Consider the following 61,188-nt stretch of genomic DNA (forward strand, 5'->3'; position numbering starts at 1 on the left):
AGTTTAGAATAACAATATATTTACTGAATATCATTGTTATTCTTATAAGATCATGTACCAATTATATCAGTGCTATTCCCTTCCTTTGTTAGCTCACCAGAGCCGAAGGCTCAGGGTGAGCTATAAGTATCAAAGGGGGATGCTCCGGCGTCCATCGTCCGTCGTCATGCGTCAACAATCGTCTTCTTCTCTGAAACTACTAAGCAGATTTACTTCAAATTTGGTCTGTAGCATCCTTGTGACAGTCACACTTGAATTTGCTCATGTCATTCTAATTGGCCCCTTTTAGGGGTCACCAGAGCTAAAAATAGAAAAACCTTTAAACATCTTCTTCTACAGAACTAATGGATGGATGACCACCAAACTTTGTCTGTAGCATTCTTGGGTAGTCTTTTATCAAGTTTGCTCATATTAATGTGATTGGCCCCTTTTAGGGGTCTCTAGGGCTAAAAATAGAAAAACCTTTAAACATCTTCTTCTACAGAACTACTGGATGGATGATCACCAAACTTTGTCTGTAGCATTCTCGGGTAGTCTCTTATCCAGTTTGCTTATATGAATTTGATTGGCCCCTTTTAGGGGCCGCTATAGCTAAAAATAGAAAAACCTTTAAAAGTCTATTTCTACAGAACTAATTGATGGATGATCACCAAACTTTGTCTGTAGCATTCTTGGGTAGTCTTTTATTAAGGTTCCTAATATTATATTGATTGGCCCCTTTAAGTGGTATTTAGGGCTAAAAATAGAAAAAAAACTTTAGATATCTTCTTCTACAGAACTGATTGATGGATGATCACCAAACTTTGTCTGAAGCATTCTTGGGTAGTCTTTCATCAAGTTTGCTGATATTAATTTGATTGGCACCTTTTAGGGGCCGCTTAAGCTAAAAAATAGAAATACCTTTTAATGTCTTTTTCTACGTAACTAAATTTTTAACTATTTTCTTGGAATAAGGGGTGTTTTAAAAAAATGAAGAAATCTCCCTCTTTTTCGTTTCAAAATTTCCTACTGTGATTATTGTCAGTTAAAAAGAAGTAAATTCTCTCTCTTGAATTGACATGTATGTACATGTTATGCAAAAAAAAAGATTGAATGTCTTAATGTCATGACCTGTTTGCTTTTCAGAGATCTTGCTTTGTATTTTTCTGTTTATGGGCATTGCATCATTGCAGGTTCATTTGTAGGTCACTCTAGAGAATTTCCTCAAGAAATGAAATAAGGCCTAAAGAATTATTACATTTGATTCTGGTACCTTACTAACTTGGAGAAAGCGCATTTCAATAAATATTGTGACACACTGTTGAATCTGATCTGTTTCATGTGCATGGGATATTGTCACTGTGTAACAGATAGGTGATTGTTTTTCACTGAGACTCATGTACAGTATCTGTTGTATTATATGAGAATATAATAATAATGTATAGAATAGCCTACTGCATAACCACTTTCCCTGATATCAGTTTTTTTTTCTTCTTTGTTTTTAATTAGGTAATATTCAAATAATTTTTCATTAGAAAAACACTCAAACTAATAAGTTAAATGTTAATAAATTTGAATTAATTCATAAATGTAGATATGGCTTAAATTATTTTTCATCTTATTTTACTTTATAATCTTTTGCAACTTGCATTTTACATTAAGAAACAAAACTTAAGTTTAAGTGAACTCATGGCAATTTTAGATGTATTTCTTGCTTGTCTTCATGTAATTTGTAATTTTTTTATTTTTTTGTGCTATTTTAGTATCAGTTTCAATTATTTCTATTCAGAATCACATTTTGTAAACTTGGTTATCACTTGTTGAAAGTAATTTTGCACTGTTTCATAAAATGTAATATGTAAAGTTGTTTTCATGTTCACTGAATACATTTCATTAAAACAACCTTTTGCCTTTTTCCTCTATGTAGTTAAAGTTACAATTTTTCCCATTTCTATTAAAGAGTAAGATAATTAACCTGAAATGTTAACTTTCTGGTTGAGTTGACTAGTATACCTATGTTATCTTAAATAAATATTGACCCAAACTTGGTTCCTTCCATTTTTACTATAAAGAAAAAAACAATCAGTGTCGGGAAACCTTACAACTAGAGAGGCAAGTTGAAGTTGACCTGGACTATTTGAAAAATCACTGAAAAACAGTTGTTTCTGGTGAGCAACTCAGGGCCATCATGGCCCTCTTGTTTTTATATTACAGTACAGCGGTGTCGAGTTTGGCCTTTAATAGACCCCGTTGTTACTATTTTTTAACATTATAAGGGAGACAGTGCAGAAATGTCAATACACAGACCACGTGGTTTAGATCACAAAATTCTTCAAGCTAAGCTGCAAAATCGGATAGTAAATGCGCCAATGAAATCTGCTTGATCTTGATAACGACCAATAATATCTCTTCATTTCTTCCAAATTAGCCATACAAATCGCATAATCGGCCAATCAAAATTCACCTTTTAAACGTGGTTCGGCGCTATCTGCCAAAATTCGTTTCTGCATTGTTCTCCCTAATAATTGGGAGGTGCTGGCTACATATTACCGATAATGTCAAAAAGGCTCCATGTTGTGTATATCCCTTTGATTTTATTTTGACAAGTTTGTCGCGCGGATTGGATAGAAAATTTAGCGGGTGCCCGTTGCATTCCAATGTATACGTGTTTTTACCAACTTTGATTCTAAAATAAAACAAATATCATAGTTAAAACGTGGTGGAAAAGGCCTTATCTATTAATCACTGTCTCATGGTATATAGATTATGATGCATTTAGATATCACACATAATAATTAACCTTCTATTACTTAAACAATTCATAGAAGAATAAGAAAAAAAATTAAGTCCCAAATATGGCTAATAATAATAATTTGGTTACCCATAATGTGATGAGATAGTCTTTTTGTAACTTCTCATAACTGCATATGTGGCTAATATGGCACTCACTAGCCACATATGCAGTTATTCAACTAAGTACAGTTTTTCCCTATCATAAATGAAGCATATGCTCGCCCATATGGTTTTATACCGGTGGCGAAGGTAAATAAACCCAACACACACACAATGTTCACCTTCCTTTTCGACAAGACCAGAAATCCTCACATTGTCCTACTAAATTGCTTAGCAGCATCAGAACGGAACTGGAGGATATCAACTCGATACATAAGATCGGTGTTTTCTGAGCGAAGAGCTTCATTTTTAGCTTTGAGTGAGCTTATCTGAGTGTGCAGTTCCTTAAGTACCCCTTTTACTACTGACTCAACGGTAGACTTCAACATTGACTTTAGTTCATCATGTATAGAATCTTTCAAAGCAAGAGCAATAGATTTAATGGCGGCATCATCAAGACTAATATGAGTTGGTGGTTCAGACGATGGCGAAGAATCCATTGTGAATTGAGTGCAAGTGTTCAAATCTGGGTAAAATTGAATTGTATGATTCTTTTTTGCATTCAATTGATCGTCAGGTGAAGAGAGATCTCGTTTTTTACTTGATAATAATACAGGCGTAGATATTGAGGTTGAGTCACACATAATAATATGGCATAACTATAGATAACAGTTATTAATAAAAGCAACTATACACCAAACAAAGTACTGGCACTTCGTATCTGTTGATCACAACGAAATTCAACGAAATTGCGTGCGTGGTGGACACATCAACGGACGGACACAAAGGCGGGAATGTATATGTATCTCTTCAAAAATGTTTTACCATTTGCAATATAATGATCATCTTATGAAATCCAGCATTCTAATAATTCATTGAAATAACTTTAAAGTATAATTGTCCCTTTTAATCCGATTGAAACTATAGAAACATATTATTTATCTCAGCACAGAAAACTAAACAAATGTCCATCATTTTACCGGAAGTCCTTTTTTCGTAAATTGTTTATAGTGTTAAAGTAACTTTAAGCCAAATTAATATCTGCTAATTTCATGCGTTTTAAGATTTAATTTAAAGATTTAAAGTATTTTAAAAAAGACTTACAAATTATGCAGGTTTTACTAATTATCCGTCCAACTTGCTACACGTAGTTTAATATCGACAAATAAATCCCTATTCAGGTTATATTTAAATCCTTGTCATTACAAAGTTTCGGTTTCATTCAATTTTCAAGGTGTTTTCCTGTATTTAGTTTAATCATCAGTGGGTTCCCAAATGTTTTTCTTTCATAAATGTCATGTTTCCATGCGTTTATTTCAATTACTCTTCAATTTTTATTAAATAATAATTAATAAAAAGCATACTAATTTATATAGTAAGAATAAAATTTATTTCGAATTAAAGCAGCACGCCATAAGATTAAAGCTTATTTTCATAAACATTTTGTAAATGTAATTACAAGTTTATAATATTGCATAGTAACCAAAAGGAAGCAATTTACACATTATCAATGGCACTTACAACCCACATTAATTACAAAAAGATGTCAAAATATGCCGTCAATGCGTTACTTACGCAGTACAAATATAGTTGCACAAATTAACTAATAATTGCTAATTACATGTAAATCATTACTCTAATCTTAAATCTTTCTAATTTTCCTAAACTCTTAGTACATATTTCTCAACTTTGAATTTATTGAAATATTTGTACTCATCTGGAGGCATGCTGCTTTAAGGCTCATATCTTAAATTAATTGCTTTTGTAAAGTGTTCATTACAAAAATAGAAAGGTCATCAGACAAGATCTTTTTACGTTGGTTGTTTATGCGGAATAGGATTTCCCGTTTAAGGGTAAAATTAAATCCGATGTCATACTCTGTAATTTCATTTCTATAATTAGTTTCCATGGATTTTTCAAAAAATGGGTTCCCAAGTTTGTGTTCAAAATGGAAATTCTATTCAGAATTTAAAAATGTCAGGTAAATGCAAATAGCGTATTTAATCATATTTGATTTACATAAAATTTCTATTAACCATGAGATATATATTTCAAAATATATAAACCACCTACAAAAACTGCGTATTTTTGCATACATTCACATATTAATCAAATTACAAAATACGATCGTATCAGTGTTTAAATGCAAATTATGTTTTAAAAACAATAAAACGCAAACGTAATTTATAAACACAAAAGTATACTAATTTTTATAACATCACAGAATGGAGTTTAAGGTAAATGATGTGAAATTCTAATGTGAACAATTATAATTATTGCTTGACACATAAATAGACCATCATAATAATCATAGGCGTGCTCATTAGAATCATTTATAAATGGAAGCAAGAATTTTATCTACACATTCAAAGAACGAACTATCGGAAATTTACTGGTAAAAGGGGAGTTACTATCGGTTTTCTACTCGTATTTTCTGTCTGAATTCAACGAATTTTAATCTAAAAGATATGCTGTTTTGCAAACTTTTTAACCAATAATTGTTAAGTATGGTTATTTCAGTATTGTACACATTTAAGCTATCGATTAAATATAAGAAAAATACAGTTTTCCTCGGATGAACAAATATGAATTAGAGAAAAATCATTTTCCATTAGTCGAATAAAGTATAAGAAATGTTTGTCTTAAGAGTCTGGAATTCATGTCTCTGTGATCTAAGTCCATCTTAAACAAGATGAAATTAATTTCGGAAGCCATGCGAACTGCCCAAGATTAAGTGGCGAATTGTTTTCTGTTGACATCACATAATTCAGATACACACTAAGTCCTAGTAAATCATCCAGTTCCGCCCATTGTTTTCTCGTTTAGGACACATGCATTTTTTTACTTTGGGACCATATGCCGCTTTTCATGGAATGGCACTAACGTGTCACATTGAAGGTTCCATGATAACCACCATATGAACACATCTGCGGATGTTTCAAAATTCTAAATTTTACAAGTTCATTTTAAATGTTGAATTCTGCTTAAGCCGGTGCTAGGGGACGTGGACGGTAGTCTGCCCTCGACAGTACCGTCCATTAACAGGCTCAATCAAACCGAGCCTGCAACATTTTCAATTTTGGCGTGTTGGGCTTTTTTTAGGGATTCTTATTTCTCTCTATTTTAAGTTGTGCGTATAATTATAACAAATATAATTCTTACTTTGAAAATAGACAAATCAAGATCTATTATCAGAATTTATCAGTTTATTCCAATTGCAAAAATAGGTTTGGCTTCCAACGCAAAATATGCAATTTTAGGGGCGATTTGATTTCTAGAGATCTATCATGATTTCAGAAAAAAAGAAATGGAAAGGCAAAGTTAACTGCCTCGCTGTTATTGCTAGATTGGAAAGTTCAGAGGCGTGTCAGTTAGAAAACTGGCAAGTTTCATAGGTATGGTTATTTCTATAACTATTTTTTTGGTCACGTGACACGGGTAATTACCCGTTATTTGAGTATTGATATGCCACAGGCTCGATTATCATGGGATACTGACATTTGGTTTTGTTTTGTTTCTTTTCTGGTGCAAATATTGTGCAAAGAAACATTTGGATTGAACAGTAAGCGCAAATTCCAGAATTATCTTTTCAGTCTCAGATATGATCAAGAGTAGTTTGATTGATGGTTCCTCACTAGGATTTGCCGGGTACGAAGTCAATACTATATCGGGATTTCGCATGGTCAATTTTCCCCACAAAAATAAAGAACATTTCACAGACAGTATATTATGCACTTAGATCAATTGTGCACATGTTAATGAATCAGCAAGAAAAAACTGTGTTTAGGTAAACAAGAAAAAGGAAAAAGTTTTAATTGTCACAAAAGGCTCTAGAACATAAAATTACAAGGAATTCCAGTAGATATATATAAGCTATGTCCATGTTACTGTATTTCATTAGAAATTGAGTGCATTCCTCGTTCCTTTAACGAAAAAAGCCGAGTATCTGTTTAAAGTTATTTTTATGATGATATTACTTGAAAATTTTGGTATAATTGAAGCACAATTTGGGAAAATAAGTGTACACCGGATCGCTTCAGGACATAACTCTTAACTGCCGGGATTTCATTCCAAGTTTTGGAATACTAGGTCTCTATGTGTAGATGCATTTAAATTTCAGCTGGAAAGTTTGGGTTTTTTGTCCTTTTTTATCTTATTCATAGGGTTAGATAAAATTAGATCGGACAGAGGGAATATTATTGTCCCGCTATTGAAATCAGCACCGTTTCGGTAATTAATATTCAAAATTAAAGTACATATGATGTTGTCTACACAATGATAGTTTGTGTTATGTGTATTGCAATTATTTTGTGATAATTGCATACATCTATTGGAGTTACCGTTTTCACCTGAGCCAATTCACAATATTTATCACATTGATGCGCCCATTGGAGCAATATAAAATATTAATTTGCTCACTGGAACCTACTTTGCAATATTGTTCACTCGAGTTATATTTAATATTATGCCCATAATAGCTGAGTTCGTGGTATTTTGCTCACTGAAGCTGTATTAACTATTATATTCATTGGAGTTTAATTTTCATTACGTCTCTACATTTTTTTCTTTCGATACACAATGTAAAAATTGACGCAAAAAAATAATCGTAAAAGAAATTTTCTTCACAAATCATTCAATGTATGTTATTGAATGACATTATTATATGTAAACAAATAGTGGTCAGAAGGATTCTTCTTTATCTTACTTTATTTCATATACTAAAACTATAACTATAGCTTGTATTATATTCTCTCTCTTTTATCTTAGATCCATAAAGATGATACAAGTTAATTACAACATATTGTAGCGGACAAAATTGACCTATTCCCTGAAATTCTGAAGAAATCAAAAGCCTTTAACGCTTGTGAAAAATACGAGTTGGCATGTAAACGATGGACAAAGTGGGGGTTGTGTAAACCTCTTGGAAGTGGCGATTTCGAACCTACTAGAAGTGAAACATTGTCACTTAATTCATCTTCTTTATCTCAAACTGGGCATACCCCGACCCCTGTCGTGAAACATCTTTTACGCTATTAAATGGTTTCATTAAATGAACGGTTTAGTTTCTCCAAGTGATTCAAAGGGGCAGGGAGGGGAGAGGAGGGGAGGGTTTTTTTAGTATACGCCGAGTTCAGTTCTTTCAGCTATAACCAGGGATTGACGGGATGAAATGACATTTAGTCTTTATATTAATTAAAAAAACATCTAGTACATGTATTGAATGGAAGAGAAATCACACGAAGTCTAAAGTGTGTGTTGTCTATAATAGTTCGGTTTTATTTCCTTCTTTAACAAGTTTATTTCCTTGTTATTTTTCTTTTGTTTCATCCTAGCTTAACATGAAATTTGATCAAGGAAAATATGCTTTGTCGATAATATGTTTTAGTTGAACAATAAGTTAAATAGCATCCACAACTAAAATGTAGTATCTCTCGATCATTTACGTCTTAAAATATTTTTTAAATGTGTGTCATGTTAATGCGTCAACGTTAAGGAAAACAATCATTATCTTTAACATTTTTTTTTTTCTCAACTCAATTCTTTCAATTTTCAATCGAAATATTAAAGTTATTTCATTACGTCGTTAAAGAATTTTTCTTGAGTTTTCATATAGACATATTGGCAAAATTGAAACTGTTCAATAGAATTTCTTAAAACTTGGCATGTTGTTAGAATATGATTATAGAAACTTTTTAAGCGAAATGGGGGGTCACTGTTCTCTAATGAGTTATCTTCTCCTGAATTTGGCATTTTGCTTAAATTGAGGGCATACAATCATAATGAAGGTAAACAGTACCTATATTTTTGCTTATCTTATATAGTTTACTTCTGTTTGAGTCAATGTGCAAAATTTCAATAAAGAGTGGATTGTCTTTTTTCATCTTCTTTTGTAAACCTGTGACTTTATGTCTTAAAAAATGGCATTTTAAGTTCTTTATTCAAACTGAATAATTAAATTTAAATAGCCCTATAATTATGTATAATTTTGCTTAAAAAAACAAAACAAAAACATTATTCAGATGTAAAAACAAGATTTCATAGACATACATGTACGTAATGTGTATAGCTATTCCATTGAACAGTTGTTTTTTTTTTTTTTAATTTTGCATATATGTCTATATGAAAACTGCCGAAAACGTCCTTAAAAGCTGAACGCACATAAAAACATGTTATCTAAAGTCAACGAAAATAAAAGAATAGACTTACTTTGGAATTGAAATATTTTAGGGTTTTCCAGCTAATCCGGGGGTTCAAAAAATTATTTACAGCTCCGAAAATAAGCGCACCAGGTTGACTAATCTAATGTTACCAGTAGTTCACCGTAAAGTTATAAATGGAAGGTTTGTTTGTACCGGGTAATTTGCTGGGAAAAACCCACATTTGCCGAGTTTCGGTATGATCTATTGAATTATGATGTGTCCATTGTTCTCGATAAATATTTTTCTATGTTTTATATGTATTAGACTACGTATGATAAAGAATATATGTCATTGTTTGCAGAAGTATGCAATTTATTTTCTATAACCAATGAAATAAGACAGTAGAAATAACTTTCTATTGTGGTATATTTTGTAAATATTCTTTTTTTACGGTCAAATAAACAAAATTTTAGTATGGTTTGTGACGATGCAGCCTTTCTAACATAAAATGAATTTTTCACGATCAACAAATATAAAAGACATTATACGTTACTTTAAGCATAAAATAGAACAAGGAGTTTTATCAATAACCTCAAACGATAAGAATCATTTAACACTTGAAATAAGTTATGATTAAACTATTATATATAAAAAGCACGCGTCTATTTATTCCAATATACGCACTATCTATTTATAATTTACATGTATTTTGATGTGACAGGTATATTTAATCTATAAAACATTTATCAATGCCTTTAATGCTTCCACAGATAATCAAGTAAATAGTTCTTAAGATTGATGTTAGATTCCACTTTAAAAATCACCAAGACAAATTTTAAAATTGTGTGCTAATATTGCGGGTATTTACAAAATGGGTTGGTTTAGTTCATTTAATAATAGCAATTATGTATAATGTCCTGATAACATTCTGGTTTAGAACACATTTTCCCTGTTTGGTAAGTTTTTAAAAGATTTGAGCAAAATATTTAATCTAAATTTTGATGCAAAAAAGTCACGAAATAAATATAATTTTCGCTTACTGATAAAAAAGAATGATCTGGCCTATTGGGTAAGTTGTAGTCGCATGGATTAACAGAGACTTACACAGTCAAACCATTTTGTGAAGATAATTACATTTAGACATCAATCTATTTCAGTGTATTTTCGAAAGCTGCAACAAAGTAGAAAATGATAATTCGGATTCAACCAATCGATTGTAGTCTTTCTGATATTTTATCCGGTAAAAACACATCTCACCCGTACGATCGAAAATAAACACAAGAGTGAAATGCAACGACGGCAGTACTATAATGTATATAATATGCACATCAAGGGTAAGGCCGGCGAGTATTTTTCTGATATGTTTGTTTTATATCTTTCAATAACATTTTGTTACAATTAAGATAATGCTTTTAGCATGGATCACATTTGTCGAAAAGGTTTGACTGAGTAATTGCACATTCATCCCATATAGGTAAGAAATATAAGAAGTATGTTCGACAAGCTCAAGTGAAGTTGAATCACGTCTGTCACATGGGAAAACAGACATACCTTTTGCTACGATATCACTGGAGCATTATCATAGGTGTACCATTTCAAAATCGCCGACCAAATTTCCTTTACTCATAAACTGTTATAATAACAATCAGTTTTTTTCGCACATGATCTATGTTTTGAGAATTATGAATTTCATTTGATTTGCATTCATTTAAGTACCATACATTTTTACATGGTTGACTCAGTATTATAGTTTTGCTTGCGGCTATATCAAATACTGTATCAAGTTCTGTATGAGGGACATTTATTAGGTGTCAGTGTTTTAAGGCCTGATGAATTACACTTTTAAGCCGTCCGTCGGTCATAAAGGGTTACCAACTCTTTTACATTTGGTACCAGTCTGTAAGACTGTCATAATGTTTTGGAGTTTAGAAAATCGAATTATCGCCAGTAAATTAAACATGACTTAAGTGCCATTTGAATTTCTAGACTAAAATGTATGATATACGTGCTCGTTAAAAAATTTCAAATTTCAAGGGTTTTTTTTAATATAGATCCAAATTTGCAAAGAGTAGACAAATGTGGTTCTATGACACTTGAATACGCAACACGATCACAGTCACAGCAAATGTGAAGATTGCGTCGTATGTGATAAATGTGATCCTACACAACTTGAGCACTTTGTGATCTGTGGATCTAAAAATGCTCAACAATGGCACGTGCTTGTGTGATTTTATTCGTTACTTCATGATTTCTTCTCCATTACTGTATACATGCAAGCCTAGGTTTTTATTCAAGCAATATGAGTATCTGTTTCAGCCCAAGAGGATTCGTGTGCCATACATTTCTTTTTTTATTTTATTTTATCTTTTTTATTATTTTGGTAACCATAGGTTACCCATTTATTTTTCCTAATAATAATAATAGTTTTACACACAAAAACACAATGCATTAATCGAACTCAAATTGTCTTTAAACAAAAGAATGATTATATATAATACTAATTCAACTAAGTTTTTTTGTAAAGTTTTTGATTTTTAACAGTTCTATAGGAGTTTTTCAACATGTAATTTATTTTTAAATTACAAATCTAACTTGTCAGTAATTTACGCTTTATGTCAAACATATAACTAGAAATGTTATAATGTTATTTCTTATTTTTCTGTTAACTGTATGAAGAAAATATATATCAACTTTGGATGTTTAAACTATTTGATTGACTAACGTATTAAATATTTACATGTGCCATGAATTTCTTTACTATTAATTTTTGGTCTCAAAGATATTGGTTTGGATACTGGTGCTATCATTTGATTTTTGATTTTAAAAATGTACCTGTCCATTGAAATACTGGTTTATTATTAAAGAAACATATATGAGAATAGCATAAACCAGTATAGGAAAAGTACCATGATGCATGTAAACAAAATATGTAATTTCAACCGATGAACTTAAGAAATATGAAGCTTCGGTATAGATCTAATTGTTTTTAGATAAATTCATTTTAAGGAGTATGCACTATTGTACAACGCGCGCACGAGTAAAAAGATTGATATATGTAAGTATCTTTGTTTCGATTATTGACTGATTTTTATCGTCGTTTTAGGACTAGAAATTTGGCGGTGGTAGGGGATATGCAGGATCACTAGTTCCCGCCTTTTCACCGAATGTTGACCGATTGGTACCCAACAGTCCATACATTTGAGGTTGACCATACAGTGGCTGTTGTCCATACATTGGTTGACCATACATTGGCTGTTGTCCATACATTTGTGATTGGCCATAGCCATGTTGGCTGTAACCAGGAGGGCCTTGATGTCCAGTTGTTATGATTGCTACACCTGCGTGATATTAAGATAATGAAAATTTAAATTAAAAGAACACCTAAAAATATTCATCTTAATTATTAATATTTGTAACCGTGCGTTAAATAATCATGTCAATAGTATTTTCTTTAAAGAACACTTACATTTGATAACATGTTACATTTATTTATATATCAGAAACTTTAAAATATTTATTCTGAGATAAAAGCGTATATCAATAAAATAAATCTCTTCAAAGTTAGTTGTCATGCATGATAACAAAACATTATTGATATATTTTATCCTTTCTGTACAATAAACATAAACCAAGTCCTTCGTACAAAAAGACATTGACATCCATATGTCATTTACAGATTGACATGCGTATCAAATGTCAATTAAAGCTAGCTGTACTAAACAAAGCTAGCTGCACTAAGCAAGGCTAGCTGTACTTAACATACTAGCTTTATTTAGTAAAGCTAGCTTTGTTTAGTACAGCTAGCTTCATTTAGTACAGTTAGCTTTGTTAAGTACAGCTAACTTCGTTTAGTAAAGCTAACTTTGTTTGTTTTAGTACATCTAGCTTCGTTAAGTACAGCTAGCTTGGTTTAGTGTTAAGAACAGCTAGCTTTGTTTAGTCCAGCTAGTTTCGTTTAGTGCAGATAACTTCGTGTAGTACTGCTAGCTTCGTTTGTTACATCTAGCTTCGATTAGTACAGCTAATTTCGTTTAGTACAGATAGCCACGTTTAGAACAGCTAGCTTTTTTAAGTACAGCTAGCTTCATCTAGTAATGTTACTTTTGTTAAGTACAGCTAGCTTAGTTAAGTACAACTAACTTCGTTAAGTTCAGCTAGCTTCGTTTAGTAAAATTATCTTTGTTTTTACACCTAGCTTCGTTTAGTACAGCTAATTTTGTTTAGTACAGCAATTTTTGTTTAGTACAGATAGCTTTGTTTAGTACAGCTAGCTTCGTTAACAACAGCTAGCTTTGTTTAGTATAGCTAGCATTGTTTAGTACAGCTTACTTCATTTAGTAAAGTTATCTTTGTTTTTACACCTAGCTTCGTTTAGTACAGCTAGTTTTGTTTAGTACAGCTAACTTCGTTTAGTACAACCTGCTTTGTTTAGTGCAGCTAGTTTCGTTTAGTACAGCAATCTTTGTTTAGTACAGCAATCTTCGTTTAGTATAGCTAGATGTATTTAGTAAAGTTATCTTTGTAAAGTACAGCTAGCTTTGTTTAGTACAGCTATGTTCGTTTGGAACAGCTAGCTTTGTTAAGTATAGCTAGCATTGTTTAGTACAGCTAGATACATTTACTAAAGTTAGCTTTGCTTTTACACCTAGCTTCGTTTAGTACATTTACCTTCGTTAAGTACAGCTAACTTCGTTTAGTGCAGCTAGCTTTGTTAAGTACAGCCAGCTTCATTTAGTACAGCAAACTTTGTTTAGTACAGTTAGTTGCATTTAGTAAAGTTAGCTTTGTTTAGTACAGCTAGCAGCTACCTTCGTTCAGTACAGCTGGCTTCGTTTAGTACAGCTCGCTTCGTTAAGTACAGCTAGCTTTGTTTAATACAGCCAGCTTCGTTTATCCAGCAAACTTTGTTTAGTACAGATTGTTTCATTTATTAAAGTTAGCTTTGTTTAGTACAGCTAGCAGCTATCTCCGTTAAGTACAGCTAGCTTTTTTAAGTACAGTTTGCTTTGAGTAGTACAGGTAGCTTGGTTTAGTACAGCTAACATCGTTCAGTACAACTAGCTTCGTTTGATACAGCTACCTTCGTTTAGTACAGCTAACTTTTTTTAAGTACAGCTAGCTTCATCTAGTAAAGTTACCTTTGTTAAGTACAGCTAACTTCGTTTAGTACAGCTAGCTTCATTTAGTAAAGCTAGCTTTGTTTTTACACCTAGTTTCGTTTAGTACAGCTAGCTTCGTTTAGTACAGATAACTTCGTTTATTACAACTAGCTTTGTTTAGTACAGCTAGCTTCGTTTAGTACAGCAAACTTCGTTTAGTACAGCTAGCTTCATTAAGTAAAGTTACCTTTGTTCAGTACAGCTTACTTCGCTTAGTGCAGCTTACTTCGTTTAGTATAGTTACCGTCGTTTAGTACAGCTAGCTTTGTGTTGTACAGCTAGCTTCGTTTAGAACAGCTAGCTTTGTTAAGTATAGCTAGCATTGTTTAGTACAGCTAAGTTCTTTTACTGTAGTTGGCTTTGTTTTTACACCAAGCTTCGTTTAGTACAGCTAGCTTCGTTTAGTACAGCTAACCTCGTTTTGTACAGCTAGCTTTGTTTAGTACAGCCAGCTTCGTTTAGTACAGCTAGCTTTGTTTAGTACAGCTAGCTTCGTTTAGTATAGCTAACTTCGTTAAGTACAATTGGCTTCGTTTGTTACAGCTAGCATCGTTTAGTACAGCTAGCTTTGTTTATACAGCTAGTTTCGTTTTATTCAGCTAGCTAAGTTTAGTACAGCTAGCTTTGTTTGGTACAGCTAGCTAAGTTTAGTACAGCTAGCTTCGTTTGTTACAGTTAGCTTCGTTTGTTACAGCTAGCTTCGTTTGTTACAGCTAGCTTTGTTAAGTACAGCTAGCTTCGCTTAATACAGCTAGCTAAGTTTAGTACAACTAGCTTAGTTAAGTACACGTAGCCCATTTTTTCAGATCTTTTTACTGTTAAAACTTAAACTCAGATTTCATCTAAGAGTACAAGATAAGTAATTAAACTTGCCATCATAGACAATTTTGTAGAGTATTTATAACTTTATTTATATATCATCGCTTGCATGAGTGCGAATTAATCATTTGTACTTACAAGTTTTTATATATGATTAAGTGACCTAGCTTGAAATAAGACGTAGAATGTGATAGTTTATAATAATTGGGTTAAGTTCCACTTTAACAGATTGTGAAGAGGTTTAAAGTGCATTTTACACTTTAAAGTATTATGAGTTGAAAAAAAGAAGATATAAATTTCCAAAATAAAAAAATATTTGAAGCGAAACATCTGCGGATGACAAATAAAAATGTCAGAAATGATTTAGTCAATACGTGCATTTATTTAACAGTCGCCAAAGAAAGTAAATTAATTTTCAGATCAATTTTTTTCGCAAATAAGCTTATGTTATATAGCGAGGATGCAACTATTTAGGAACCCGATTTTTGGCCACTTATGCGCTCAAATGACTAGCTCTTCCGGTTTATCTAGAATGTCGTAAAATGACAATAAAAGTGTTGCTGTGCCTAAAAGTTCCACATAAAGATACAATTTACTTGTCAAGCATTTATACTTGATCAGGATGTGAATTCTTGAATTCTTATGAGGAAAATTTAGTACTTGACAATTACATGTATATCAAAGCTCTGATGAAACTTGTTTGTAAACACGTGTTGTGTTTGTGCCATCATCGATAGTAAGGATATACACATTGTAGAGGCACACTCCAAACAATTCTAAAACAATTGTGCATAACACTTAACATAAGTACTGTATATTTTCAGATTAAGGAGGAACATAAGGAGGCACTGTCAATCATTTCTATGATAGGATGTATAGTTTCTATGATATGTCTTGTACTTAATGTAGCTATACATGCATTCTTCTGGAGGTTTGCATTTTTTAGTATTAGAGGAAAAAACAATAAAAACAACGACTGAAACAAAAAAAGAAAAAAGACGAATTAAACACGGAATAAACAAATAAACAATTACAAAAGTAAGGTGCCCTAGAAACAACGAGATATTGCAATGAAAAACAGCAAACTTAAATATAACATCACACACAAAACAACAACACCAACACAGTATGAACAGCCGCAGGAGCAATAGCAGCAACAACAACAACAAACATAAACCTAAACAAACATAAGTAAAAATAACAAAACTACTAAAAACCAGAAAAAAAACAACAACACCAACAGCAATAAACAACAAAGAAACACACAAAATATTTACAGTCTTAATAATAAAATAAATAATAATGAAATAAAGCATCGGAACACACCTTTCCAACTACATTCTTGTATTGTACTTGTCCGGTTTCAAATTTAGAACTATTTGTATACAGAAAGTTTCCATTATCTGGAACTTTGAATTTTCATATTTATATTAGTATTATCGTATTTGAAGAAAGTGATTCCAACAGAATAGAGGCTGTGAAGACTGCACGTATGTGCATACTAACGTGGGCAAATGCTAATTAATTTCTGTTCTTACAGTTTTAAAAAAGTGATCTTATATGTGTCCCTTTCTTAAAAATGTGTTAAAAAATTAAACAAACGTGCTTAAAGATCCTTGTATTTGATTACTCTCTTAATAAGTGCTTGGATTCGCTGCAAATGAGCTTAAAATGACTGAATGACACTGTGTTGGTAAAATCGACAATTAACAAAAAATATATTGATAAAAAAAAACGATAAATGCTTGAAAATGGAAAAATGTGCTCAGAAAGTGATTGAATTTTGGCATTTGTTGTCTGTATGACAATGTATAAACCATGTATGAACCATGGGTTAATGCTTAAAAAGAGACCATTTATCATAATGACCCATTTCGTAACTGTTATATACACCTAGACCAGAATTGATGTTAAATAAATATTTGACGTATGTTTTCAGGTTTATTAAATCGGTGCGGTACATCATTCATATGAACTTATCCTGTTGGCTAATTGTTGCTTATATCCTGTTTCTCGCTGGGATAAACAGAACAGAAAACTAGGTAATGTCATACACTGGGGAGATTAAATGCTCTTCGGTAGATTTATCCGCATACGTTACTTTTAATTAGATGCTGATCTTAAAGGAGCATGCCTCCAGATTCATTCTAATTTTCATGAAAATGTCGAAAATATGTTATATAAGAGTAAACGATTGTGTAGGGAGCAAAGAAAGTCATTTTACACATTGCAAACAACACTCACAGTCCAATGAATTACAAAAATAAGCAAAAATAGCCACTACTGAGTTAAATATGGTGATATACTGAAAACTTAGTCATTAATCGCACATAATATTATGTAAATTAACTCTTGATTTTGGAATCTTTTTCTTTTTCTTAAAATCTTATTTTCAAATTTGATATCTTTAAATTGTTTTTTTTTTCACTTTATTCTTAAATATTTTAAGCAACAATTTAATAAAACTTTGCAGCCATTTGAATGACATTTGACAAGATGATAATTATGCTTTTCTGCTTGAGCTTTTGTATGTGTAGAGAAAGGTATCATATTCTGGTATGAAAACACCATTTTTGCTAGTTGGTTTTCACTTTGGTTTATAGCATCAATTGTTTATTTTAACGTGCATGCCTTGTTGAATTTTTTGTTAGAGAATTGCCTTCTCGATAGTGACGCTTTATTTGAATTTAATATGCTTTTCATCAATGTGTAGGACGTTTGCACAGCAATGGCGGTACTTCTGCACCTGGTGTTTTTGATAGTTTTCTTCGGAATGCTGACGGAGGGATGTAACCTTTCATATACGGTTCTCAAACCATTTAGTACCATAAAACCTGGGATGCCACTAATGATATCGTCTTATGGTATATATGTATATGTTAATCAGTTGATTTTTTAGATCATATCTGTTAAACTCTAGTTAAACATTATATATAAATATTAATAGAATGTAAATATTAATGAATATAATAGTTAATAGTATCAGTACTATATTTTTTTTATAATTGTTTGATTTTGTAATGACATGACCGGGCGGTGGGCAGCTGCGGTAGGGCTTCGGCCCACGCCGACAATCTCTGTGTGTGTGTGTGTCTGTGGGGGAGGGGGTAATGTAAAAAAATGTTTATGCATGTTGTAATGAGATAATTTTTCAATATCATTTATTTATTTCCAGTCATCGCAGTAATTATTGTGGTGATATCTATGGGTGCATCACAGCTTCAGGGATATGGCACCGAACAGGCGTAAGTTTTCATCATTTTATGTAACATTTTTTAAACGGTAATTTGCGTTTTTTGCATTTTCATTTCTGATGGAATTGTGATTACTTAATATCATAAATGTGCTTAACATACTTTCACATATTTGTATTGGTCGCTTTATAGAAACTTAATGTCATAAAATCTTGTTTTTGGAATTAAATAATTGTTCGTATATTGAGTTAGAAGTATTATTGTCTAAAATGGCTAAATTCATGTTGATAACAACTAGCACCATTTCCAACAATAGCAATTAGATATTGTATGGTGCATTTTTTTAGTTTCTGTACTTTATGTTTAATTTTAAGTACTTATGTGTCTGATTGACCTTAATAAATGTACAATATATGGTATATGTATCATTCGAGTATAAATCAAATTGCCGTGTGTTTTGATGTTCTTTCTCATTTCTATTATAGACAAAATTAAAAACATGGTCCATGTCTTCGCAATATTAAACCCAAAAAAAATTTAACGAGCATCTAAATATGACTTTTCTATCGTTATCTCTTTCATTGTGGTCCCAATTAGTAAACCTTAGATAAAAATGAGCCATTCAACGAGCAGTGAGTGCGGGTAACAGATACTTGCACTTCAGTTAATGCACTTTCAATAGTTAAGTCTCCAAACTATGATTACAATTTATTGTATTTTATTTAACGTTACTATGTTAATGATATTCATGTAATCAGATATGTTCAAGATGCTGGTTATCGACTGAAACCTGATTGATATGGGCCTTTATTGTTCCGGTTATTGTTGTTATACTGGTATGTACATTGTTTGACTGTATCATTGTATGACTGTAGTATTGTACTTGTTAAAATGTTAAAATACAAGAAACTTTTTTTACAAGTCGATTTACATATTACAAGAAACATTAGCTTATAATCTATTTACCGACAAAGACATAAAACATATTTACGAACATATAACAGATCTGAAATTAAAACATTTAAAACTAGTAGCAGCTTTAGGAAGAAATAAAAGTAGCAAGATTGAGAATAACTATACAATAAGATGACAAATTAAAGCAAAGTATACTGATATGCACAGTACATAAATGGTATAAAACTATTAACTAATAATATACACGGCTGCTGTAAATTTCATTTAGGAAATCTCAATCAATCAATCAATCAATCAATAAATTAATCAATTCAGAATTAATTTATTTATAAATTATTTATAAATTTATAAAATTGATTAAAAATTTGTTTATTGAAATTAATTCATAACTTAATTGATTGATTGAGTTATTGATTGATTGATTAATAAAGCTAAGCTTAAATTCGAAATTAATTTAATAATTAATCAATCAATTTATAACTAATAAATCTATTATTTTATGAACATGTTCTTGTTTCAAACAATTCGTTTCAGGTTAATCTTATAATTGTTGTCTTCGTGATCCGGACAATGTGTGGCACTACAGCAATGTCGAAGAAATCAAACAAAGGACGGGCAAAGTATGACAGTTGCTCCTTTATGTGTTTTTGTCAGGCGTGTTATCAATTGTACTAATTTGAAAGCAATAAATAAATAAAGAGAGAAAAAAATATATAAATACGAAGCCTGTCCAGTAAGTAATGGACAACATCATTTAAATGCAAATACTCAAAGGACTTTTGTAACAAAATTTACTAATATTTAATACGCAATTGTGTAACCAAACATTCGAACAAACCAGCATGATATCATTTCATTTGAATACACAGAACAAATTATAACACTACCTGGTAAAGCAATGAGACCCACGGTCAAACATCATCGAGACATACCGATATTATCTTTTTAAATCTCGACACACTCAGTTGTGAACACTTTAAAATTTCCTAGATACTGAGAGCTGTTTGGTATCTGTTTTCATTTTAATGTTTTTAATTCACTCCACTGTTTATGATCGCTTGACTATGGGCATCCCAAATTTGTCATCTGCAAAAAATATTTCTCATGACACTTGTATAACAACCATCGTAAATAAATAAATATTTATATTGACGAACACTCATTTATACACATACTGTTGGCTTTTGCAATTTTAAGCAACATATTCTGATGATAAATGACATTAATTTGGAAACATTCTATGTAAGCGAAATCTGTGTAATGTTTTGGGAGACAAAACATCGCCTTTTTAAATCGCTGTCTCATAATGATTGGACCACAAAACAAGATCGTTTTTCATCAGTACTTTAATACTTTAATGTATAACTACTTATGTTAATATAACACCATATATCATATCATTTCAGGACAGCATTACATTGCATATTGGTGCTCATGCCGTTGATGGGTCTGACCTGGGGGTTTGGAGTACTATCTTTGAATAGTGACACAATTGCTTTCCAGTACATATTCGCTATTCTTAACAGTTTTCAGGTATCCAACAATTACTTTAAATCCTTGTGATACATTTTATCAAAATGCAACATTCAAATGTAAATTATGAACAAGTGCGCTTCATTTATTTACTTTTAACCTTCATAATTCGTGAAATGGGATACCTAAAATATAATTTGGAACAATCTAGTCAAAGTTTCAAGAACTATGTCAAATTGTGAAAAAGATCTACAATCAGCAAATCTGAATATGTAATCTGTCCAGGCTTTAACTTGTGGCAACACTTTTGTTTCACAATGTTAATCGTTGCCCCGTTAATTTTGATTATTGCCTCTTTACAGACCATAGGCTTAATGTATGCTAAAACTTAAAAGCACAAATATATTAACGTGCCCTGATTCTTATCTTTTTATCATACGAATAGTCAGTTTATTATTTGAATATTTTGCTATATTTATTTCATGTATTAAATGCACAAATACAACCTGACAGAAAGACGATTATTTGAACGAATGTGATCAATAAAATGTCATTTTAGTCATATATATGTTTTAGTTATGTATATATATGTTTTAATCGAGAAACGAAATAATTAAGGATCACTGGAAGAATACTTTGATCTTGTACTTGTATTTGCTTTCATTTATTTTACGAACACGGATCAAGGAAGGCGAACACGCGCCTCCAGTGATCTTGACCTATCTAAATCCAAGAAAAAGTAGAACACTCTAGTTAAGAACAAACTCCTAACAAAACATTTAAATACTATTATTAAAACTCCCTGTACGTCATAGACACTCTTCATGTTTTTTAGTAATGTGTGAGCAGATATCTTATTTATATTTGTACTGTTTTCGGGCACTGTACTATAAAACACATGTTTTCCTAAATGTTTGGGTTTAATAGTATAACGATGCCACTATTATCAAACGTATTCAGGTTTTAAATTATTTATTTCCATTATGTGTTTATGAAAAAATGATAAAAAGAATATAATTTACAGGGACTGCTGATCTTCATATTTCACTGCGTGTTGGACAAAAAGGTAACCGTTTCTAATTACTTGTCAAAATTGGTATCATGACTGGATTTTGCAATCTTGGTTATATCATTTTTGTTCCTTTTAAGTTTCAAACCGCAAGACACACTGAACACTTAAAATATCTAAAACATCATTTTAACTGCTATAATGAATCATACGTGATAGCATATTGACTTGGCGCGCTAACAAGTGATGTAACAAAACGATTCCTAGGTGTTTAGCGATCTTTTACTCCTTTCATTGTAGCTATGCTGTTACCATCTTCGTTTATAATGTTATTGCTCTCAGTGGAGCGACCTGACCGCATTAATCATATCACTGCCGCGAAACAGTTAAAAAGCTAATCCAATAAATTATATCTTCTTGCATTATGACTTGATGAAGTGAGTTCAAAACATTATTTATATAAAATAAAAATGAGATTTCAAAATTCTTTAAATTATGAGTCCTAAATTAAAATGTGGATAGCTTACTTATTTTGGTGGGTCTAAAAACCAAACCGTGGTTAGCTAAGTACGTAACTTTGTTGAAAAAAAACATTAATGTAATTTATATAATTAAAACGACTTCAATTGCAGATAAAAGATGCATTTACAAAACAGAGACACAGATGGCTTCAGTCGACGCAGAGTTTCGGAGTTTCTGAAGGAAAGAGAAGCGTAATTATCATACTTTTCATATTTTTAAGAACATTTACATATTTTTATCTGTTTCTTTTATATTATAACAAAGTTTGCTAAGTTAATTCAAAAAGTAGATTTTGAATAATTTTTCTTCTCAAATTATTAAATTGATTGTTTATTAAAATTCATAATTATTTTATTAACCGTTAACCTTCTAGCACCGAAAATAAATTAACTTTGTTACTAGTATAGAGACAGGCCAGCCTGTACTTCCGGGCAGTCTGACCAGTATCTATACTAATGTTAGATCTATATCATTGGATACTGAAAACGTTAAACATTGAATCGCTTAGAATAGAATGTAACAGTTATATTTGTATTTTATTATGCCTAGGGTCAAAATTAGTTAATATTTCGTTTTTCTTTTAAGAAAACACAAGACCCTTCCATTTTCTGAAAACCAAGAAGAATCAATTCATCGATGGAGTATTTTAAAATGTGATTTGTCGGACATTTTGGCCATTCAAGACTAGGCTACATCTAAAACAGCACTTTGTATATTAAAGCTTCTCGTAGATCATAATCAATCGATGAAGTACTTCAATATTTGTCGGACGTTTACATATTCACATATTCCATGAATCCATCGATGCAGTATTTGAATCACCGATATTTCAGACTTTGGCATATTCACAAAATTCAAACCATCGATGTAGTATTCAATTACAGCTTTGTCGAGCGTTTGCATATTCACAACTATTCATGAATACAGCTAGTGAGTCTTTCAAATATCAGTTCGTCTGCATATGCATAGCAATGGATCCATCGATGTAGGGTTTTCTTTAAAGAAACATCTTCATTCTGTCGGACGTTTATTTATTCACAACTTTCAATGAGTTTTTCAAACATTGATCTGATCATTGGTCGACAACATATTCTCAGCTCTACATATCTTGTGGACGTGGTTTTGCAATTAAGCTTTTTTTGTATTCATTTTCTAAGTTATGTCACAGTGATTCTTCCTTTTTTAAATAAATTTATTTGGATTAAATGAAACTGTGTTCTTGTAAGGATAAATATATACATATCACCGCTGTCGTACATTTTGGAGTTTAATCCCGATATGAAAAAAATGTTATGGTACCGGTATCTTGATTGATATTGTTTGTCACTTATAGTTTGTAATGCTACATTAGTCTTTGCAGTTATAGGCTTACTTTCTAAAGCTATCCCAAACTATATAGTATCACACTTTTGTAACCCTTTATTCTCTTTCAAAGACTTTTTAACAGATGAACAGTACATAACAAAGGTTGACGGTTGCAATGCAAAATCATGAATTTATTGACTTTGTGTATCATTTTCGAATTTACAATAAAATCTCTCATTAACCAGGCGAGGAAGACATTTATACACACAAGAAAATGAAATTGAAACAAAAACTAACAATGACCATATGGTTTACTTATATCAATATATCAATATTTATATTTGGTGAGTAAAACCGGTGCTATAATTCAACCAGTACACAATAGATTTCTTTGAAACTTAATAAAGTGATAAAATGCTCGTTTATTTGTAAGCCTTTTTTTGCATTGACAGTGTATAGGTCTTTTTAAGACGTCAGTTATATTGCATTCATTTTGAATCATCCCACATATAACGATTATGTTAATACAAAAATTCAAATCATTTATGTTCTTATATGTAAATATAACATGGAAAAATAAAGTTCACTTTTGTAGATATTGTAATCGAGACATGTATTTTAATATATTAAGGTATGGCATATAAATGTGAAATAACCGGACTTATTTTCCGACCACACAGATTCATTTTACAATGTAGGCGAAGATATATTATATATGAATTCTGAAATAAAAAAGTCATCACAGGATAATGTCTGTTACGGAACAAGTGGAAATTACTGCCCGCGTCTGTTTAAGAAGTGTTCAAGCAATTAGTGTACATTCTCACCACTGGCTTATGCAGTATCATGGAATATCATAAAGAATATTGAACAAGAGGAGACTAAATGAATTATTCGAGTGCAAGCTATTTTTTGTCATTGGATAAACGAGTATTTGATATGATATAGTTGTGAAATTTATAATAGACTAGGACGTTCATAAAAAAGAAAGCGTTTTATCCAATGTTTTGTTATTTTGATAAAATATTATGTCCTCATGATTTTCCCGATTGTTTACAAGAGATTGGGATTTCAGGCTTATGTGTTCAACTAGTTCATTCTATGCATCAACATCGATACAGTCGCATTTTATAAGACACATTATTGTTGCCATAAATGTTATAAATATCATTATCAATATTTATAATAGACTTCCTAGTTTTGCATGAGCTTTTGTGTAAACCCCTATGTCAGCACTAAGACGAAAGTGGTAGGCAGCGGAGAATGTTGTCCGACAGTTCTAATAATGGTCTGTAATGACAACATCCATTTTATTAAATAAAAAAAAACTGTCAGTACACCCAATAAAAAGTGAATATTTCAAATTATTGGAATGTCGATTAACAATTAACATTGGATTTAAAGGCTTTGCAGATTGTATATCTTATACATTTGATTTTTTCGCAGTCTAATACACATCTTTGTATGTATACCGGGCGAATGTCTGTTCCTGGAAGCGATGCCAGGGACACCAATTTTATATAGCTATATTAAAAGATAAATCAAACAAAATGCACACATTACGTAATCATTTAAGTGATAAACCGTTCGACAAAATATAATAAGAAAGCATGATTTCAAAACCGGTGGGACAGTGGATAGTGTACGGATGTCTTGAAATATAAATGCCGTTGAAACTTGTCAAGTTTGATATAGATGACCATGCGGAACATAAATTTAAAGTTAAAAGTGCATTCTTCAAACAATAAGGGAGTTACTTGATATGGTCACGTATGTGTATGCACTTTCGATTTTCACACAGACGGTGATGCTGTCATCCAATTGAGATAAAAATAAGAAGAAAAAATATGAAACAATACTTATTAAATATCTTAAGTACCAATTATACATTGGAATGTAATAAAGTATTAAATAGAATTAATTTTCCTTGATGTCATGATGTAGAACTTGGATTGCTAACTTTGAAGCATTGATATTAAAGCATTCGTGTTAAACACACAAACTTCAAATTAGATTTAACCAGATGAATTCTGATTAAATAGCTTCATACGATGTTTAAGTTAACTTTAGCGTCTTTTGTGAATACGGCTTTGTTACACGTCATATTTGTAAAATTTGGAAGTTTTACGCCGCCGACAGAAAATGGTAAGTTTATTCGTGATTACTCTTGTTAACAGATTGTTTTTTTTCCGCATCATATAAACTATCTATTTTCTATTGACCTCAATTTATATTAACCTTTTGAGACTTTACTTATATTTTTTTGATATGGGACAGCATCGTGTAGTTCAAAATAAACAAAAATTTACTCATCTTACAGAAAGTAAATCTAAAAGATAAATATAGTCAGCACAATTTATATGTGTCGTCAAGACAGGTAGATAATTAATATATTATATTAAATCATCTTTCTATTTATTATAGGCTAATAACACACTTGCATTGTGAAAAAAATCTATAATCTGAAAACCACATTTTATAATACCTTCGTATCTCTTATATATAATGCCTTCAGTCTGTATTGTTCTTTTTATCAACTTTTCCATCATACACACTATTTATGGTCGGGTAAATAAAAGCTTTTTAAAAGCGGTAAGAGTTTGTTCGTCTTGTAAGTATTTGCTTTAAATGAACTGTACACTGAATGATACGGACTAAAATATAAGACTTAGCCAGTAAGTTACTTGCATTAGTTGAAACTTAAAACTTTGAGTTGAAGATTTTCAACGCCAGGATTAGTCCGATAAAAATCCCATTTTATAACCCGCATATTTCCACAATATCCCCGCAAAAAAGAAACAACAAAATAAAAACAAACAAAATAACAACAACAAACAAACAAAACAAAAAACAGACGTGCATGGGAAAATGTGCAGGCAGCTTGCCCTTTACTGATAGGAAAGTCTAATAGGTTTTCGCAAGGGTAAGGCTTAAATTCGGTCTAAGAATATTATATATTATATAAGTGTAAATTTTAAGGTTTGAAAAGTAATAGAAACAGCATCGAAACAAGAGGCTATCTGATTTGTACCAGAGGGCGTAGCCCCCCCCCCCCGCGTATTAATCAGATTGCCGAATGTTTTGATGTTTTTCTCTTTTGTATCATAGTCAAACATAAAAACCGTTCCTTGTTGTCACAACATGAAACCCCAGAAAAAAGTAACCAATGAACGAGAATCTGAATATGACATTTCTATTGTTTTTCCTTTCTCTGCGGTCCCATTAAGTAAAGCCCAGCAAAAATGAGCCAATCAATAGGGGCATGCACTGGAGTGCGAGTAACTAATACCTGCACTTCAGTTAACGCACTATGCATGTACATGTTGTATATGTATACGATTTAACTCTGACACATATTCAACAGAAAAGTCCCGGAACTATGATACAATTAATATAAGAGTACATGTTAAGATCCATATCAATATTAGAGTACACAATTAGATCAGAATAATATATCAGAGTTCAGCTTAAGGTCTGGGTATTTATTAATAATAGTACATGTTAAGATCAATATTAATGATAATATTGAGTACATTTTAAGAAAAAGTACATAATAAGATCAGGATCAATATAAGATTTAGTGTTATGATAAGGTATCATATAATTAAGAGTTTAATTTAAGATCAGCTTTATTAGAATCAATATTTGAATCAACTTCTAATCGTCAACACAAAATTCTTGTAAATTATTTCAAAACCCTTTTCTACAACTCCACGATTCAACTGATGTCATTTTAAGTCCAAATTTAACATTTAAATGTTTAAAACACATAAGCATAAACTAGATAGAAATTTCAAAACATGAAATCTAATTATGATCCTTGAATATTTATAAAGTTAAGAAATTGTTAAACGAAAATGGTTTTAATCATATCTGGAATAACCCAGAATCTGTTGATGTAAATCTATTTATACCTATGTTTAAACAGAGGCTTATAGACACTTTTGTCCAAACCTGGCATGTTGATAAGGAAAACAATAACGTTTTAGATTTGTATACAAATATTAAACACAATTTTACACATGAACTGTACTTAGACATTTTGCCAAGCAATTTGAGATTTTTTTTTAGTAAAATCAGAATGTCTTCTCATCCTTTACTTATTCATACTGGCAGGTTTGGAAATAATAGGTTACCTAGGAATGAACGTTATTGCGTTTATTGTAGCATGCACGATCTGGAAGATGAATAGCATTTTATTATCATTTGTCCATGTTATGTTGAGCTTAGAAAAACATATATTAAACCTTATTACTACGTTAGACCTAGCGTTCATAAGTTTTTAGATCTTTTAAATTCAACAAACAAGTTACTTTTGAAAAATCTAGCTTTGTATATTAAAAATGCATTATCTCTTAGAACTACATTTACTTACAATTAATTGTAGTTCATCCTCATAATTATGATAATTGATATGTAATGTAAATATGTTATTTCACTGTGACAATTATGCATATTGTATATATTTGTATATGTGATGATGTACTTATTGTACAAGTCATGAATAAAATTGTTGTTCTGTTCTGTTCTGTTTATAAACATTGGAAACATTGGATCAGAAGAGTTTTGGTCCGGCAGTGAAAGCCGGATATACTTAAAGCTGAACAGATCAGTATCAATGTGAATTTAAAGCAAAAAAAAAAAAAAAAGAAAGCGTGGATTCGTTTTGTACGGAGCCCCTAAGGTGAAATTTTCCACACTTTTTATATTTTATTTCGTAATTACGAAATGTTAATTCGTTTTTACGAAATATTTATTCGTTTTTACGAAATATTATTTCGTAATTACGAAACATTAATTCGTAAAGACGAAATGTTATTTCGTAATAACGAAATAATAATTCGTAATTACGAAATATTAATTCATAATTACGAAATATTATTTCATTTTTACAACATGTTATTTCGTAATCATGAAATATTAATTCGTTTTTACGAAATATTATTTCGTTTTTACGAAATATTATTTCGTAATTACGAAACAACATTTCGATTTTACGAATTAATATTTTGTAATTACGAAATAATATTTCGTAAAAGCGAATTTTTTTCTACAATATCAAAGAGTTTTGGTAAGAAGGACTTAAAACTAAGTTCCTGACTAAATATAAGGCATTTAAATGCAATATAAATAGTAATTTTTTTCTCCCCAAGTTTTATAACTTATGTAACACTTATGTATATAAATTAAAATAATCGCCTGTCAATAGCGTGGTCGCCACTGCCGTGATAGTACAGCGCTAGGAAATTTTGTTAAAATGGGCGTCCTGTGCTTCGAATCCATCGTTTTGTCGAGTTTTGAAATAAGATATTATGTTTTTTATGATCGCATGGTGCCCATACATAAATTAATAGCCTCAAAATTTAAACATTGCTGATGGGAACATGTATTTGACAATGGGGAAAAAGAGTGTATTGTGGATTGAGAATGACTTCTCAATCAAAAACCCTGTTTAGTTAAATATAATAACTTGAGAACAATTCGGCTTATAATCGCAAGGTTTCTGGCTTGTAAATGACCCATTTCTGAGATTATTGGGTTTTGTCAAATTCACATTGCCCTTAAATAAGATTTCGTAATTACGACTAAATATTTCGTAAAAACGAATTATCATTTCGTAAAAACGAATTAATATTTCGTAAAAACGAATTATTGTTTGGTAAAAACGGATTAATATTTCGTAAAAACGAATTAAATGCCGGGAAAAAAGTGTCAAAAATGTCACCTTAGGGGCTCCTTAGTTTTGGGCTGTTTTTCTTCTAACCATACTAACAATGATGTAATCAACGAAATAAATTTTAAGAGGAAAGATTTATTTTCAAGTGTACATCTCGTAATTAGTTTTAGTTCATCATGTTTAAAATACCTTTAATTTGAAAATCAAACTGAAAATAATCACATCTAAAGATTCACATTTTTTATGTTGATAAAAGTATGATGAACCGGAATTACTTAATATTCTATAAAAATCTCTCTACATTGTCAAAATATGCCGTAAACTATCTTTTATCGTTTGCAAGGAATGGGCAAATATCCCACAAAGATAATTTCCCACTAGGAAAATAGCCCACTAGAAAAATAGCCCACTGGACAAAATTCCACAGGAAAAATGCCAACTTACGGCAAGAAGGGTATACGCAAATGGGTTAGAATCAAACTTATGAAATTTGAGCATTTTTAAAAAAGAAAACTATAACTGATAATTGATTACGCATTTTGTCATAATGAATATTTATTAATATGTGAAAATGACTTGATGTTTCTTTATTTAAAGGTAACAAAGCCCAAAGATGTTTTGTCTTTCTCCGCAAAAACGTTATTTCTTGATGTACTGATACAGTTTGCAGACATACTTGCTTTTAGCTAAACTATAATTTGTTTCTTAAGCATTTTGAGATTAAGTATTAGTTGATTTCTTTTGTACGGAAGTCAAAATACTTCCTTGTTTATATTATGTTACTTTTCTCACTAATTATTTATCATTCAGCGTTTATATCCCATACAATATGCAATATACAATATGCAATCAACATGCTCTAAATCCATTACTAAATCATTATTAAAAACATGTTTGCCCAGGCAAAAATACACAAAAAAATTCAAAGGCTAAATGTACCTTTAAATGACAAATGTGATGAAATTTTACACAGATTAACGTGGTAGGAACCAACTTTTATTAACTTTCAATGTTGCTAGTAACATTTTACTTGAGTGCATGAGATATAGAATGTATGGTGGCTGATTTCTGCCATTTCGTTTTGAAGGCCCTTTCAACAGCATCTTAACGAAATAACGAAATTGTCACCTTATGAATGATACATCTGAGATTATTGCTTTTTTAAATGTATATAATGTTATAAGTGAATTACAAATGTATATCAATTCTGACTATAATGGGATATTGTCTTAATGGGATATTGTGGAACGGGCTATGTCTTAGTGAATCATTTTCCTTATGGGCTTTTGTCCTACAATCTTCGATTGTAGAGGGGTAGATAGATGATGCTGAAATTATTGCAGGTCGAAATTTATGTACAACACGAAAAAGAATGGAACATTAAATTAAACTTTTGTTTAACTTGGGTTTGTTTTTGTTCAGCGTTTTGTTCATTTGAAAAGTCGATTACAGTACTATAGCTTTAACTGGACCACCAGCATATTTCTTAAAGTAAAAGGATAAGGCAGATCCTGACAGGTCATTTCCACCGTCTTTGATACTTGTATCCAGTATCACTTTTGCCGGCGCATTGATGTTATTTCGAATGTATGATGTGGTTAACGCTGCCTAAAATGTATGAATTTGTAGGGGAATCCGCTTTCGCTCTATACAGTGCAGAACGTTTTTGCAAGGCAATGAAAGCGGAGTAAAATGTATTCTCACAGTTAGAAAAAAATCGAAACAAATCATTAGTCCTGTAAGTTTAGATTGCTTGAGACTTGAAAAGATTTTGATAACTCACAATTGTGTTTGCATTTTTGGATTATTTAAAAAACCATAAATTTGCCGACTATTGTGCAACAAGATCTCTGTGCCATTTAATTCGCTGGCAGATTGTGTTTATGTTCAGTTTAACAATGCACTTAAATGATTTTGATTTTTTTAAACACTAAACTAAAATATTTTAGTTAAACAACAATGAAATTGTATTTAAGATTGATGACATTATAAGCGTAGATATTTATACAGTATAGGCCATACCCGTTATTTATGATAAAAGTAACATTCGTTTTTGTACAAACATAAATACAGGACACTACAGTTACTGTAGCAAATCATAATAATGTATTTCATTCTTGCATACTCATTTAAACCGTAAATGCATTCAATTTAAAAAAAATGCAACTCGTTTGTGTGCATAACTTAACACCTTAAATAAATTCAATTTAAGAGTGCAACCCGTCCTTGCTCTCACCTATTATTTACTCTTGATAGGTTGGGTTTAAGAGTGCAATCTGTATTTTCCCTTGAATAGATTCTATTCAAGAGTGCAACTTGCTCATACATATATATATACCTTAAAATGATTCATCTAAATACTGCAACCCGTTTTTGCACATACATAAATGCCTTTAGAAGGTTTTATTTAAGAGTGCAACCAGTTATTGCAGACATCTATATATCCTAAAAAAGATACTTTTTAAGAATGCAACTCGTGTACCTGTGTACGTGCAAAGAGGGTGATGTTTTTGTGGATTTCGCAAAGAGGGTACCGATATGGATATGCACCGTGATATTTATGTTAAGTAATGTCGACATGTGCACTGTTATTTGTCTTGTATTATGCTATTATAATGTTATCATGGGCTTATAAGCCCTATATTATTGAAATAAAACTAAAAACTATGTCTTAATAGATTCTCCTATATACCCTAAAAAGATTAAGAGTGCAAGCCGTTTTTGTAAAAATCTTTATACACTTAATAGATACAATATCAAAGTGCAACCCGTTTTGCACACACATCAATACGTTATGTAGATTCAATTCACGGGTGCAACCCGTTTTTGTACACAATAACTAACTTGTTGAACGTAGAAAAATATAGATGCACTTTCTTTCTCAAGAAATTATCTTTATTTCGTATGACTGTTAATTTTACATAGCTTTTGTACTTTCATTTATGTTTTAAAGGCGACAATTACGTAGTAACAATAGATGCTTATCGGCAACAACTTTACAAGATTAAAATTGGCACCGGTGAATACAGCAGAATACCATTGACTAATTCCTGTAAGGGTGTGGCCATAGATATGAATCCATTAACAAAAACCCTATATTGGAGCGACAATATTGCAAATGTTATCATGAAAGCGCAAGTGGATGGTTCCCAAGAGGAAGTTTTCAAAACATTGCCAAAAGGTACAGTTTACATTTTATTCTTGCTATTATGTCAATATCTAAAAAAGATTAAATATCTAAAAAAAGATAAAATAACTACCTTTATACTCATATTCATGTAGAAAATATAATGTAATGAAAGTGTGTAAAAAGTAAAATATCAATTATTTCTATGAAATATTATGTTCTCTCCTCGCCAACAGCTTAAGGTGTATGCCTTCACTACCACATTTGTGATTCCATTGGTTATTGTATTTCCTGTAGGATTTCTTTTTAAATTGTTGATATCAAATCAGATTTATGGATAGACCGCATTTATAGTCAAACCTTTTAACATTATACATTAGAATGTTTAGTTTTCATTCTTAACAACCATTGCAGCATTTTTTTAGATTAATAATTTTGCAAGCAAAAAGATGTCGACGACCCATTAGTCCCATAAAGCCTACATTGTTTGACAAAAGGATTAACCAACAAGCTCTTTCCATGATAAAAATACATTGAAGTGAATTTCTATTGTTTGGCGTTTCCATGGCATCAATTATATTTTGCATATGACGTTGATATCATTCAGATTCAAAAAAAAAACGAAATACCGATATATTATCTCATGTTTGAAAATTGTAGTTGTTGCTTTTAAACGCACTTGACATTCCCTCTATGTTTCCAAAACAACGTAGATATTTTTAATCATAAAGATTTTCGCCGGTTATATGGCAGTATATAAACTGTTGTTTACATGCATAACACGTTATATTGAAAACAACTGCTTATATGCAGCCATATCACCTGTCAGGAATCTTTATAACGAATTTTAAATATAACAGACTTTTATAGATAAAAGTAAGATTTCTTCGTAAATTGACAGCAGCCTTGTTTATATAACTATATAAACGTTACAATATCCAATCCAAAGCGACTTTACAAAAGTGCTGTATTATAAAAATCACAATACACGCGTTTTCTCGGCAGGATCAACATCAGATGGCATCGCTGTTGACTATATAAATCAGTTGCTGTTCTACACATGCGACCTTGACAATGTCATCATAGTTGTCTCGCTGAAAAATAAAGACATTTATAAAACAATTGTTAACGAGTCATTAGACGAACCATGGGACATAATTGTACACCCGGAAAGAGGGTAAGTATGTTTGAACGTTAACATCGTGTTAAATTTGATTCTAGTTTTATTTGATTGCGAAACAATGTTATTTTTTTATTTATATAAATAAACAAAATATTTAATGGATAACACTGATGCAAAAACATCTAAGTCGCCACTTTTTCTAAAAAATTTGCAAACGAATTCTAACTTTTTATTACTTTTACATTTCGTAATAAAAACAAGTAATTTACAAATTGAGTAAGGTTATAGTACTAAACAAAAAATCTGTTTCGCTTAATTATGTTACACAAATTTTTTTTTTTAAGGAAACACATACATTTTATATATTCATTAACCCTTACCTGAATGTTTTTGTTCAAGTTTGGTCAAAACTAATTTTAAGGAGAAAAAATCCAAAATATGTTCTAACTGAATTGCGAACACTGCAGACCAAGTTCAGGCAGCACAACTGTGCCGGCTGATCTTGGTCTGCAGTCGTCGCATCGGCAAAATTAGTTGCCACAAGCAAGTTCAGAATTAATTAAATAATTCGGGAAGACTTCTTCACATATTTTTTCTCCAAAGAGTAATATACTGGTCAGACTGGGGCAATGAGCCAAGGATAGAGACATCAACCATGGACGGTGGTAACAGAAGTATAATTGTGTCGTTTGAACCGGACTCATGGCCTAGTGCTATTGCTTTAGATGTGAAAAGTAAGTACAGTGAACCCCCTCAATTAAGACCACCCATGGGACTGTTCTTAAGTGGTCTTAATTGCAGGGTGGTCTGATTAGTGAGTTTTAGTATGATAGTCTGGTTATTTCTTTGAATTCTTTTTCTTACTGTAGATCTACAATTTAAATATAATTATTGCCCTATTTGAGTGAAATACTTCAGGAATTTATAAAGTAAATGAAATATTCATTTTTACATAACTTTATTGCAATAAATTAATCATTTTTTACTAAGTGCACTAAAATAGCCATTAGCATTTAAATTATTCTTCAATGTTTCTCTAATAATGTTACAAGCCAACTTTTTTTATCAGATGCTGTCACAAGCCAACTCATATTCTTCTTGTAGGTTTTTTTTTTATTTTAACTTTACAAGAAACGTATCCAAAGTTGACTGTTTTGATCCAACCATAACAATAACTGACAGTTTTTCAAAGTCCTTTTGTGCTTTGTCAAATACTGGCAACATAGTCATTAAGTCTTTTTTGAAACAGTACAACTTGAGCTGTTCAATCCACTTAAGGGCATCCTGATGGGAATGGATTAAACACTCAGTACCAGGTTCTAAGTCATTAGTACAGTCATCGTTATCCACATCTATAGATCCCGTAGATTTATGAGATACAATAATCTTGTTCTCCTAGTTCTGATTGCTAACATCATTTGCTATCAACTCATTGTCAATGTTAATGTAATCCTCTGGTGTCATCCGAGATTCAACACATAATTTTGACTGAGCGGTTCTCATTAATTCTACTAATTCCGCAATAGGCACATTGTCATCATGGTCACCATCTTCAACATCCACACTTTTACCAACAGTCAGTCCAAAGACCTTAAAACACTTAGTGACAGCCTCTGGCTTTATTTCTTTTACTGCACAACAAGTCCATTGAATGGCATCTAAGACAGTCAAACCCTTAGAAAGTTCATCAGGACTTCAAGCAGATCCATTTTTGTCAATGTTTTTAACATTCTCTTCCTGTAAATATGTTTCATGTTTTGAATAATGCCCTGGTCCAGAGGCTCAAGCTTTGGTGTAGTGTTGGGAGGAAGGTACACAAGTTTCACATTTGATAGTTTCAAGTCATGGGGATAAGATGGGGCATTATCTAACAATAACAAAACACTGCGCCCAGCACGTTTCATTCTAGCATTGAAATCCTTCACCAAGTCAGTGAATAGCCCACTAGTCATCCATGCTTTCTTGTTGTATCTCAAATCTACAGATAAGTTCTTTGTGTTTATGTTTTTAAAGCACCTTGGTTTAGCTGATTTCCCTATCACTAGTGGTTTTTCAAACTTTATGTGACTTCCATGTTCGTGAGCATGACTGTTATGCGATCTTTTGACTTTTTCCACCTTTACATTGATCGCCACGCATGATTAAAGACTTATCAGACAGAGCACGAAAGAAAAGTCCCGTTTCATCCATGTTATTAATGTCACATGACCTGTAACCAGAAGCTATATCTGGCAACCACTGAATCCAGTCATCTACTTTTTCCTGAGGTACACTACCACTTTCCACACACACTGAAGAAAAGTTTATATCATGGCGTTCTCTTAACCTACATAACCATCCGTTTGATGCCTTAAAATCATCATCTGATAATCCTAGGTCTTTAGCATACACAAGCGCTTTCTCCTCTAGCATGAGACCAGACATTGGTATACCTTGTGAACCCACTGCCACAAAGTGTGTTTACTTCCTCCATTGGCGAACGTTTACATATGCGTTTTCTGTCTACATTTTGATTTGACCCGTACCCTGCCATATTCTCTGCCTTACGTTTCAGAATACACTGGACCTGAAATTACAAAATAAACACATTTAAAATCATAATCAGAATGTTTTAACTTGAGAACATGTATGTTAAGTTTAACATTTTTTGAATTTCGTTTTTCTTTAGAATTTAAACGGTTAGAGTATAACAGTTTTTAATTGTGATGAAAACTTGCTTTGATTTTTTTCTTCCGACAATAATTTGTTTTGTTTTTACCTGAGTTTTGTCTTCGCCAAATTGCTAAGCAAACCGACGTTGACTTTTGCCATCACTTTAGTAAATCAACTGTACTTTCTCTTTCAAGCTTAATTCTTTTCGTGTGCCCATTGTTTTAGGCTTACAAACAATTTCTATAGACGGACACAGCTATTATTATGATTATTTTGTTTACTAAACTGATCGTTCAAATTTACAATCAAATATGACCAAATAAACCAACGAAATATGTACAGGAAAGTAACTATTTACACTATTTTACTCTTCTCGCTCATTGGATAGACGTTTAAAAAGATGCGTAATTAAAAGATTACATGAACAACTATTCGTACATTGTTGCACATCCGACGGTATGCCTAAAATACGAAATTGAGATTTTTGACGAAAGTGAGCGAAAGTGACTTTTAAAATATGAATTGTACCGGTTTAATAGAATTTTACAGTGAATTTTTTATTTGTCGACGTATATTATTAGCAACTAATAATATTTCTTTTCAAAAATAATCACTCTGATGATTTAATTGCCATTTATTTGTATAATTTCTATACACAAGTTTTGAGATCTTCCTTTCGCTCACTTTGAAAATACAAAAGTGACCTGTAAAATATTAAATATAGAGTTTAAATTCAAATTTATACTAATATTGCAGTTTGTAGACGTATATTATCAGAAATATATAATATTTATTTTCAAAACTTCTGTAATTTACAAAAAAATATGTCATACGGTCAGTAAGTGTATTGTATCTGCACGCGGTATAGTTTCAATATAATTATAGTGTTGTGATGATTTCATGTATGTGGCAAAAATGGAATTAATAAAACTGCAAAAGTAGAAAGAAAAGAAGTAAATCACTGTTGATCTTGGATTATTTTCTGGTTACTAATTTCAAGGGATGTTAAGGCTGCAAAATTTACAAATGTGACGGGAAGGGTGAGTAAATATTGGTTTTATTTTGTAAACATAAGAAGTAAAGGGGATTTTCCCCCCTTATGCTTAATTGCTGTGAATTATCTGACTAACTTAGAATCTATAAGGGTGGGAATTTTAATGCTTCAAAATATCCCTCATTTGTGGTAAACGATGTACGTTTGACCAACCCTTAAACGAAAGTGAAATATTAAGGGCTTCGCCCCGCTACAAGTATGTACATGTACTGTCTTCTTACAGTTTAATTAAGGTCAGTTAGGTTTAATTAAGCCGGTAATTAAGTAACTTAAAAATAAACAACTATATGAAGGAAATACAGAAAATATATATCTGTTACTGGTATACTATTATCATCTTCATTCATGCTTTTGAATAAGTATTGTCCTCTTTACAAATTTCAAAGTTATTCATTAATTTGCATAATAAAATAGTTTTCAAAGATATATATAACTGACTGTAATATGGTTGGGTCATTATTTTACAAAAGGAGAGACAAAAAGAAAGAAAAGAAAATAGCTCTGTAGATTTGTCCTCATTAATAGATAAATGTAGATATTACTACAGTACAGTATCTACTCACTCATTGTTCTTTGTACAGTCTGATGTCAACTTTAATATGTTAATATCAAGTATCAAATTTTCAGAGCATCAAATATCATATATAAAACTGAGTACAATAAATAGTACCAATTAATAATAAATTATAATAGCAATGAACTATATACAAATATGTACAGTATTAAATAAGGATTTTTAACAGACACTTGCAGTTTACTTGAAATTTACCATTTTTAAATGTCTAACATGCATTGACTCAATTCATTGTGAATAGTGTACCTGTTGTTACTGATTTCAAACAATAAGAATATTATTAAGCTTGATATCATACATATAAAAACATGAACTTTACCATTTTTAGATGGTTAACATGCATTGATTCAATTCATAGTGAATGGTGTAACTGTTGTTACTTATTTCGAATAAACATGATATCATACATATGAAAAACAATTAATATTAACACGACCAATATTGCTTAAGTTTATAAAATTAAGCATTTACACTGAGCATTTTACCAAATTACATAGGAAATTAATTGATAAAATATATAGTTCATAAATCTACATCTAGCTTATGCTATGTAAATTGTTCTGCTAATAAATTTCCATAAACATTTCAAATAAAATCATTTAATATTGAGCTATAACATTTTTGGTTATAATTTGTACAAATTTACGTAAATAAGTTAGTTCTTTTTTGTTTTCTGAATTGAATAACTTGTCAAATTTATGTATGCTGTGTTGTTTGATCATTGTTTTCGTGATTACATTCAAGGATGTAGAGATATGCGTCTCTTAAACCATGACTGCATAAATAACAGGTTCTTTAATTAAATGGTATGCTATGGTAACGTCCAACCTCAACTGGACATTTATGATTCCTTGTTCTAAATGCTGTTAACAGTTTTCCATAATAATTTGGTAATTTTGTGAAATATTTGTTCATGTTGGTATCATGTTTAATTATCTTGTACATTCAGTTAGTTGAATTATTAACTGTTGAGCTCAAGGTTTGGGTAAATAGGTCTTTAATATTTCTTTTAAATGCAAGAGAAAACCATTTTAGATTCAGATCACTTTTGGTTAATCAATACATTATTGAATCCATTTGTTTGAATCAGATTATCAATAAAGTCTAACCATTTGGATTTGACATTTCTTTGCCTATTTAATCCAGTTAAAATATTATACATTATGGTTGCCAGTTTGTTATTATCTGTACGTATGAATTGATTATAATTATATTATGGTTGTTATCATTATCAGTGTTATTATAATCACTGGGATTGTTATCATTGGTGTCATTATTATCATTGATATTGTTATTATTGGTGTTGTTAAAACCATTGTTATTATTATTACTACCGTTATTATTATTGTTATAATTTATATTGTTATTGTTATTTTTTATTCTGCACCAGAAAGATATCTTTCTTATCTAGCGGCATTAGACCTAGTTTATTGTATATAATATAGGAAGGCTTTGACCTTTTTAAATTTAAGATGTGTTTGAAAAACTTGAGTTGTACTCTTTCAAGACATGTCATGTTACTGTATCCCCATATAAATGCAATTGTTGGATTGTTTTTTGTATATATCAACTTGTTGATCTAGAGGCAAGTCAATATTACTTATTTCTTTAATAAAATATACATTGCCTTTGTTGCCTGTTTGGCAATATGCTCTTTAGGTTTTTTTATAGCTGCAGGTTTTGGATAAATAGAGTCCTAAGTATTTGCATTCATTTACAATTTCTATTTCTTTATTCTCATAAGTAAAGATTGGAAGGTTATTTTTAATTCTTGATCCAAAAATGATTATTTTACTTTTTAGCGTGTTGACTGTAAGTTTCAATTTGAGCAGTATTGTTCGAATAATTCTAGTTCTTTTTGTAGGCCATGTTGTGAGTTACTTAATAATACGGTGTCATCAGCATATAGAATAACAAAAAGTTTGAGATAAATAGAAAGGTTAAGTTCAGAGATGCTGAAGCTTATTCCATTTGCATTATTATCTGATAGAAAAGTTTCAAGGTCATTTAAATAAAGTGAAAATAGTATCAAAATTTTCGCCTTTTCTTACTCCGATTAGACACGGGGAAAAGGTCAAACACTCCTTGGGACGTTTTTACACATGATTTAATGTTTTCATACATGCTTTTGACTATTTTAAAACATTTGCCATTTACATTGTATTTGATGAGTTTATTCCACAATCCCTGACGCCAGACAGTATCAAATGTTTGTTTAAAATCAATAAATGCACACAATATTGTTTTCTTTTGTGTTCTTAGAATATCAATTAAAGATTGTAAAATAAATAAATTATCTGAAGTTGAGTGGTTTTTCGGAATTTCCCGTTGATTTTGGTTTTAATTATTGGTCTTCAGTGTTTAAATTTGTAATTTAGTTTCAGTATTTGCAGTAAATAGGGGTTACCTAAACAAAATTAATAAATATTGGTCTTAATTCTCGGGTTGAGTGGCATTTCTCTTATTTTTATAAATTGGTAATATTACACCTTTTGTCCAACTTGATGGTATTAATCCAGAGTCAAAAATAAGGTTAAATAATTTGATATAAATTGGAAGCATTGTATCAATAGTAGACTTAATGTGTTCATTTAAAATATTAGAGATTGAACGAGGAAGGTATAATAATGTAATAAGAAATGAAATAATATGTCAATTTTGTAATTTAAATATGATTGAAAACGAAAATCACTTCCTATTAACTTGTCCATTATACTCAAATATTAGAGAGAAATGTCTGCGACGTTATAATTAATCATGGCCATCTTTAAATAAATTTGATCATTTGATGATGACAAAGAATAAAAAAGAAATAGCAAATCTCTCGAAGTACATATACTTTGCAAATAAACTTCGAAAAGAATTTAAATAACTAATCATCAGCTTTCCCCTAGTTTTTCTTGAAAATATTTATTATTTCATACATTTTACTTCTCCTTTTTTACATTTTGTACTTAATCATTTATCCCAATTCTAGTTATGCAAAACAAGTTTCTCTCTTAATTTACTGTTCTTGTTTATTTTTGACTTTTCTTTTGTCTTATGGTAGTGTTTATATTTCATGGGTAACTACTACAGATGTTAATATGTAGGCTAGAAGTGATGTTAGATATTGCTTTATGCTGAATAAATGTTTTTGTTGTAATATAGGGTTAATTAACTGGGAGTGTCCGATCCCTGTAATATAAATCCGTGGTCGTAATGAGGGATTATACTTTATATTGTACTTTTGTTTGAATCTACCTAGGTATATTTTGTTCTTATTGAAATGCCCATATAAGAATACCCATCCGATATTCCCATAAGGATTATTTCAGTATTTAATTATACGAGATGAAACCGGGGTTTTTCGTTGTGCTAGTCTCTCTACAAGAAACACTCGGTAACATTTTTTTCACAGTTTTTGAAATTACATAATTTTATTCGTTAAGAATCGTGTTTTGTTGAAAAAACAAAACAAATCGTGTTTTGTTGAAAAAGAAACAACAACAACAAGCAGCACAACAAAAACCTCACACAGTTTTAATTGTCTTAACCTAATGGTATCGTGAAAAATTATTTTTATTAACTTGTTTTATTTTTTATACAACAAAAACCTCAAATATCTTGGTATAAGTAATGTTATAATATGAAATTAGGTGCTACCTTTAACACGGAAATATCTTGTTATTTAATAACAAACATAAAATTGTCAATATAGATCTTTCCTGGAATTTGTAAATAATTAAACAATTGCCGGTATTTTGAACCGTTAAATAAATATGAAATAATTGGTGATATATTTTTTTTTATTTTTTTTACTCTACGAATAATTGAAAAGTCTAAGCATTATTTTGAATTGCCAACAGCTTATACCCTCTCGTGTATTGTGTTGAATGTTATTGTGACAATTTAAAGCTGAATAAAGTGTTTTGTATTGTATTGTATTGTTTAATGATTTTGGCATAAACAACTGTCAACTTAAATTAACGGGTTTATAACTTCAATATACATGATGCAGCAATGATGTAAATCATCTCTTATCAATCTACACATCATAATAAATGGAGAAAATCATAACAAAAGGGTTTCGATTACGCAAGTGTTTTATTATTTTGGGGTAAATGCCATAAAATCTGAAACAAAGAATACAAGGAACTGATATAAAATCTAACAATGTTAGTAATGTGTAGTGAACATAGACTCTCATAAGACTAAGAGCTTTCATATACAAACGGAACAAAATACACATCTTCCAAATTTACCTATAACTAGAATAATGTTTGTCACCATTCAAACAAATGTTTCTTACTTTACCATAAAATAAATTGTCAATTAAGAAATTCATGTCTGTTTATTAAAGTCAATTGACTTTTCCCAACATATAATTGCCTCAAAAGTTTCATAATAAAAATTACAATTATAACAGAATATTGCTTTTTGCAATATCTGTATTTATAGGCATACACAAATTTTTACAATATAAACTATAAACTAAGCGATTTGAAATGACATTTCAAATTAAAAGATTAATGCATTAAAAGTTTCATTTTATGTGCATTGTATAGTGATCATATATTGACAATTAATTTTATGCGTTGTAGACATGTCTGTCTACCTCTTACATGTATTTTTGTCTGCCTGCTATGTCATTTTTGTCTTTCGGAATTACTAGGATTTTGTTATTAAGTGCAGGTTTTGGTATAAATGCCGATATTTTGTTGCTTTGTGAGCACCTTTCTTTGTATTCAATACTAGATGTTCTAAAGCCACACGCACTAAATGAAATTTTGTATCCGATATAAAATGGCATACAATTATCATATTTCAAGCACTTTACTTTGATAAAGGGAATTTCGTTAAACTTTATGGCAAAATTCACCTTTGGTAGTCTACAAATTGTGCTTATGCTTTTCGATAATTCGAATTGAGCTTCTTCGACGCATCCATTTTAAGACTCGTATCAATCCGACTGGACTATATACTGAATATCGCGTTACCCGTTCAATATTACTGTGAATGTTATCCCTTACTTGACGCTAGATTTCCTAGGACACGCAATTTTATGTAACAGTCATTCATAAATATTTTTAGGGCGAAAGATATAACAGAAATTTTATTCTAGGGCACAAATGCATCAGAAAAAACATAAATGATTGAACTGAAGGATAGTCACGTTAATTTTTTTTAGTATTGTAACGTCTTCACTCCTCTTCCGTCTATAGCTTCATGCAATATGCGGTTATAAGCACAAACAGCTTTAGAGGAATATGCTGTAAGATTGAAGGCTGACAATGTCCGCTTATAGAAAAAGTTACTTACATTAGATTTTGGCAGAAAAAGTACAATTTGTAAATTAAAAGACACAGTTAAAACATTATCCCTACGATTCAATCTGTCTCGCTCTCATTTATTCTTTGTTAAAATTTTATCTATACAATGTTTATCATACTTTTCAATTAATTCGTTACTGGCCTAGTTTTCTGAATTAGCTACTTTTATCTCTTCACATAAGCCACACCTATCTTTCTTAGGGACATGAAAGCCATTATTATGATCTGTATTAAAGATCTTTCTGTATATGTTTGTCTTAAGAGGAATTTTCTGAGTATTTAAACATTGCTCCTTATATAGCCCGAAATAATCATAAATCGTATTGCAAGAAAATGCGAAGTATTCATATAATTGAAAATAATTGCATAAGGTATTTGTAATGCTTAATATATACACAAAATGAAACACCTGGAACATAATCAAAACAAACTCACAGATAAGGATTTTTAGATGAATAAATGGGGCGTTTACTGAGACAGCAGTTAAAATACACCCCTCTTCTCAAACATAAAACCTCAAACAAGAAAGGACATTCTTTCATAAAAAAATTCCTTGGGGCCTTGAAGAAAAAGGGACATTCTGTCAAAGATTAAAAGAAAACAAATTGCACTCTGTCAACGCCTTGAAGAAAAAAAGACATTTTTTGTCAAAGCCTTGGAGAACAAATGGATTTTATATCATTGCCTTGAAGAAAGAAATGCACATTCTGTCGAAGCCTTGAAGAAAAATTGAACATAATGCCGAAGCCTTAAAGAAAGAATAGATGTAAGCCTTAGTTTTGAAGAAAACAAATTGGAATTTCTGACGTACCTGACAATAACATCAGTTTATAAGGTGGTTCAAATGTATTTTGCAGATATGGATGAATGAGCAAATTAATCAATTCATCTCTTAAAGATAATAAGAAGCAAAATTGAATTCAGTTTCTCTCTACCTTAAGCAAACAAAAGGTACATTTCAAAAACAGCACAAGTATATTCCAAATATCAAACTTTTATCATAATAATGTCATAAAACTTACATGTTTGTATGTTACATATTGCAAATGTTACTTTTGGGGAAAAAATCCTTCTTTGGCTATGGTGTAAAATCAAGATGGCGACAAAGTAAGACAATGCCACTGGGTAATTTTTAAGTCACTCTGGAAATCATCTGAACGCCAAAAACCTGACAAGCGTCATTATGGAACTAAAATTGAATACAATTAGATAAACATATTTGAATTATTTATTGATTTTAATGTGATTTCAATTAAACACGTCATACATGTTATCTCAGAGGGTTTCAGTCCTCGCGGTGCCAAATGTCCCGCTAGGACTTTTGGCGTACAAATAATGCGCAAATAACTTTTATTAGCTCACCAGAGCCTTCGGCTCAGGGTGAGCTATAAGTATCAAAGGGGGATGCTCCGGCGTCCGTCGTCCGTCGTCATGCGTCAACAATCGTCTTCTTCTCTGAAACTACTAAGCAGATTTACTTCAATGTAGCATCCTTGTGACAGTCACACTTGAATTAGCTCATGTCATTCCAATTGGCCCCTTTTAGGGGTCAGCAGAGCTAAAAATAGAAAAACCTTTAAACATCTTCTTCTACAGAACTAATGAATGGATGATTACCAAACTTTGTCTGTAGCATTTTTATGTAGTCTTTTATCAAGTTTGCTCATATGAATTTGATTGGCCCCTTTAAGGGGCTGCTAAAGCTAAAAATAGAAATACCTTTAAACATCTTATTCTACAGAACTAATTGATGGATAATCACCAAACTTTGTCTGTAGCATTATCAGGTAGTCTTTTATCAAGTTTGCTTCTATTATTTTGATTGGCATCTTTTAGGGGTCTCTAGGGCTAAAAATAGAAAAATCTTTAAACATCTCCTACAGACCTAATTGATGGATGATCACCAAACTTTGTCGGTAGCATTCTCGGGTAGTGTTTTATCAAGTTTGCTAATATTATTTTGATTGGCCCCTTTTAGGGGCCGCAAAGGCTTAAAATAGAAATACCTTTAAATGTCTATTTCTACAGAACTAATCGATGGATGATCACCAAACTTTGTCTGTAGCATTCTTGGGTAGTCTTTTATCAAGTTTGCTCATATTAATTTGATTGGCCCCTTTTAGGGGCCTCCAAAGCTAAAAATAGAAAAATCTTTGAACATCATTTCCTACTGAAATCACCAAACTTTGTATGTGGCACTCTTAGGTAGTCTTTTATCAAGTTTGCTCATATTAATTTGATTGGCCCCTTTTAGGGGCAGCTAAAGCTTAAAATAGAAATACCTTTGAACATCATCTCTTACTGAAATACTTGATGGATGATCACCAACTTTTGTCTGTAGCATTTTTAGGTAGTCTTTTATCAAGTTTGTTCATATTAATTTGATTGGCCCTGTTAAAGCTCAAGCTTAAACGCCCCAGGTCATGGCATTTCTTCAAATTATAGTTTAAAGATATTCTATACTCAAATTTAATATTAAAAAGTATTGACAATGGATTATAAAATAATAGTGTTTTTACTTCTCACAAATTTTAAACTCTTCACACTATAGTATCAATATAACGATAGTGTCATTAAACAACTTTTTTTTTTTTTTTTTTTTTTTTTTTTTTTTTTTTATATAAAAAGACCAACTTTATTTGGCCATAATAGGATATGCAGCTTCCCATACATAGTTTTATTCATTCTTTTATCCAAATTAAACATTTTCAGTAAGAATTTAATAAATTTCAATAAATGTCTATGACTCAAAGATGGGTATAGGATATCTTTTCATAATGAAAGATAAACAACTCATGTTGGAATGTGAACATATGTTATTCAATTTTTCCAAAAGAGTTTCAATGGCTTGGAGAAGGTCTTAATGTCATGACCTGTTTATGATGTGTGAATATCTCACAGCTGAGTAGAATTCCGACATCATGTTGCATCATTGTAAGGTCAGTTGTAGGTCATTAACCAGGAAAAAAATAGGCCTAAAGAAACATTAAATTTGTTTCTCCAGTACCTTTTTAACAAAGATGAGTTTGTATGCTCATTTTTAATCGAATTTTGTTAAAAGTTGTAATTTGTTTTGTTGAATTGGATTTAAACTTGGAAATAGCACATTTCAATAAATTTTGGGACAGACTGTTGAACCTGAGTTTCATGTGCATAATTGAATTTTGGTATCAGTGGAACTGTTTTTGATATTTTTGAAACCATTGTTACATACTTATTTGTTTTTTATGTACAGAGACTTGAAATTTGGAATGATGTATAGAGACTTGAAATGTGGACCAGGAATGTAATTTCTAATGCTAAATGAATTAAGATATTAACTGACTACTGAAGTGGTTTAATTTCTGATCCTGAATTGATATGAATTTTGATATGAACTGGCCTACTTTTAATATATTTGATATTGCTTTAACTACTTTCTTTGTCTTTTATGTACAGACTTGAAATTTGGACCAGGGGTGTAATTTGTGTAATTTTTGAAGTTGAACTCAATTTTGATACCAGCTGACCTACTTTAGGTATTATTGACACCATTTGGCCTACTTTCTTGTATTTTGACATTCAGATTTTAAATTTGGACCAGGTTTGTAAATTCTGATGCCGAAATGAATTTTGATATCAACTGACCTACTTTTGATATTTTTGATATAATTTGACCTTCATTCTTGTGTTTTATGACAAACAGACTTGAAATTTGAACTAGGGGTGTAATTTTTGATGCTGAATTGAATTTTGATATCAACTGGCCTACTTTTCATATTTCTTACAATGTTTGACCTTTTGTCTTATTTTGAGGTACAATTATGTTACCATATAGAATGTATAAAAAATTTGTTGTCCCAAACTGTAAACTTCAAACATCTACATCTTACATGTTTTGCATGTGACATTTTGTGTTTTCAATCAAAAAAGTTATAAAAAAAATTGTCCTGTCAAAATTAATCCTGCTCTAGTGGTAATTTATTCTGCATTTATTCTACATAGTCTCATAGGAACACACTTGCAACATACATATTTTTAACAAAGCCTTTCCAAAATATTAGGGAAAAATATTTCAATTTATATTGTGAATAATGAAATGATGGGTTAAACGAGTGATTTAGGGCCATCTTAGTGGCCCTATTGTTTATTATGAAGAAAAAAGGCTAAAACAATCAGTGTTGTGAAAGTATATTACTAGAGGGACAAGTTAAAGTTGAGTTGAACTTGCCGAAAGAGCTGGACTTGCCTTTCAGCAACTTCTTTTGAAAAATAATTTCCAACACTGAAAAGCAGTTGTTTCTGGTGAGCGACTCAGGGCATACATGGTCCTCTTGTTTTGTTCCCCATTATAAGATTCTGAACTGTAATGATTTGAATATTCAGAGTGAACGATCTATTTTTAATGATTTTTTTTATTTTAGCCACAAGCCAATCGCATCTTCTTGGCCAATTCCGTCAAACTTTAGATGAGATATTATTGATAATAGCCAGTTGTTCAGTTAAAATCGGTAAGTGCCGTTCTATTCGGAAACAAATAGATCGACCACTAGACACGGGAAGTGTCGAAAATTGTTGAAATCCTACGAAGTTAGTTTAACTTTAATGATGTTGTCATTGTCTTCTACCTGCTTATTTTAGGTATGAATTTATTTTGGGCGGAAGCACATTATCATGTTATTGGACAGATCAACATTGATACAGGGGTGAAGAAAACATTGTACTCGGACAATTTGGGTTATTATAATGGCATAACGCTTGTTGGAGATAAACTTTACATCACAGGCGGGCACCGTGAGTAAGTACAGCACAACGTTCTCAAAGCGACCCTCTTTAGAGCAATTAAACCCAAAGAACATGACTTCCCAAAGGGTGTTGCTATGAAAAGAATTTATTATAAGGGAACGTAGATTTCTATTGTGACACATGTTGTAAGAATTTGTTTTTAAAAAGACAAAAAAAACCCCCAAAACCCCCAAAAACCCCAAAAACCAAAGAAAACGGAGAAAAGAAACAATAATAATCATACGTAGGGAGAATATAAATTAATTGAATAATTCTGTGTTACTTAGCAGACATGAAGGAAGCTTTTATTGATATCTTAATTGTTTTTAAATAATTATGTGAAAACATACAACTACAATAAAGGGTCATGTCGCCGGTATATAAAGCCACCTTATATAGGATTCTTTTCCATATTTGTTTAGGACCTCAAACAGGGTGTTTATATAAAACTACCATAACTATTTTCATGATTAAACAGCATGTTCATGTTTCTAGTCACACAAATTTCGAACAGCTTTTATGGCTTTATGTTAACAGATCTTGGCATATATAACCCGATGCGCAAGGTCCAAAAGGGCTATTTTTTAAAATCATAAATATATAATAGATATATGAATGAATTATTCTTTATTTTCTAGACATGTTAGCAGATTAAGTGTTGATGGTGGGGAACTGGAGCAAGTTGGACCTTCAAATTTTTCTTACTTGAAAGGCATTACTGGTTATAAGAAAACTGATATTATAAAAGGTAATTTGATAGTTTTAAAGTCACGGACCTTAATTAATGATCGTTAAGTCCAAAAATACAAGGCAGGTGTCAATCATGCAAAATCCGGCTATATAATTTCAATATCCATGTGACCTTTATATAATTCGTTAATTCTTATTAATGAACAGAGTAGTTTTCAATATCTGATATATTTCACAGCTTTCAGAGATTTATTTATTGACGGAATGAACCCAATGCTCACGAGCTTTGATTCGAATGAATCCCTCCTCTAGACAAGATGTAAATAAGTTTCATAGACTTTAAACAGATAATGAGATTCTTTCATCAATACGAGTATTTACAAAGACTCAAATACAACTATTGCATCTTAATTTGATTAATTAGGCCATTTTAAGTCAATGTTTATCTTTGGTGAATAACATGCCAATGTCTATGACACATTACATGATATAAAATTTGAATGCAATAAAAATAAATTCATGCCAGACAGTGTTTCTTTTTTATTACATACATTATTTCATCATAATAAAACACGTCAGTAGTTTTACGTGATTAAAATTGTTATTAAATATTTTGTAATGTATGAAAATTTTGATTCACTGGTATTAAAAAGTAATTGAAATTGCGTATTCATCGACTTTATTGTGAGATCCATTCTGATATGTAAGAAATGAGGACAACATTGTCAGATATTCTAATTCAATTGTTAATGTAAATTTAGTTCTAGGCACTAAGTATTATATTAAAACAAGTTCAGATTTTTTCATAGTGTTATTCGCATTAAGTCCAATGCCATGAAGGAAATTTCAGTTTATTTATTATGTAAAGATGATATGTGTTAAGTGAGTTATTTTCTTTAGTTTTCAGCAAATGTTTACAAAGCACGTGCAGCCATCTATGTTTACCTGTTTCCGGAAAAGATTACAAATGTGAATGCTCAGACGGTGACAAAAACGCTTTGAAACCTTGTCGGGAAGCGAACGGTACGTCAGCAATATTGCATAAATCCTACAGTTATATGTTAAACTTTTTTGTTTGAATGATTTTGATGATTTCAGTGTGTGGTATTATAAATACACAAAAACTACGACTAATTTTCAGTCGCCGGATGAATTACAAACGTTAACTGTTACATTTTACCTAAAACATTGGCAAGAAACAACTGTCGTCATGCGTTTACTTTTCATTTGTTATATCTCTCTTCGACTTTGTAAATATCCGGCCTGAGAATTATCAATTCAAACAGATTCTCATATTAAAATATATTCATGGATGTCATTATCTTCGGGGAGAGCTATTATGCAACCCGGTTTTTGGTCAATACAGTGCAGAGCGTTTTTGCAAACTTCACCAAAACGCAATAAAGCGCGGAATAACATGATGGAAAAATGTATTCTCACGCAAATCATTAGTCCTGTAAGTTTAGATAACTTGAAACTTGAAAAAGATTTTGATGAATCACAATTTCATTCGTATTTTTGGATTGTTTAAAACACTATTTTGCAACAAGATCTCTTTGCGATTAAAATCGCTGGTAGATTGTGTTCAGTTTTACAGTTTTACAATTTTGATATTTAAACACTAATAGATCTATACTGATAATACAAAATTACTGAAATAAATAATTAGATTTTCTAACAATGACCTAGATTTAAAATTGAATAAAATATTAGCGTAGATATTTATACAGTATAGGCCATACAAGTTATTTATATAAAGATTAACAGTTTTTCTTGTAAAAAATCATTCAATGTAAAAATGCAACCCGTTTGTGCACATATCCTTATACCTTAAATAGGTGCAACCCGTTTTTTTTGCATACACCTACATCAGCGTCTATTTGAAAGACCCTGCAAACATGTATTCAGCGTAAGAATGCATTTGAAAGATTTCATTTAAGAGTGAAACACGTTTTTATTGTACACACCTATATATCCTAAATAAATTCCATTTCAGAGAGCAATCCGTATTCGTACACATAATTATATATGCAACACTTAATATGTACACTATAAAAGCGCAACCCATTTTGCACATGTATATTTACTGTAAAAGATACAACTGAATGGTTGAACCCGTTTTTTTGCACACACCTATATACACTTTTAAATTCAATTTAGAGTGCAACCCGTTTTTTTGCAAACATCTACGTACCCTTTAAAGATACGAATTAAGTGTGCAACCCGCATTTTTTCACACGCATTATTTCCTAAAAACGATTAAATTTTAGAGTGCAACACTTTAATGCACTCACATATTTACTATTGATAGATTGAGTTTAAGAATGCAACCCGTTTTTGTCCTGAAATAGATTTAATTGAAGAGAGCAAACTGTTTTTGCTCATACATACATATACCTTAAAATGATTCAATTAAAGACTGCAACCCGTTTCTGCACATACATAAATACCTTCAAAAGGTTTAGTTTAAGAATGCAACCACTTTTTGCAGACATCTAAATACCTGAAAAAGATGCGATTGAAAGGCACATTGCCTCCATTTAGGGGGGGGGGGGGGGTCAAGAGCTATGCATTAGCGTAGGAGCATGGAATATCAACGGATTAAAATGGAAGTTAGGGGATCATGACTTAATTGACTATATCAAGTGTTTTGAAATTATTTTTTTAAGTGAGACGTGGATTTCTAGTGAAAATAGAACAAATCTTAACATTGATATATTTGAAAGTAATCATTTATATGGAGTTAAATCGAAACACAAAAAATTGGACGTTTTTCGGGAGGTATTTCTCTATATTATAAAACATATCTTAAAGATAAAATAAGTATAATTGAAAAAGAAACATCAATAGACTATTTTGGATAAAATTAGATAAACTCTTTTTTTCACACGATACTGATATTTATCTATGCCATATGTACAAGAGACCCACAAGTAATAATTCGTTTTGTATTAGAAAATAATGCTTTTGACTTTTTTGATTGTTTAGAATAAAATATTGATCATTTTGAAAACTTAGGCCATGTTATCATTACTGGTGACATGAATAGTAGAACTTGTGTTGATTACGATTTTATTGTTTTTGATAAATACTTAGATGACAATCAACCATTCATTTATAAATGTGATAGTATTTCTCGCAGATGTAGTTGATTCTTAGTGGAGAAATATGTTACAATTATGTCAATCGACCGGTTTTTTAATTGCAAATGGCCGATTAGGAAATGATACTTCAGGAGATTTTACTTTTTGTACCGATAGGGGTGCCAGTGTTTTAGACTATCTTCTACTCAAATATGATATTTTCAAATATATAGACAATTTTCTACATGCGTGTTTGTCTTTTGAATCAAAGTCTAAATTCAGTGTTACATTAGAGTTTGACGGTACGAAATCAGAAAAGACTCAAAATATAAAAACAATGGTTTTTGACACAAATAAGGTAAACTCTTTTAATTGCCTTTTAAGAAATGAATATGAGTCAATTAATAAATTGATAACACAAGATAATTTTGGTGACGTCAATGAATCTGCTACACAATTCACAAATTTACTTCATTCAGCAGCTGAAACTGTATTCTGTAAGATAAATAACAAAAAATACAAATACAAAAATCTGTTATGGTTTGATACCAAATGTAAACAAGAAAAGATCAAATTAAAATATCCTAAGAACTTGTATAAAAGGAATAAAACGGATGAAAATAAACAAAGGTTAACTTTGTTAAAGCCAGGATACGATATAATAGGTTTAAAAAGAAAGGAAATTTAAATATAAATTAAAAGAGGGTGATTGTTTTAATAAATAAGCCTCCTCAAATCCACATAAGTTTTGGAAAATACTTAACTCTAAGTACAAAAAAGACAGCAACAAAGCAGACTCACTCACAATTGATGACTTATATACTCATTTTAAAAAACATGTACGGTCAAAATAAAAATAATGATGTTTTTAATGTTCCCGACGAAATTATTACTTTTAATGACGAAATGCTCAATAGAGATATTACTGAGGAGAAAATACGGAAATCTGTTATGTCACAAAATAACAATAAAAGTCCCGGTATAGATCAACTTTCGGCAGAAATCTTTAAATGCTCGATTGAAATAACACTTACGTTTTTAAAATCTATTTATAACTATATATTAAACAATCAAGTTTACCAAGCATTATGGGGTGAAGAAATAATTACCCCGGTATTTAAGAAAGGAGATGTGAATAATGCTAAAAACTACAGAGGAATAACATTATTAAACATAATTTCAAAAATATATTCTCAGATACTTTTAAATAGACTTACAGACTGGGCTTCTTTACATGATAAACTCACACCAACACAATTTGGAGTTCAATATCGGATTGTATTTTTATTTTAAACTCAATTATAGCAAAAAATTGAATGAAAAAGAAAAACTTTATTGCGTATTCATTGACTACAAGCAATTTTTTGATAGAATCGAACACAAATACCTCTGGAATAAGCCAAGTTTGTCTTAGCACTGCGTGCCATGTACAACTCTGTTAAGTCTTGTGTTCTGTTTTACTCGGAATTGTCCCACTTCTTTGATTATACGTCCGGAGTAAAGCAGGGAGACCCCAGTTCACCTTTGCTGGCTATGTTTTTTGTAAATGATTTGATAAATTTTATAAAAAGTGATATGTCAGAAACTATATCCCTAAGATATGAATCTCTTTCTATTTATGTATGCAGACGATATGGTTCTTTTTAGTAAATTTTAAAAAAAAACCTTCAACTTATGGTCAGTGACGTCGAAACATTTTGCAATATATGGGGTCTCGGGATTAATGTTGAAAGAACAAAAGCTACGATATTTGAAAATGGCTCAACATGCCTCGTTTTCATTTCATAAGCTTTTCCAAATATTTGACGGGGCAGTATAACCAACATCGCAAAAAATTAAAACTTCCGATGTATTAGTTGGATCTTAAATTGCTGCCCTGAGGTTTGGGTTTGCATCCAGCATCAGACATTGAACTTATACACACCAGATGTTTTAGGAATATATTAGGAGTAAAGAAGTCAACAAATTTAACAGCCCTCTATGGAGAACTAGGTCGGGTTCCAATGTTTGTTATGCGAAATTATAATATGATTAAGTACTGGAATAAGCTAATAACTCTAGACAATGATAATATCGTAAATAAGTATATAATAATTTGAAACTAGATGAGCCGCGTCACGACAAAACCAACATAATGCGTTTGCGACTAGCATGGATTCAGACCAGCCTGCGAAGTCTGATCAGAATCCATGTTGTTCGCTATCAGTTTCTCTACTTGTTATAGGGTTTGTTAGCGAACAGCATGGATCCTGATCAGACTGCGCGGATGCGCAGGCTGGTCTGGATCCATGCTGGTCGCAAACGCATTTGGTTGGTTTTGTCATGGCGCGGCTCAGATCATAAGATGATCAGAATAATTTAACACATAAAAACAGAAATTGGGTATAAATAAACATGGTTTTGGATACGTTTGGCTTTCACAAAAACTTGATAATACAACACTCCAATTGATAAAACAAGGACTATTTGATAACTTTTACCAAAAACCGTATTCTGAAATAAACAACTTGAGCAAATTAAAAACATATACAATTTTCAAACACGAATTCAAAAGAGAAAAATATCTAGACACTATCAAAGAAAATTACTTAAAAACAGCTTTAGCTAAATTTAGAGTCTCAGCACACCAATAAGCCATAGAAACGGGAAGATGCACAAACATACCCCTAAATGAGCGTCTTTGTAAGTCTTGTTACATGCAATCTATTGAAACAGAATGCCACTTTTTACTAGTTTGTCCAAAATATAGAACCCTTAGAAGTAAATTTTTCAAAAGTTATTATTGCCACTGGCCATCTTTAATCAAATTTGAAAATATCATGTGTTCATCATCAAAAAATAATTTATCTAACATAGCAAAATTCATTTTTTCTGCAAATAAAATTCGCATTCTTTAAGGCATCATATTTTGATAATATTGTATTGAAATTCTTCTCTTTGTCTGTTTGTTAAGCTCTTGTTTATTGTTTACCTCATGTCTTAATCATTGGACAGGTATATATGTTTATATTGTTTATCTGCTATAAACATTTTACATTTTGTATAATGTGTCAGGCAATAAAATTTGAAATTGAAAAAAAAAATTGATTGATGTTATAGAGTTGAATCGTACATATTCTCTTACTGGGTTGACACGTGCTGAATGTTTTATTGAGTTTAGTAGTGCAGATTATTTTATAGAGTAGACTCGTGCCAATTATCTTAAAGGGTATGCACATGCATATTATATGATTATGCTGCCAAAGAGCAAGGTCATTCTAACATTTCAAGTTTATATGATCGACATTTCTTTTTAATCGATATCTTATCTTTATTTTTAAAACCATGTTCTGCATTGGTCACTATTTAATTAGAAATTAATTTGCCTGAAAGACAACTATGTGCCTAGGATTAGTTTAAACAACAATGTGCGTGACGGAAATCGTAAGTTTTCACTTTGTAGATATACCTTTATTTACTTTACATAGTTCTTTATTTCTTTATTTTAGAGTGCACACCAAATTACATATATCTAACAATTAGTGACGACCTTCCGAAAGGCGACAGATCAACAAAAATTAGTTTCTTTTGCAACAACTGGATCAACATAAGCGTGTATTTTCGGTTAGACATCACATATAACGAACACAGATACTTTAGGATAGAAAACGTGAAATGCAGAAATTTAAACTACCTTGTTTTAACAATAAAAAATGCGCCTTATATAAATACTTGGAATGTAAGTACATGTATTTTATCTTTTTTAGTATTCTTTTTTGTTTTGCTTCTTCAGTATGCATTTTTCTTTTTTAAGCATTTTTACAGGTATCTTTGACCGTCTTTCTTTAATTTCATTTATAATTCTATGAATAATAACTGCGTAACATATAAATATTTCACACTATTCCTCATCGTATGTTACGTCAATATAAACCTAATGACGTAGTGAATATTACCTCTCCAATCATTCTTTTCCGTTGTGGCACATTAATCAAACAATATTTAAGGCATTATATATTGGTCAATTGTCTCTGGGTTAAATCATTGCGCTTTTGAACTTTTTTATTTGTTGTCATATCAATATCTTATTTAGTTTTATCGAAAGACAAAATCGTTAATGGAATAAACACTCGTCTGCCTGAAGACTTGTTAAATGGAATAAAATCAAGTCTAAATGAAAACTTGTTCATGAAATATGTGAATAACCAGATGCACATCATAATTCTACCGTATGAAAACACCTTTGGATTTAACCATTAATCATAATATCAATAATAGCTCGTTTCCTTAAAATTTAGTCTTCAATTTGTTTCTAATGAACCTAGAACGACATTTTAATGTTTAGTGTAGAGAATTTTGAAACACGAAAAAAAGAGCAAAGATTACACATGTACTATTTTAAATTTGGCTGTGAAAACAATCCCAACATAAATCTGGGCAACTATTTTTAAGATTGCAGTGTGGTTCAGTTTGATCCCCTTGGCATAGAATCGATGCCCGTCACGAACCCTATATCTCATAACATTCTTGGTTGCATTGCAAAAAGCCAGGGTATGTCCGTCCCTGAACTTTTGCACAAACGTGAATCTGGGGATGTTCATAGATGTAAATAAGAAACTTGAAAACTCCATATTCTGTCATGTTTCTTTATTTGACAACAGACAACTGTCAGTGTACTGAAAGAGCCGTACAAAAATGAAACGTTAAATAAAGTTCCAATCAGAATAGATGTGAAAGAAGTGAATGACCGACCAACTATTCTACCGGAGTACATTATAACGGAAGTACGTGAAGATGTCCCAGTCGGCACCATAGTAGCAAACCTCTCATTGACTGACCCGGATGATGGAAAATTTGGAGATTTACAGATAAAATTAGAAAGTCACACAGGTAAATTTATTCAATTAAAAGCACAAATAAGTTATTGTTTCCTAAATTAACTGAAATATTGTTTAAATAAATTATATAAATGTAAACTTAATATATATTTTTCATTAATACTTTCTCCATTGCGCACATTTGATAGATCTATATTCTATAAGCAAATCTCTTTTATTACCTAAATTTACTGAAATACTGTTTATATAAATAAAAAAAAAATAAACTAGTGTCAGCTTTTAAGTAAGTTATATTTGCCAAACCATGTAAAATAGTAGCTTTTTGTTTAAGAAAACCTTACATTTTTTACGATAGACCAAATCAATTGGCCTATTTACACTTAATTATTCAGGAATTTAATTTAAACAGCAGCAGCTAATCGGATTTTCTTATGTATATGACCAATACCTTCCCATAAATGTCTACTAACTGTTGGTACTTTTAGAATGAAAAATATGTTACAAAAATGTTTTGAAGGGGTGGCAATTAAGGTGACCCGTTTTTATGTCAATTATTTTATGAAGCAATTTGCTAGAGGAAACTATCTATATCAGAACATATATGGAATCATTTTAACTTAACATAACGTTTATATTTCCAACAGAATATTTTCTAATTTAATTAAACATAACTTAAAAACCGAGGTTACACAAAATCATCTTAAAGTGACCCGAAATATACGTTTATTTTCTTAGTTCACAAAGCCGAATATAGAAGCACTATATATGTGCTTACCGAGTGTGAAATATTTTACTGTGAGCTTATTTACTAAATGTATCACTTCAATGACACAAAATGATTTGGCAAGCTAAAATCCCAAGCAAATTGTTGCTGATTGACTTAAAAACAGAATAGTTACGCCTTTGCGCAATTAGTTATAGACTACCCGTTTGTTTTTCTCTTAAACCACCGAACAACTTGATGTAGGTCATACCCCTTGTTATAGATATATCGAGTGTCGTACATATGAGTTAAGCATTTAATTTATGTTGTTCATTATGTCCAATTTTGAGCCAGCATTACAGTTCAGCTCGAAAGTCACTTTATAGTCACATATCAGCTCTTTATTCAGTTTTGAAGGAATGCTGTGTTCAACTAACTTAACATACAATTATATTCAAGCGAATGTGGTGCCATAAACTGCGTTTGAACCCTCATCAGTGATGGATACGTGCTTTAAAGTCGATGACCTAAACCACTTAGTCGTGGACCAAGAGTGTATCGTAATGAAAGGCTATTAATAGGAGATTTTTCCTTCAGTTTCATACTTTTCTGATTAGCTATGGGATGCATATTGAAAGGTTACTAATATATTGCCTTTGTTTGACTATGGAAAAATCTAAATTAATAAAAATGGTCCGGACTGATATGGTTTTTGCTCGGATCCGTTGCGTTAAAAAAACACCCCAAAGAACACCCTATTAAAAAAACAACAACAAAGAACACATGCCCCTCTTGAAAAAGTACGTATAGATTTATGTATATGGTCATATCTCATACTTCAATTTATGTTTTAGATATAGACGTTAATGGATTGTTTGAAGTAGAAAGAATATCAAAAGATACTATCCACATCAAGACAGCATCAGTGCTGGATGCGGATAAATTCTGGGACAGGTAAATCGTATCTATAAAGCTCTTTTCTAGAATATTGTAGTTTAACCATTTTTGGGTATAAAAATACACATTTACATTAGATTACTAATACGTTTCTTTGTCAATGAAATAACAGCTTATAAATTTTGGCATTTAATGGTAAATATATACACGTTGGTATGATATATTTGTGTTTTTTTTCAGTACATACAGGTGTTAAACAACACCTGTTAAATTTGAAACAATGGTTAATTACTAAAAGAACATTCCAAAGTTCTAGAATGAAGGAAATCCGTTAGTAAATATCTTTCAAAACCAATAGCGCGTGCACACAATCATTGGTAGTCTTGAAAAAGCAGCATAATACATGTATTTTGTTTAACATTATTTTATTATCTTTACGTACAGTTCAATTACAAAGATATAGGTCTTGGTAACAACTCTTTCGAGAATTAAGATTATGGGAACAAAGTGTTTTTAAATTTTATAATATTATTACATAAGATATAGCTATATACCATTGAAAATAATGGCATTATTTGCAAGCAAATAAAGTAGAGAAAATAAGAATCCCTTAAGAACGTCTCAAACGGGAAAAGGGAAAAGTTGTAGTAAGTCTGTTCATGGACAGTATTTGCAATGTACGTCCACTCCCTTTGTACTGGCTTAGGCAGAATTCAATATTCTACCTGAAATGGTAAAATTTATTAAACTTCATTATTGTCTGTATCTTATTAAATTATCATTTGCTTAAATTTACTACGAGGAATCATTTTCAGTGAGGAGACTCACAGTAAAACTCCACGTGGACCTACTTTCCTTTTTGATGTTTTGGTGAGAGTTGTTTTCTTATTTTACGAATTTCAACGTGCATAATGCAATTTTTTTATCGCGAATTCATAAATATACATTACACATGGCAAATATTTGATTTAATTGAGACATATATCGTATCTTTAAAAGCTACCGTCCACGACTCCTAGCACCGGCTGTCTTTGTTTCCTGCTTTTTATTCTAATAAAGTATATATCGATGTAGATCATAACTTCATATAACAAGAGTTTCTCTCGGGCATGGTCATCCTGATATTTCTTTTTTCAATAACTTTGTCTATGTATTTCAAGGTAAGGGACGGCGGTGGTCTAAGTGCTATTTCAGTAATCAATGTCACAGTCACAGACATCGGTGATATTGAACCAGTTTGCAATAATCCTACTTTAGACAACCAAACATATATGACAAGAAAGGGTGAAACGGTTACTAGTTTAGACAATTTTTGCCGTGCCCGAAACTATGTCAGTGCAGTCTTTTACTCCCAAGAAGTAACATATGCCTTGAGTTCAGACAGCTGTAACTGTAAGTTAGACACTTGTACAATCGTGTTTTAATTTGTTGAACGTCGTATGTGTTTCATCATAACTAAAATTATTTCCTCCCTTTCTAGATTAGTCACTCTCTAACATGTTATGTCTACCCAAAGGTGCATAATATTCTTAGTAACATATTGCTGATTACAGATAATGTTTTGGATAAAATGTATCTCACCGAGGCCAGGGTACGAATCAGAGACGTTTTTCATACAAAAATTTCTGCAGTCTGCTTGTATAAGGTAGACGCATGCATTCATTGACAGCATACAGTGACATTTATTTTGAATGGTCAGATTCCTCAATTCAAATTTGGAGACCGGCCAAAACTCGACCACAATACTTTTGCATGAACAAGGTTGGTTAATAAACAACACCATTTCAAGATATTAAAATTTCTACTTGGTCCATTTCTACTTAATACCAAACGTTTAATCTTTCACATCTGTCATAAAAAATTTTTAAAATATGATAAAAAAGGGTCAAAAAAGGGTTAAAAAAGTTTAATTGGATCTTTTTTTTTTTTTTTTTTTTTTTTTTTTTTTTTGTAAGAAAATATTTGGGGACCTGGCCATCTTTTTCAATTTTCTTACAATTTTAAAAGAAGACAATTTTTTTTCAGTTTTTTAAATCAAATAAGGGATTGTCCACTTAAAATAGATTCCAAAAACCACATCAAAACTTGTATTTTTCCTTCAATTTTAACATGTCATCCAACATCATTTACCACTTTTTCTTTATTTAAGAATTTTTCAGAAAAGTTTTTTTTGGGTTTTATGAATATTACCGGTTTTTTTAAAAATTAGTTTGGCAATTTTAAATTTGAATTATTTTTTAGATCTCTTTTAAACGAAAGTCCAGCTGATTAAAAATTGAAATTCATGGAACATGTGGGTTTTGTTTCTTTACATGAATACTCTGTAATCAAGAAAACATATGTGATGTCAAGTAAAAATATGAGAACAAAAGCGACGTTAACAAAACGCAGCTCCAACAGAACGCAGCCCTAACACAGGACCAACTTAAAGCCACCCAATAGGGCACCGACTGAAAAGCTGGATAATGTATCAAAAACGCCGAAGTGATAAATGATAGCAACTAACAACAGGCTGTTGAAAACAGATTGTGAATGCAACAAAGTTTTTTTCATATAATAATCAGTATTTCTTGCTGACATCATTTTCTAATTCTCAAACCTACCGATTTCAGTTATTAGATGTTTAAGCGATACTGATTACATAAATATCCAATGGGATACAGGGATCCCAGGAGAGACATATATGCGTAATTGCTCGACTGGATATACAGGTATATTATGTTTAGCTTTTGATATGGATGTTTCGTAATCAAAAATAAAGAAACTGTTTTATAATAGATTGTATGCTTGCAATGAAATCGCTGCACGGTAGTTAAAGTAAATTTGTCTTCAATGGAAGGTCTGCTATACAATAGATAATTGCGTAAATAGTATTAAATATCAAACATAATTAATTAAATTAATCGTGAAAGAATTAAACATGGCAAAAGAAACGTGATCCGATATTACATTTCTTTATATAGCAGTACAAATTATTATTATTATTATTATTATTATTATTATTATTCAAAACATAAATGCTTATAGTTTATCACTTTATAAACATTTTATCTATCTTTTATGTATCATTTTAGTTACAATCGTGCATTTAAATAGAATAGAGTAAAACAGAAGAACCTTCCGCAATATAACTTGATAACTTCTTACAAGAAAATATCCAAAGACTTTAAGAATGACCATCCAAAATGTACCGATTTAAGACCATTAAATTTGATTTTTTTTTGCACGTTTTCATTTCATACACATTTTACGTTTTCTCCCTAAAGACATTATGGCTGCAGACCCAACCCCCATCCTTCCTTTTCCGC

The 61,188-nt window shown here is 31.0% G+C and overlaps 1 protein-coding gene and 1 long non-coding RNA gene across 2 annotated transcripts; both read left to right on the forward strand.

Moving 5' to 3' along the window:
- The first annotated feature begins 15,808 nt into the window (after positions 1-15,808).
- Positions 15,809-23,328, forward strand: LOC132742893 (uncharacterized). The gene is made up of 10 exons (XR_009627499.1): positions 15,809-15,920; positions 16,929-17,031; positions 17,703-17,853; positions 18,165-18,234; positions 18,953-19,019; positions 19,633-19,718; positions 20,505-20,631; positions 21,596-21,637; positions 22,213-22,293; positions 22,688-23,328. It is a non-coding gene; the product is annotated as an uncharacterized LOC132742893 (long non-coding RNA).
- Positions 23,329-25,324: 1,996 nt separating this feature from the next.
- On the forward strand, positions 25,325-59,272 carry LOC132742899 (sortilin-related receptor-like; the record flags this gene model as incomplete). Its single annotated transcript, XM_060731406.1, is given in 12 exon segments — positions 25,325-25,552; positions 32,038-32,265; positions 33,217-33,388; positions 33,938-34,068; positions 47,547-47,703; positions 48,329-48,438; positions 49,281-49,403; positions 54,952-55,181; positions 56,104-56,332; positions 57,838-57,937; positions 58,696-58,750; positions 59,041-59,272. Coding segments are annotated over 12 exon segments (1,861 nt in total), but the record flags the coding sequence as incomplete, so codon positions are not given.
- Between the last annotated feature and the right edge of the window lie 1,916 nt (positions 59,273-61,188).

Source organism: Ruditapes philippinarum, unplaced genomic scaffold, assembly GCF_026571515.1.
Source record: "Ruditapes philippinarum isolate M1 unplaced genomic scaffold, ASM2657151v2 ctg7278_1_1_1_1, whole genome shotgun sequence".
Classification (NCBI taxonomy): domain Eukaryota; kingdom Metazoa; phylum Mollusca; class Bivalvia; order Venerida; family Veneridae; genus Ruditapes; species Ruditapes philippinarum.